The sequence below is a fragment of the Desmodus rotundus genome, chromosome 5 (genome assembly GCF_022682495.2).
Source record: "Desmodus rotundus isolate HL8 chromosome 5, HLdesRot8A.1, whole genome shotgun sequence".
Classification (NCBI taxonomy): Eukaryota; Metazoa; Chordata; class Mammalia; order Chiroptera; family Phyllostomidae; genus Desmodus; species Desmodus rotundus.
Genome location: NC_071391.1, coordinates 9,944,011 through 10,014,393, shown reverse-complemented (window position 1 = coordinate 10,014,393; position 70,383 = coordinate 9,944,011). Strand labels below are relative to the sequence as shown.

At 42.4% G+C, this 70,383-nt stretch overlaps 4 protein-coding genes across 17 annotated transcripts in view; 3 read left to right on the top strand and 1 right to left on the bottom strand.

The window, feature by feature from the left end:
- Positions 1-1,028, top strand: part of TMX2 (thioredoxin related transmembrane protein 2) — a 5,728-nt gene extending 4,700 nt beyond the window's left edge. The window contains exon 8 of the mRNA XM_024577774.4: positions 145-1,028. Within this exon, the coding sequence (XP_024433542.1) occupies positions 145-291 (147 nt within the window). The 3' untranslated portion in view covers positions 292-1,028. The remainder of the gene's footprint in view (positions 1-144) is intronic.
- Positions 1,029-1,504: 476 nt separating this feature from the next.
- Positions 1,505-3,226, top strand: SELENOH (selenoprotein H; the record flags this gene model as incomplete). The annotated part of the gene is given in 4 exon segments (XM_024577758.3): positions 1,505-1,772; positions 1,860-2,005; positions 2,106-2,236; positions 3,049-3,226. Coding segments are annotated over 3 exon segments (369 nt in total). The 3' UTR covers positions 2,207-2,236; positions 3,049-3,226.
- A 667-nt stretch (positions 3,227-3,893) lies between these two features.
- On the bottom strand, positions 3,894-9,663 carry BTBD18 (BTB domain containing 18). The gene is made up of 2 exons (XM_024577753.3): positions 9,540-9,663; positions 3,894-6,008 (listed from the first exon to the last, which is right to left on the bottom strand). The coding sequence occupies exons 1-2, from the start codon at positions 9,661-9,663 to the stop codon at positions 3,994-3,996; spliced, it is 2,139 nt and encodes a 712-aa protein (XP_024433521.2). The 3' UTR covers positions 3,894-3,993.
- A 7,572-nt stretch (positions 9,664-17,235) lies between these two features.
- On the top strand, positions 17,236-65,059 carry CTNND1 (catenin delta 1). 14 transcript variants are annotated; one of them, XM_045185678.3, is made up of 23 exons: positions 17,236-17,472; positions 32,597-32,658; positions 37,818-37,894; positions 38,429-38,547; positions 39,731-40,020; positions 42,042-42,113; positions 43,238-43,390; positions 44,365-44,900; positions 48,233-48,696; positions 49,785-49,968; positions 50,815-50,932; positions 51,671-51,824; positions 52,256-52,273; positions 52,696-52,764; positions 53,601-53,728; positions 53,826-53,976; positions 54,971-55,163; positions 55,512-55,626; positions 56,180-56,267; positions 61,083-61,145; positions 62,019-62,122; positions 62,525-62,611; positions 62,892-65,059. In XM_045185678.3, the coding sequence occupies exons 5-23, from the start codon at positions 39,826-39,828 to the stop codon at positions 62,901-62,903; spliced, it is 2,904 nt and encodes a 967-aa protein (XP_045041613.1). In that variant the 5' UTR covers positions 17,236-17,472; positions 32,597-32,658; positions 37,818-37,894; positions 38,429-38,547; positions 39,731-39,825; the 3' UTR covers positions 62,904-65,059. The 14 variants fall into 14 exon arrangements, with proteins under 14 accessions (XP_045041613.1, XP_045041610.1, XP_045041614.1 ...); XM_045185675.3 differs by lacking the exon at positions 32,597-32,658; XM_045185679.3 differs by lacking the exon at positions 38,429-38,547.
- Positions 65,060-70,383: the final 5,324 nt, after the last annotated feature.

Below are 70,383 nucleotides of genomic sequence, written 5' to 3'. Positions count from 1 at the left end.
AGGTACCCATAGAGGAGATTTAGGTTAGAGTAGATTTCGGTCCTTTGCTTTCTCTTTTCCTAGGCTGTGCCTGAATATGTGTTACTTCCCAAGCTGTGAACTTTCCCTTCCACCCCTGCTGATGTGTGCATCTCTTTTGTGCAGGAAAACGTGATCCGGGAATTCAGCTTGAATGAATTGTATCAGCGGGCCAAGAAGCAGTGGAAGGCGGGAGATAATATTCCCGAGGAGCAGCCTGTGGCCCCAAACCCCATGGCAGTGCCAGATGGGGAAAGCAAGAAGGACAAATAGGTTCCCTGCCTTGTTAGTGCTTCCTCTCTGGTCAATCCCAGGCACCTTTGAAGCCCTGCCCCCTCTGTAACCACAGCCTTGTTTGAGGTCTCACTTTTTATTTATGTTTTCCCTGTTTGGCTGTGCTGGGTGGGGCCTAGTGCTGCTTCTGGTTTTCAAGAGGCATTTAGGGAATTGACAGGCACGCTCCAGGACGACCACTCTTGTGGCCAGCTACTTCAGTGGAGGAAGGCGATGAGAGGTCTCATATAATGGAGGGGGAAATGCTTTCCTTCCAAGCTTGGGTCACTGTCAAGTGCTGCCCACCACTCACACATCTCCACCATGCTCTGGTTTCAGTATTCCTTAGTGGACCCTACACAGACTTCTCTTACAGTAGATCAAACCTGAACATAAGATGCCAGGGTACAGAGTCTGCACTACAATTTTTCCCTCAAGGACCCTTGCTTCCTTAGGCCCTTCTGGATTGGTCTGTGGCCTTCATTAAAGATTATAAACCTAACTTTGTCATTGGACAAACCCTTAACTACAGAGCTTTCTCACTGAACATAGTATTTGATAATCTATTTTTAATGGAGGTTGGGAGGGCGTGGAATAGAAGTTTGAGACCTTACTTTGTGTGGTGGGGTCTGGAGGGAAAGCCCCTGGGCAGGATTGGGGTTTCATTTACCCTCCCACCTACTCTTCCCGCCAGATTTCCCGGTTTTCCATAATAAAAAGACTGGGTTTCCTTTTGATTCGCGCAGTCTCCGTTGTGTTCGAGTATTAAAAAGTAAGGCAACTGCAGAGGTATTACCAAACTTCTAAACTTCAAAGGCCATTCTCATTAGTTGCACCAAGTGCCAGTCATTGGTACCCAGGATTAGAGAGAGTTGGGGACAGCCAGTTTCCGTAAATCCAGGGTATCAACCGCACCACGGAAGACTAAACTTGATTTCGGGATTGGGCCGCAGGTCCCAGGGAGATGTTTGGGGCTGGGGGTGGAGTTCGTGATGCATGCAATTTAGCCGATCTGGCGGTTACAGAAGAGCCTGAGGCCAGGTTTGTTTCGGAGCTGCCTGGATCCCGCCCCAGCTGTACCGGATTCCGGGCCCACGTGGTTAGGTCTGGCTCGCCATATTTACACCCCCCCCTGCGTACGGAGTGGAAGTGCCCGGAGGTCCCGCCTACTGGCCACGTGTGCGCTCACGCCACGCTTTCCGCTGCTGCGGAGAGTTTTTGTTCGGGTAGCGGAGTTTTTGGCCTGCGGTTTGGATCTCGCAGTAAAGCCGTCCACTGCTCCGTGGCCGCCCAGTGGCCGCATCCCCACCCTTGTTCCCTTCCCAGGTCGGCTTGGTTCCGGGCTGGGCTCCAGGCGCCATGGCTTCCCGCGGGAGGAAGCGAAAGGCAGAGGCTGCAGTGGTCGCGGCAGCTGAGAAACAGGAGAAGTTGGCTGGCGGCCAGAAGGAAGTAGAGGAAGCGACTGTAGTTATCGAGCATTGGTGAGGGGCCTGGAGAGTCTCGGGGAAAGGAGCAAAGGCGTCCTACACCCTGGGCCCTGGTCTCTGACTCTAGCCGTCTCTCCATAGCACAAGTTGACGCGTGTACGGGCGCAACGCCGCGGCCCTGAGCCAGGCGCTGCGCCTGGAGGCCCCGGAACTTCCAGTGAAGGTGAACCCTGCCAAACCTCGGAGGGGCAGCTTCGAGGTGACGCTGCTGCGCCCAGACGGCAGCAGTGAGTGGGGGGCCCGGGTCTGGAAGGAGAGGGCATGGATCCGAGGAGAGGAAGGGTCAGTAGCGGGGAGAGGTAGTAACTTCGTTTGGTCTTTCCCTAGGTGCAGAGCTCTGGACTGGGATTAAGAAGGGGCCCCCACGCAAACTAAAGTTCCCTGAGCCGCAAGAGGTGGTGGAGAAGCTGAAGAAGTACCTTCCGTAGAGAGGTTTGGGTAGAAATCCTCATGCTGAGGTTTGAAATGGCGAGGGGCTAGGGAGGGATTGGGTTGATCTTGATGTGGCTATTTGCAAAGCAACCCTTCCTGTTAATCCGTATTTCACCCAGGAGCTACTTTCTTCAAAACTAAGTGTGTTACTTCCTCTGTTGAGGATACCTTTTAACCCTTTTTATTTGTAGGAAAACCTGAAGTCAGCGAAAAAATTTCTCGTGTTTTCTATCTGGTGTGCCCTTTGTTAACTTCATGTTTCATTTTCCATTGTCTTTGAGCTAAGTCAGAGTTGAAGGTAATGTAAATGATTTCTAGAAATGCAGTTTATATCCTTTAAAGATGACATTAACTATTGCCCTGGGCGTATGGACAGGTTGTTAAGAAAATCATTTTCCACATCCCTGATGGCAAGTGTTTTGATTCTTTGAAGTGATTGTAAATCCCACCAGTTCCCTCAATTACGAATGAAACAAAATCACTGACACGTGTTTGTTAGTATGGGTTGAGATTTTCCCCTTTTATTGTCAAAATCTGTGTAATTTCACAAATACTTACCCCTACCCTCTTGTTTTGTCCCTCTTACGGTCTTTCTGTTAATAGACCCACGTGGCAATACTGCTTTATGGAACTCTTAGTCACTTGGATTTGACCTTGTCTTTATCCCTAGTGCTTCCTGCAGTGCTTTGGCACATGGTCAGGGAGATGTGGGAGGAGGATGCAATCCTTGAGCTCTCCTGAGTCTGGGGTCAAGGGTGGGGGAGCACGTACGTCTTCTTGGGCTGTATGATTCCCTGGATCCTTTCTGTAACATTTTTTTTTTCTTTCATTTTCACAGCCTTCTGTCTCTGGTGATGTTGGAATATTTATGATGGGACATGGCCAAACTTCAGTCATGTGCCTGAAGCTATGGTTTCTTCTCCTCAGAAATGATGGTTCAGTTGTGAGGCAACCCTCTAGTAAGGCACTGAAAAGTTCTTGGATTTGGTTTGTTTAATAAAAGTTGAAATAAAATACTTGAGTAATAAAGTGAAACTTAATTTTACGGTGAAGGATAAAAGCCAGCCTTATGGGATCGGTCCCCCTTACATTTTTTGTAGCCTAAAGTCACCACTTAACCTGGAATTCCTAAGGTGTCTGGTAAAGCGTATGAAGTATTTGTAAAAACTTTTGGGGAAAAGTAAATACTTATTCTTTTTTAAAGCAACTGTCTCTCTTTCAACTCACTTCTTGGAAGTGATGATGGAAGTACTTCCTGGCCCCAGCGGGGAGTTTGGCTAAGACTTCTCAAACAGGGAATAAATGAGCCCCACTCATAAGGTGCTGGACAATGTCCTGTTACTCCCACCCACTTCATGTTCCACCCCAGCACCACTTTACATCTACTGGAACATTTTCTCTGACATGGAATTACTGCAGAGGGTGCACTTAATTTTCCCTGGATCAGTGGTGCTTCATAACCTGGGAGACCTGGCCTTGGCTGTTACCTACTAGAGTTGGAGACCACACGGTTTATTGTTCCACTTGTCAATGGGAAGTAAATTGTAAGTAAGATGGTTCGAGTTCATAATTTCCTACCCATGGTACTACTTGAGTTCTGCCTAACTCCCAAAAACGGGCAGGGGGTGAGGGGGAGTGTGGAACTTACAGAGCAAGGGGTATGCCTGCCTCTTGTGCCAAGAGAACAGGACATAGGGTATGTGCTAGCCCCTCTGCCAATAGCTCTTTTGCTAACCAACATTTCCCATCTGCCCAGTGCCCCTAAGCTGCCTTCCCCACTCTACTAGGTGAGTATGTCTACCTCTGTTTCTGATTCTGAGGAAGGGTCAGGCCACACAGAGGGAATACCAGTGGGTACCAGCCTCCCTTCTGATGTCCAGTCTACCACATCAATCTCTTCCTCTTCAGGACTGGCAGAAAGTGGGTCCAGTGGTTCGCACTTGCTAAGTACCTCCTTGCCTGGTTCTAGAGCAGGGTACAATACTTCTTCCATTGCTAGGGACACTTCTGGCCCAGTCTCCACCCAGCTAGAACAGGGAGGTGAGAGGACCCCATAGGGCCTTTGGGGTGGGTCAAGGGAGTCAATGTGGAGAAGTCTGTCTCTCTGACTGTCCAGTGGCTGGGAGCTGGTAGTTTCTTGGTCTTGAGTCCAAGAACCTCCTATTGAAAGCACCTCCCCTTCACTAATCTTAGAAGGTATGACAAGGGAGCTAATGGGTTCAAGTGGCTCTTTGTTCTCACCAACAGGTTCCTTTTCCAATCCTGTGAGCTCCCTGGGCCAGAGTTCCATGTCCGGTAAATCCCATTCTTCCCCTTCCATCCAGTTCTTTCCTGTTTCTGTCAGGTGATAACTAGGAGTCCTATAGTCCTCAGCCCTGGGACTCTCCAGAGGTCCTGTAGGTGGCTCAATATCTGAGCCACATAGCATGAAGTCCAGGATCTCCTCCAGCTCATTGGTGGCAGCAACGCTTGTGATTCGATACTCTTCAGCTTCACAGGGCTGCCCCAGCAGGGCTGTATCAAATGCATATGCCTCTCTGCAGTCAATATCAAACCCAGGTTCCTTCCCTACCAGCTCTGGACTGGACCCAAACTCGGACTTCACCACTGGATGGTCTGGGGAGCAGCTAGCAGAGAGCAGAATGTCTTCTAGCGTAGAGCACACTGGGGAGTCCTGCCCCAGGTCTATTCTAGTAGATGACATTTCCTGTTGGTTAACTGAGGATGGCTGAGCCCCTGGAGGCTCTCCTGAGTCTCCAGGTTCTGGGACGTGAGGGCTGACTTGAGAGGTTTTGAGGGGAGGCTCTTGCACTACCTCCCAGCAGGTCCCATTGACAATCTTCCTAAGTTTCACTCTCCCAACCTGCCCCTCCTCTGCAGAGTCTGAGTTAGGTGCCCTGACTTCGGGACTCCGCTTCTTACTCCCACCCATCTTTCCAAGACCGGATGGGCTTGGGGTGCTATGTAGAGGACTAGCTCTCCCCGGTTTCTGCTTGTCTTCTGGCACTTTTATGCTCTTCTGTCGCCAAAGTCGCCGACCAGGGGCTGCAGGCACTGAGCTGGGTCCGCTTAAAATGCTGGAAGACTTGGATGTACAGACATCACGTGATGGCTTTGAACGGCTCAGCTTGATCTTTCTGGGCAATAGTCGCTTATCCACAGAAGGGTCCAAGCTGGGTGGGGAAAGCTCTGTAGGACCAAGGGCAGCTTCACTCTTGTTCTCTTTAGATCCCTGACTGTGACTTGATGGTGAAGAGCTTTCTTCTTGTGGAGCTGGGCAGGCTCTGACCTTCCTCTTGAGTAGAAGAGTCCCAGACGAGTTCTCTGCATTCTGTCGGTTGCTTTTGTCCTGGGGCCCCTCATCCTTCCCTGACAACTTCAATCTCACTGCTCCAACAGGACAGGAAGTCTGAGTAACTGGCAGTGGAGTTTGAGGTCGGTGGCTGAATGCCACCACCCTGGCAGAGATTGGTGCAGCACTTGGAGGTTGTAAACACTCCCGGTTCAGTCTTCGGCCTTGAGGGGCTTTCACCAACTTTCCACCCTCTAGCTGAAGGGATTCTAGCTCAGACACATGGAGCTGACGGGCAGCGGAAAGCACATCCTGGGCTTCTTCCTGAGATAGTTCCATCTCTGAGGTATACAGGAAGTCCACCAGCTTCCTAAGTGTCCTGATCTTCAGGCCACCCAGCTCCAGTACCACCTTACATCCCTGAGCTGGCCTCTCCAGCTCCAGGCGCTCTTTGAAGAAGGGGCTGCAGGCAGACAGGATACAGCAGTGGGCTGGGACTACCTCACCTGGCAGGAAACCCAAACACTTGGTTACCTCACACAGACTGGTATGTTCATGAGCTAAGCACAGATACTACAACCCAAATGTGCTGCCCCTTCTCTCAATTTCCCTCCATGGAAATTCAAGGAGAAGGAAAAAAATGTGTTCCTTTTGCTTTCCTGGAACTTTCTGCTATTACCTAGCTAACCCAAAATGTAGTTTAGCCATCACTTCTTTCAGAAAGTCTCCCCCTGCTGTATCCCACGTCTGGGTCAGGTGTTCCTTGGCACAGAGAGGTACTCTGTAGCTGTCATAGCACTTAACTATCTGTATTGTCCATCTTCACTAAAAGCAAGGACAGAATCCACGCCTGTCTTGCTCACTGAGGTTTACCCAGTAGTTGATACAGAGTAGGGGGTCAAATACTCGCTCAGTAAGTTTTTGTGACTCACATTGGTGTAAAAAAATTTACAGACGCTGCTTGTGATCTAATAGAAAGGACATGAGCTTTGGATGTGGACAATCAGACCTCAGTTTTCTCCTGAGCCCTATCCACTGCCTGCACCGCCTGCTTACTTTATGGGCATTTCCTGGGCAGTCTCAGTCTCTCCCATGGCTTCAAATATGAAAAGCCTGCTGATGATTCCCAGGTCCTACCTCTGCCCAGGTATCTTTCTTGAGATACTGACGATGCCATGGCCTGCTACGTCTACATGGATGTCCCACAAGTACCTCCAATGCAACCTTTCTAGAAAGTGAAGTCCTCACCCACCAACACCATCCATTTCAAAATACAGTATCACGTTCACCCAGTTCAAACCTGAACACTAGAAGTTGATTCTCCTTTACCTATTACATCTAATCTAATTTTTAAAAAGCTAATGCTTTTTGAGTCCTTATTAAGCACCAGGTATTTTTCTAAGAGTTTACCAGTATTCATTTAATCTTCACTGGACCCCTATGACATAGCTGTTGGTATTACATGTGAGTAAATTTTGGCATATTTAAGTAGTGTGCCCACAATTATGTGATTAGTAAGTAGCAAAAAAAGATCTGAACATGGGGTCTGGCTACAGAGCCTATACTCAACTGCAACAAGGTTTGTAAATTCTATGTATGTATATATATATTTATATATGTAAATATAGATAGATATATAACTTATTTTTATTGTATTTTTTCCATTACCATTTGCCCCCCTTACACCCTCTTCCACTTCCACCACCCTCCCCCCCACATCATTACACTGTTGTCTATGGCAATGAGTCCTTTTCTGTTTTTTGCTAGATCCCTCCACCCTCTAACCACCTTCCCTCCCTCCTGCTGAGCTGTCAGCCTGCTGTCTGTCTCTATGTTGCTTCTTGGTTCAGTTTGTTCATTATGTAAATTCTCTTTATCAGCTCAAAAGCCAGAAATTTCTCTCTACTTGCAATGCCTTAGTTCAGGCCACCATTTCCCCTCTTGTGGGTTACAAAAGAGCCTCCTATCCTTGCCCACAAATAACACAGTGATCCTTGTGCAGCCTGAGTCCTGTTTCTAAAAGTAGGTATCTGAACAAGCCCCTGTATTTTGCTGACCAACTGTATGACTCCAGGAAGGGCAAGGGGACACACGACAAGGTCTTGATTAGAATCATGATCTTCCTTAGTGAAGTGGTCATGTTGAAAACCAGGTCTGAATTCAAGAAAAAGTATGGCAAGTCCTTGTACTATTACATCCAGCAAGACACCAAGCATGACTACCAGAAAGCGCTGCAATACCTGTGTGGTGGGGATGACTGAGGCCTCAGATGGCTCGAGCGTCTAGTAGTGGTGCTCCTGTGCTTCCAGCAAATGATTCTAGAAAATCAGCATGTGACTGATAGTCCCCTGTGCCCATCCCTGTGAGGATAATGTTAGCATCGCTCCTGCTCCGACCTTATTTCAGCTGCCCAAGCACTGCCTGGCTTTCCCATCTAGGTGCTCCTTTTAGCCAAAGAAATGAACATTCCAAGGAGTTGGAAGGGAAATCTATGATGTGAAACACTTTGCCTCTTGTGTGTGGCATCATAAGCAGATGAATAAAAAGTAGGTATCTGACCATGACCTTCTTAAAACCTATAAATACAATTACTAATGTTCTGAGGATAACACCTACTTCTTTAGCATAACATTATAGACCTTATGTGGCTGCCACTAATTCCTCTAGCACTATCTCTGGTCCATACACCTCATGTAGCCTGCACTGTAGCCATAATGAGCCACTCACAAATCTCCGGTCACCTCTCCAACTCTATATTCTGTTCCCTATGCCTGGGGAAATCTTCCCTCACTTCTACTTCTGTTTGCCCTTCAGACCTCACCCTAAGGGGTTACTTCTTCCAAGAAAATCTCCCTATCCCCCATCCCCCAACCTCCTCAAGTCTGTAAAGGATGCTGCTGTATCAGCCTATACTTACCCCAGTAGGTTATTTATCATACTGCAGTTACTTGAATACACTGGTTATTTGAATGTCTCCCCTCGCATGATTTTCTTACTAGAAAGGACTTTATCTTCATGTATACAGCATGCCCGTGCCAGTACAGTGCACTATCATAAACAGGTAATTGATACTTTTTGTTTATTCTGAATTAAGGAATGAATCTCAACTCTGCACTTACTAAGAGAACTAACAGGCAAGTCACTTAACTCTCTGGACCTCAATTCATTTACCGTATATAACATCTCACAAGGCTGGTATATGAGACCTATTCTATAGTATATGTGCTATGTAAACTTTACAATTAGTTTCATTTTTTTAAGAGAAAAAGAGCATAGTCTTTTTCTCTCTTGCAAATATAACTGTCCTAGAAACAAACAGCTCTTTACCAAATAGCTCAAAGGTGATAACTTTTTTTTCCTGGTTTGTCCTCCACTTCCTGGTCCTAAACTCATTTTACCTTATTCTATGGTGAGTTTTCAACTGAGTCCCCACTACAGTAAGTCCTCAATGTTATTGATAGATTCTCAGAAACTGCAGGTTTAAGCTAAATAACTATAAAGAAACCAGTTTTACCATAGGCTAATTGATATAAACAAGACTTAAGTTCCTGCAGTATATTTCTGGTCACAAAAATGTCACCAAACTTCTAAATAAAGAACCACCAAAATACTTCAATATTAAACACTGAAATAAATGTAAGTTCTCCATACATTTAAGAAAGATTAATATTAACAAGGCAAATAATTCTTTTCCAGCCTGCTTATTCCAGTTCAGAGTTTTAAGTGGCTAAAGCCTATAAGGCAGTTCATAGCTCAAGGCAGGAACCAACTCTGGACAGGCCCACCTTCCATTGAAGGGTACACTCAAAAACACATCCCTATACCCATTCAGGCTGAGACAATTCAGACATGCCAATTCACCTAACATGCACACCTTTGGAATGTAGAAAGAAACTAGTACCCGGACATGAGGAGAAAGGCGAAATCTACACAAACAGTGGCCCCTGACCGGGAATCAATATTTTTTCTCACTAATGTTATAATGAAACAATGTTGAACGAAATGATGTTATTCAAGGACTTGCTGTAGTCTCTTACCTTCTGCTTGTAGAAGAACATCACAGAACATCCCATTCTGTTGCTGGTGATAAAGCTGCAGAAAAGCCAACCGGAGGAGCCGGGAATTCCTGTATATGATTTTGGGACTGGCAGGAGAACACATGTTGGTTTATTAACAAACCTAGGTTTTAACAGATCAGATTCCTGTGGGTAAGAAGAGAATACACTTCAGAACCATGGTTATGTCTATGGCCATACCACCCTGAACGTGCCCGATCTCGTCAGAACCATGGTTATACCTAATTTTTCTTTTTTTGTCTTTGAAATGGCAGGGAAATTTGAAAGTGAGAGATAACAGCATGAGTTGAGGAACCGTAAGCCCAGAAATTGTACTAAGGTTATTTCAAGAAAGACTATCATAGTTGTTTCACATGATAAGTCTAGATTTGAACCTCAGGTAAATGATTTAACCCGAGTCTCACTTTTCTCATCTATGAAATGGGAATGATAACAGTAGTTACCTCTTAGGGCTGTTTTAAAGATTAAGTCAATGCAGGTAAAATTGTTTAGCACTGTGAGTGCCTGGCACATAACAATTATCACCTCCCAAATTGTAGCTATTATCCTTGAACTTTCCTCATTCACTTTATTGCTGAGACTCAACTCCTATAGTGATGACTACCCATATTCTTCCTGAGTACCATACTTTTGTGGATATAATCCTCAATTTAACACTTAAAAAGCAACATTGAGTATAAAATTCTAGTAAGTATACACACCTTTTCTCTGAGCTGACTCTATCACACTAGCCAGCAGAGGGTGCACAGTAAAGAAGCGAAACTGCTGGAGTTGGTGGGAAGGTCCCGCACAGAAATAAGGACATTGCCACCCTTTGTTTAGATGTTCTTGACCAAAGTGAGCCTGACCCCACCTAGAAATTGGCGAAGAATCTGGCCTTTAGGTTTGTCAGTTCCATGGATTACCTGGCTAACAATGGACCAAGGATAATTGAGCATTCTACCCCAATCAAAACAATCTGGATAGTCTGACTTTAAGCTGACTACATTTCCAACATTTTGCACTGAACCCGTTACACTCACTGCACAGCTGGTGTTCCTTGCCTGGCATGCAGCCTTCTGTCAGGTGGCACTGAGGATCGGAAGAGTTAACGTGAAACTATTAGGAAAGAGGAACGAAAAGGTAAATTAATATAAGGTATGTTTATCAGGGCACATACAGGAATCAACCAATGAGCCGTGGCTGGTGTGGCTCAGTGGACTGAGTGCTGGCCCTGCGAACAGAAGGGTGGCTGGTTGGACTCCCAGACAGGGCACATGCCTGGGTTGCAGGCCAGGTCCCCATTAGGGGGCCTGGTGAGAGGCAACCACACATTGATGTTTCTCTTCCTCTGTTTCTCCCTCCCTTCCCCTCTCTAAAAATTAAAAAAAAAAAAAAAAAGAATCAGCCAATGATTGCATAAATATGTGGAACAACAAATGAAAGGATAGGTTCAATTCCGACTTCAAGGGCCCAGACTGAGGCGCTGGGAAAGCTCCCCAGTCCACGAGCTCCCAACTTGCCCCCAGACAACAACCTGGGCTAGCTCTGCACTAGGAGTTGCTCCTGCCGTCCTCTCTGCACTTGGGTTCTCCTATCCAGCCTATCTTGCTTCCTACCAATGTCCTGCCTGGCAACAGGAGAATTACCAAAGAAAGCAGCACATGTAGGTGACTCGCCTGAGGTTCCAGTTCCCGTCCCCGTCCAGAACCAAGGGAATCGGAGATGACAGAGAAGCAGAGCTTCAGGGAAGGCCCCGCACACTCTGAGTGACCTGGCCCAATTCCTTTGATTAGAGACTCCTTAGCGCGAAGGTTTCTGGGAATGGAGCGTGGGGATTCCGGAGGCCGGAATTAAGGGTTCACCCTCACCGCCAGCTCCGGCCGCAAGGGCTTTGCAGCCACTCTGTCTCTGGTGCCCTCTATCCACAGTAGGTCCCACAGCCCTCATGCACTGGAAGGTGGTGGCAGCGAGGACGTGAAGCCACGCAGCTAGCGCCACACGGCTCGCGCCGCAGCCGCCCCCCCCCTCCCCGCGTACTGTACGTCGCGCGGCCGAGGTCCTCCCTCCTCGCCAGCTCTCGGATTACGTCTGCTGGTATACGTCATCCCATTGGCCAAAGGCTTCTGGGAGAGCCAATCACAGGAGGAGGAGCACTTTGGGCGGGAGGCTAATCTCGAGGGATTTCAGAGTTGAGGAAAGAATGTTGGCAGGCCGTGAGAGGTAGCAGGGGTAATTTGCTTGGTGGCCAGCTTCTCCCTCAGCTTTGGATGAAAACATTCCGAAAACGGGGTCAGGACTCTCCAATCAGGCAGGCTTCAGGGCACTTGAGGGCCACTTCCAGCTTCTCTTTGAAGAGGCTGCAAATGGCGGCAGCACTACAAAGAGCGCGCTAGGCTTAATGGAGGAAAAAGTCCCTGGAGGGATCTCCTGGCACCTCGTCCCCCAGTCTCTCATTGAGATATCTCGTAAGGCCAGGGATATTCGGGAACAAGGCCATTGTGCTAGTTTCTGAGTTCAAGTTTTTCCCAGATTCCGCTCCAGCCCCAAATCTTGGAGAACTGGTAACTAGAGAGGATTGCAGGACTTCCCGTCTGGAGTGGTCGCTAGTGTCCCTTCCTTAGGTGGTTTATTTAGCACACTCCCTGCCTGGAAACAGCTGTTTTCAGGGATGATGTGAAAAATTAAGCGATGATCTCAAGCTGATAAACATTTTAGCGAGAATGCTAACCCACATTGTCAGTCTGGACAGTCGGTCTTTCCCCTGTGGGTGTTAGGCCCCAGTTCCTGGCTTCGGTTAGATGTCACCTGATGTCCAGCACTGGGTGAAAGCAGCTGAATCCAAAGCCATTGATGACAAAGTGTGATGAATGGAAACAGAGCAGCCACTGCTGAGGCCAAATGAAGGTAGAAAAGGAAGACGCCTAAGGGAAGGGGAACCTGCAAAGGGAGGCCGTGGAGGGGTCTGTAGTATGGTGCCCTTAAATGTGTCTTTATTGGTATGTAATAGTTTTTCAAAAAGGATTTGAGGTAGTTGACTAAGCTATTGGGGAGGGGATGGGTGGAGTGTTGAGCATTTTCCCAGTCAGGTAATATTTTCCGTACTTTGAGACCTCTGCTCTTAAGATGGAAAAAGAAATGAGAACAGAAGACATTTTCGGTTGCAGTTGTCATATTTTGAAGAGGAAGCAATTCGTGAAAGGACATAAAACTTAACAGAAGGACAGATTTTAGATATTGTCCGTAGCATGCAAATGCACAAAAAAGCAAGCAAGCAAGCCAAACCAAAAAAAAAACCACAAAAAAACAAAAAAGAGAGGCAGAACAATACTTGTTCATGGCCTCTGTTACTGTGGAATCAAGAAGGGATTACACAGTGGAGCACCAGCGCAGTTATAGGTGATTCGGTGGAGTTCTGTAACAAAAAGTATAAATATCCTGTCCCCTCATGAATATATTGTTATTAGATGAGTAGAGAGGACTCACTTCTTGGTCGTTGTTTTTTTTTAAATCCAATACTATTTTAATTAAATCTTATATTGAATTTCTAAAGGGAATGTTAAATGGCCATCCTACCTAGGGCTTCAAAAATGACGAACTTTGGATGGTAACGTGTACCCTCCAGAGGGTAAAAAGGGATTAAAAGTGTTTTGTTTTCCTCTGTATGTATAGCCAGTGGATTTTTTGTTTGTTTGTTTTTGGTTTATGAATTGATTTAAAAAATATCCTTCTTGGCATATATAGTTTTAGTCTATTTTATTTTTTAATCACCCTGACCAGAGACTGAACCCACAACCCAGGCATGTGCCCTTGACCAAGAATGAAGCTGGCAACCTTTCACTTTGCACATTGACCCCCAGCCAGTGGAGCCACACCAGTCAGGGCTAAAATGCAATTTAATTTCCCAGTTCTTCCTGAATCTTTCACCATTTAATGGTATTTTGTTTTTCTTAGTGTGTAAGTAAATGGCGATGGTTGGGGGTGGGAAAGTTACACTTTGAGATTTGTAAATCAACTGCTGAATGTAATATTCCATGCATATAAAAAAAGCAAAAGAAAGGAAAAAGAAAGGAAAAAAACTACACTGTATGTCTAAACATATCCTCAATCCATTGACTTCTCTCCATTTTTACTGCTACCACTGTAGTTAATTGCTATCACCTTCACTTGACCTTCAAACTAAAGTCCTTGCTTTCACTTTTGTTTAACATTTGTCACATAAGTAGCCTGATCTTTTCAAAATGTGAGATCATGTCTTTCTGCTCTTTAAAGCCCTCACAGGCTTTCCCCTACTTAAGAATAAAATAAAACTCCTTTCTTTAACCTATAGAACCCTTTTTATTCTGATTTCTGCCTATTCCTCCCTCCCCATTTGCAAAGGCTCTGCTGGATCCAGTGTATTTCAGCCCCACGCTTTAGAGCTTTGGCATTAGTAGTCACCATTGCTCATATCTTCTCATGGTTGGCTGCTTCTTACCATTCAGATTTCAGCTTGAATGTCACCTCCCGGGGGGTTTTGTCCCTGATGTCCAGTCTAAAACAGACCGCAAGTCATTCCCATCAGTCTGTTTTAAATCTCTGCATAGTCCTCTATCTGACATTTATTAATCTTTCCCCTCCCCCTCTCTAGAATGTAAGCTTTCTGAGAGTAGGAAATATGTCTGTCTCATTATTCTTGACATTTACTAGCTCACAGTAGGTGCTCACAATAACCCAAATGGAACTACTCTTTTTATTTTCTATTAATTGAGTGTAAACAGTTTTTCCCTAGTGCATATTAATCCTTGAGATACTTTATTTGAAGGTAGCTTTTTCAGATAAATTTAAATTTTAACAACTTTTTCACCATTGAGTTATCTTTTTTATTTGTATATAATTTTATTTTGAATATAATCTACAAATTCATTGATGTTAAATTACTTGTCCAGGATTGCACAATTAGCAAGAGACTTTATTCACTCGTTCATCTGTTGCTAAATACGAGACATAAGGCTGAGCTCTTGGGATGTACTGGAACTAGAAAGACACTGTTCATGCCTTTATGGAACTTCTGGAGGAGGAGACAGAAACACACACATACACACACACACACACACCAAAAAAACCCAAGGCAAAACACTTGTTTTTAGTGGTGGTATGTTAGTGGTGGTATGTTAGTGGTGGTATGTTAGTGGTGGTATGAGGGAAACAAGACCAGTCCATCTCTAGAAAATCATTCAGTATTTAGAATATGGCTCTGAATTTAGAATACGGCTTTAGAATATGTGGGCCAGGTCCCCTGTGTGAAGCTCATGAGGGGCAACCACATATTGATGTTTCATTTCATCAATGAACCAATGAAATCAGCAAACACTTTTTTGTTGTTTTTCTTTGGCAATCATCTTTGGCTTTTGAACTTGCTATGGAGGAGCAGGAATAGATGGAAGGTAGAGGTAGAAGACATGGTAAGTTAATAGGAGATGGTTCTTAGATAATGAGAGTTTAAGGCTGTTTATTTCTCTGTTAAATGTATTCATTTCCCACTCTAGTTTCTTTGAAGCTCATCAGACAAGTGCTGTGATGCCTGTTTGGTCTTCCAGCACTTCTGAGGGAGTCCTTTTGGCCACTTTAGACCTAATATGAGGGTCTATGAGACTATAGACCAAATATGAGGGGGTAAATAATAACTAGATCAGCCTGATGAGAAGTGCACATTCATGCCGAGGAGGAGTGAAACTGGAATTCCAGTTTAGATAATAAGGAAAGGTCAGATTAGGGTTAATAATAAGTGCTACTTTAATGCTTTGAATGAATAAATGTGGCACCTTGAAAGCAGATAAAGAACTTGGTCTTTTTACTGATTACAGTGTAAAGTGATGGAAAGAACATGGGCTTTGGAGTCAGACTGTTGAGGGGTTCACTTTTTAGGCAGATGAGCGCAGGCAAGTTTCTTAACCTTGTTGAGCCTTTATTTCCTCCTCTCTAAAATGGTGGTAATAGCCCTGGCTGGTGTAGCTCAGTGGATTGAGTGCGGGCCTGCATACTAAAAGGTTGCAGGTTCGATTCTCAGTCAGGGCACATGCCTGGGTTGTGGGCCAGGTCCCCTGTGTGGAGCTCATGAGGGGCAACCACATATCGATGTTTCTCTCCCTCTCTTTCTCCTTCCTTCCCCTCTCTCTAAAAAAGAAATAAATAAAATCTTTAAATGGTGGTAATATTATCTCTATGGTGGTGTCTTAGAAGTTAACAGATAATGAGTGCAAAGTACCTCTCATATGATAGACGCTCCATCATTGGTTGCTATTATTGTGCAATGGTGAGCCAGCGAATGTTTCTGGGCCGGGTAGATACTGATAATAATAACAAATCAATCTTAGTGAGTTTATACTATGCCATACATTGCTTTAAGAACTTTATGTGTATTTTAATTCTCACAAAAGTCCTGTGAGAGAGATATAGTTATGATCTGCCTTTTATAGTTAAGGAAACTGAGGCACACAGAGGTTATATAATTTGTCCAAGGTCACATAGTAAGTACTATATTTACTTGAGTGAATGAATGTACTTAGAAGGTTTAAAGCCACTCATTCTGACGGCAGAACATGTGCTATTAAGCACTATTCTAAATTATAAAAACTTTATGAAAATTCATTTGGCAGCAGTGTACAGGAGAGATCTGATTTTCAGGATAGATCTGATTTTTCAGTAAGACAGAAAAAGGAAAATTTTGTTTTGTCATTACCATATTCGTTTAGTAACCACTGAATGAACATGAAATACTAGTCTTTGTCAAGCATGTAAAAAAACAATCCAGTCTGTTCTTCATGGCATAACCTAAAAACATATTAAGATAACTCTTAACTCATAAAAAGAATACTTGTATAATCTTTATTTTTTTAAGGACAAGTGTAAAAAGAGAATATACAAACTAGATCATCTTAAGCTTGAAGTTCATAAAGAAAGCTAATTTTCTTCATGTGAGACTTAACTTTTCCTTACACATGCTGTTATCTCCTCTAAAATATTGCTGGTTTATTGGATTCCATTTATTCTGCCCCTCAAATCCACATTACTTTAATTTGGGGACAAATGGGAAGACAGTGATTTTCCTCAACAGCCCAGTGGATTCAACTTCCTTCTTGTTAAAAGCATAGACACTAAGAACTGTTAAGTGCAGGCATTTATTTTTTAATTAGCTTGAATGCAGTTAAACCAAAACAATGATATCCTCTATCATCCCTATCAACACACAATAGTCCTATTTTTAGGATTCCTCTTTTCCTCCCTTCCTATCTTCCTTTGGGAAAATGCTTTGGGGTAGAAAACAACACACCAAATAGCAGTAGGCAAATAAAATCAGTTCTTTTTTCTTTCCCCACCTGGAAAGGAAAAGAGAGGGAACAAGAACCCCACCATCAACAGAATCGAGTCTTCGGCATGTCATTCTTAAAAGCCCTGTTCCTTTGGGCCCCCTGGAGCTCTGCAGTAATTCCTCAGAGATTGTACTGTCTCCACTTTAAATATAAATATATATATAAAACTTCCCCCTGTCTCTCTCCTCCTCTCTCCTTTTTTTTTTTTTAATTTCCTATAATAAAGTTTCCTATTGGATAAAATCAGCTCCCTGATTTATGCCTGGCTCCTATTGGAAGTTCTCAGGGGCTGACATCACTTAGGAAAGCGAGGGGGTAGGGCTGCCAGATCAGTTTGTCACCACCCAGGCTCCCTAGCCTTTGGCTGGGTGCAACTTCCATTTTAGGTGTTGGATCTGAGAGAAAAAAAGAGGGAGAGAGAGAAAGAAGACCAGGAAAGATCCTGAAAGGAGGAAGAGGTGGCGAAAAAATCAACTGCCTTGCTGGATTTGTCTTTCTCAACACATTGGCGAAGCCTTGGGTTTCTTTCTTAAAGGACTGGTTTTTACAAGTCCACGTTTGAGGTGTGTGCCTTTTAAAAAAATGTGTGTATTCAGACGGGTAAAGGAGGATAAGCCAAGTCGAATTTTTGTCTTACGGTAACCAGAGGGAATTTAAAAATGAGAGAGACTGCTATGTTAATGGGTGACTTTTAAGCAATTACTAATTTTCTTTTCTACTTACTTTGGGGAATTTTATTATATTATAAAAAGGTAAAATATTCAAGACCCAGAAGCAAACTTCTAGATCTAACAGAGGGAGATGAATAGATTTAGAGGGGTATGAGCAATAAATTTACATTTTGGAGTGTTCTTTGATTTTATACTTTTTTGTGGATTAAACTAACAAACTTGCATTTTCAGAGCCCAAACCAAAGGTTGGGTTTTTTTGGCATGTTGCGTGTGGGTTGGGAAAGGAATTTGTCCGGGTAGGAAGCTCGTTTATACATATGGTTCTTCATGTGTTTAGAAACTTTTATCCCTCCTTTTATCATTAGATAAGTGGAAGTGGAAAGTTGCAGGGAGCTTTGCAACTTAAAAGGTGGTGTTTTTTTTCCCCCAGAGAGTTTGAACCGCCCAGATGGCTTTCAGCCCTGCTATTCCTGGGTGGGTCCCTCTTTTACTTTCCAGGTGTGGTGGGTGGGAACTTCATTCTTTTGCTAGACGTTGCCTCCTTGCTTTACCTTATAAAAGAAAACAGATGGGTCCATGTTAGCTGAATTGTAATCTCCTTTTCTTAAACTACCTTTGATGGCAAAGATTTGTGGAGTTGTATGTTCAGTCTGTAAATACGATAACGTTTGGTTTATGAAAGGGATAAGGAAATTCTAATCACGCTGTTTAGTTCACCTGAGTAAAGTGGCAACACACCTGAAAATACTTGCAGTTTTGTACTGTCTTAAAGGGCCGTGGGTTAAATAAGGTTAGGCTAAGAGAAAACACTTATACAAACGTTAGTGTTCAGAATGCATTTGAGAAAGCACAAGGGGAATTCTTATTTTAAACCAAACTGAAAGTTCTTTTTTGAAGGTGAGGTTTTTGTTTGCCATGAAATCAGAAATCTGTAAGAGCTGAAGGCCCATGACTGTGCTTTCATTATCTTACATTTAATCTTAAGATCTGTTTTGTTCTTGCAAATACATTCTTGCAGAAATACTGATTTTAGATAATTATATAGCCAACTCATCAGTAGCTGAAAACTGGTGTTCTCTTCCTTCTCCCTTTGAAAATGCGAATCAGTCTGAAAATTATAGCTGGATTAGATGCTGCCCTACTTGTAACAAGATGGGCCTTAATATGTAAGCTGCTCATTAGCTTTAAAGTGATATGTGTCTATTATCTCTGACTTTTGTGCTTCCCCCACTCAATTCTTTTCAGACTAGAACACTTCCTTGTATTTCTTTTCTAGAACTGAGAGTATGTCTTGCAGGGTGATTTCATCTTTATGAGGTTGTGGCTTCATAGGAAACAACTTTGTTTCTCTTTTTAATATAATCTGTGCAAAGGCTACAGTAAGATTTTTAATGTCTGGATCTCATAATTATAGCAAGCACATTAAAAAAGAAAAAAAGACAATGTGTACAGTCTGTTGGGCGGCAGTTCTTATTTAATATTCTCCAATTTTTCTTTCAAGTGCTTCTTTCTGTCTTGACTCCAGCCTAGGGAGGTTTCTTGGTGCATCTTTGAAGGGTTGGTCATATTGCTGCCAGAGTGTCGGTTTTCCATTCAACCTTTAGGGGGAGGGATGAGGGAATCTGAAGGAGTACAAAGGCAGTTTGAAAATAGGTTCTGGATGACTGGATGGTGGTGAGTTGGGTCCAGATTTAAATACCGGGCTTTGTGTAGCTGCAGCGAGCATCCTAGTCCAGGACTATTTCCACGAACTGAGGCATTGTTTTGACTGGTATGTACTCTAGAGCCCTTCGGATGATCAAATGGAAGATTGTCTTTTACCTCACCTCTGCTAGTTCTTTCAGGAAATATAATAAAGGGTGCAAATAAGTAAATCTTTTAATTTTTGTTTTATTCCTCATTTTGGTTTTAGGATAAAAAAAATGACAAGTAACTATTAGTTGTGTGGATTTTTCTCTCCTTGTTTGACTCCTGTGTATTGTTGGTTTCTTTGTTATATGACTAAGGTATGGTCCATGTACCAGGTGGGGGTCTCTTGTGGGTGGTTAGAGTTCCAGTGCTGTTCTTAGGGTTTTCAATTATGGAGAGTCAAGAGGGCTAGAATATGTTCTTGCAGCTAGTATAAAAATTGAGACTGTTGGAAATCTAAAAAAAAGCTCCCAGTAATTGAAATTCACCCTTAGGTTTATGAGGTAGTTGCTCTCTATGGATGGATGCAAATAAATTAAGCAAACATCACTATTCAAATGAATAACAAAATGATTAACTCTGTATAATTTATTGCTTTCTATTTTGGTTACCTGATGGTCCTGTTACTAACTGCCAGCCCCTTTCCCTCTTTTTTCCCCTCAGTATGCTAAGCATTTTGCATAAACTATTTACTTAATTTCCCACAATAACTTTTTTTTTTTTTTTTAAGGAATTTGAGCTTCAGAGAAGCTGAGGTTTGTTGAAAATCTCACTGCCCATAAGTGGCCAAGGCCAGAATTAAACCCTGGGCTGACTTTCTACAAAGTCTATAGGCTTAATCACTAATATACTTCCATTTTCCAGAGAGAATAGAAAAAAGAGCCAAACTAAAATAAGCCCTTGCTAGAGAAGCAAGGGTGTTTCACCTTGCAGAGGGTTAGTCCTTGTTGTTGATTATCAGTGAAATTACTTCTTTCAGAGAATTTTCAGGCATGTGGTTTGAAATGACACTGTCAGTTTTCAGGGCAGAGGGTTAGGGTTAGGTTATAGCAGGTGGTTCATATGTTTATCACACTGTATTAAAATTGTCTATTTATTTTTGTCTTCCCTTCTAGACTCTGAGCTGCTTGAGTGTAGGTACTAGCTTTCTTCTTCGCAACTATCTTAGTGTCTGGTATATACTGAGGTGCTCAGTAAGCCTTGTTTAAATAAGGCACTTGATGAAATGATTGAGGGACCTTTCTGGGGGAGGCTGAAAGGAAGTTGAGATGGGAAGCAATACCACCTAGATTAATAAAATTGCAATGTAATTTTGAAACTTTTACTGTAGTCTATAATTTCCATCTTTGACACTTTAAGCAAATTTTAATGCATTTTTAAGTAAAGTTTCTTGAAATATTGAAGATTTAAAATTTTAATTTTTCTTTAATCCTATTTTTTTTTCTGGGCAAGCATTTCAAAGAATAGTATAAAAAAAGTAAGGGTCCTCATCAGTTCATTTCATAACATGGGCAGCTGTTAACTTTAACCACTGAGTGGAGAGGAACTTGTTACCCAGAACATATTAGGGCGGCACCAGGGAAGTATTGCTTTGAGCCGTGTCAGAGTGAATGGGTTTTATACTTGTTAATAAAAACATAAAAGCTTGGGATAATAGTTTGAATATCAGTGTTTGAACAAAAGTGTGTTCGGATATCATTATTTTTTGTTAATGCTTCCACCATGAACCTTCAGGAGATTTTGTTCACAAAGTGTACTGGGAAGTTTTAAGAGTTTAAGAACCCACATTTTCATGGATAATTTAGAATAATAATAACAAGAAACTCACCTAAAGGAATGAATTATAGATAATCAGTATGTGATTTCATGTTTGCTTCCCTCTCAAAAGGGGTTAAGTGTCATTAGGACCTGAAATAGGGATTGCTCTGCCTAAATGCAGCTGCCTTCAAGGCTTCCAATGGAGAATATTGACATAGTCTGTCAGGGAGATTGTAAGGACAGAAAAACAGCTGGTCTGGTTAGAACTAACAAGGGGAAAAGAAGGGTATTGATTGATTAGTATTTATTTACATTCTATAATGTACTTTTGGAAGTAATTTCTCCCCCTAATTCTACTTGGAATTGCGTGTTGTTGACTATTAAATATTAATCATTGAGAACACGGCCTACATTTACAATTCTGGTTCAGGTACAGTGTTCCCCATTTTTAGGGCCACTTCTCCAGTGAGCGCTTCAGTCTGACTCCAATGGTGTGGGCAGTTTAGAGCAGGCAGGTAGTGGGGACACTAAGGATCCAGAGTTTTCTTTTTTCTGTAGCCGCTGTTGCTGGCCAACAGGTAATTTGGTCACTACTTTCACAAAACACATCTCATTATATGATGATAAAAGCAACTTTTAACTTTTTATTTTGAAAAGAATTTCAAACTTACAGGAAAGTTGCAAGAATAGTACATAACTCCTATACACCCTTTATTCACGTAGACACCAATTGTTAACATTTGCCACAGGTGCTTTATTTTTTATTTTTTGATCAACATGCTGACCAAACAGGAACTTTCCACTCTGAGAGTTCCATGAATGCGGAGAGGCAAGGCAGCATAGCGTAGTTGTTAAGAGCATGGATTTTGGAGCCAGATTGCCGGTGTTCAGATCTTGCTCTGCCACTTACTAGCTGTGTAACCTTGGGTAAATTGTTTAATTGCTCTAGGCCATAGTCTCCTTGTCTGTAAAATGAGGACAATAATATTAACCATCTCATAGGATTGTTGTGACGATTATGTGGTAGAATAAATGGGCTTCCTGGGTGGATAAGCTAACTATTTTTTTAATGGGGGAAAAAGTAGTTTTAGTAATAGGCAAGTTTGGGGAGTTGCGTGGGTGTGGTTATCCAAAAAAGCGTGCTGTGGGCATGGATGGATAACCTTTAATAAAGTAAAGTGAGGTGTGAGTGGGGAAAGAGAAATAGGTGGCAAAGCCTGAGTATCTTGCAGTAATTTCTTGAGAGGCTTGGGTACTTTAAGAAAGAAAAAGCAATACAAGTTTCTCTCATCTTTTTGTATCTATGAGACAACTCCAGCATCCCAGGGCAAACTTTAATTTTGGCAGATAATTGATTGAAAAAGCTTAGTTTAGGTTTATTACTCTTGACTTTGTACTAGATTTTTTATCCTGAAGGCTCACTTGTCCAACCAGGATTTTGTAGGATAACATTCCATGATGAGTGGTTGTACAGGAAACAATTATACAGAAATGAAGGCAGGCTTTCACTATCCCTTTTCTTGAAATAAACCTTCCTCTTTTATGTTCAGGAAACATTCTCTGTTTCAATCCTTATTTGTGGACATTTGTAAAACTGAGACATAGAAATTTTGAGTTCATCATTGCTTCCCGTGAGAAGTGTGCTTCTAAGAAAGAGGTCTGCTCTTATGTATGGAAAAGCCAAACATGGCCTGTGGGAAATAGGTATGTGTTAGATGCACCCTTGCTTAGAAACTTCTAGGTTTCTTCCAGCCTACAGTTTCCCTTCTTTTTTTCCTTTCCTGTATACTAACTCATGAAATTAGTGTTTTAAGTGGTATTTAAACTAATTTCTGTTGGCACTTCCTAGCTTCCTGTCATAACTCCCTCACCTAGCTCTCCACATTTTAAAACCCACATTTCTCTCTACTGAGTTTCCTACGTTTTCTCCTTTTAATTTGCTTTTCTGTGCTTTGGTGTCTCCCTTTGCCTGCCCTATCTTTTTTCCCCCTAGGTTGTTGGTCTTTTGACTGTTGCTTTGCCTCACTAACAATAATGGAAAAAGTTTCTGATTCTTACTATAGAATAAATTGTACTCATGTGCTAAAGGTACAAGTATTAGGATACCGCTTTTGGTTTATTTCAGTTAGATCTAGATTAGGATTAATTGTTGAGATCCAAGAAAATTGATCTCTTTTAGTAATTCAGATTTCGATCTTTTTGATTTTCAGATCTTATGAGATTAACTTGCTAATTAATTACTCACTTTGGTTCATTTAACAGTAGAACAAATGAAATTTACTTTCCCCACAATAAATATCAGTTTTGTGTGTGTTTCTCATGTTGTTTGTTGTATATTGCAGTACAGTAGCCTGTTGAAAGTTCTCTTTGTGGAGTGAAAAGATATTTGTTTTAGGGAGCATATATTTTAAGAAACCAAAATATATTCTGATGGTTTTGGACATAGGACATTGTTATAGAAACTAGGTCAACTTTTCAATACCTTTATCAAAGCACCTACAGTTCATTGCAAGTGAACTAAATCTCATTGAAATAAAGTAGCTGGTGTATATTCAGCACACTTTTAAAACAGAGTAGTCTATTTTAAAGGAGAAGTTGATGCCAATCTGATTTCTTTCCACTGTTCCTTTGTTGGAATAACCCCTCTGCTGTTCTCTTTCCATGGACTACTTTGTTAAATCAGGGCAGAGTTGACTGTTTGAGTGTCTGTGCTCCTGCAGGTCAGCCAAGCCTGCAGGTGAGGCTACAGGAGACCCCAGTTGATGGGCCTAAGAAAACAATTAGAAAAACAAGTATAAAAACAAAAATGAAGCAAAATTGATTTATTTTTCTAAAATTTAACTTTTTGTTTTCATTGAAAAAGTGAAACATCTTCACTCATTCGAAAGAAACTTGAGAGTCTGCTGTATGCCATGTACTGGAAATAAACAATATATACCAAATAGACCTCACGGAGTTTACATTCTAATTGAAAGAGACAGATAACTAAATAAGCAATAAATACATAATGTGTTAGAGTGTGGTAATACTGTTGAGAAAAAATAAAGGAGACTATATAGGGTGGTAAATAAGTGCAAGGAGGGGGAGTGAGGTTTTTTAATAGAGTGGTCAGGGAAGGTCTCACTTAAAGGTATATTTGAGAGAATTCAAAGAAATGAGGGTGGAGTCATGTAGATGTCAGTAGAAAAGACAAAGGCCCTGAGGCTGGTGGGTACCAGTGAACAAGAGAGATGTGGGAAGTGGACCTTTTCAGAGAGGTCCAATGGGTGTGTGTTGGGGAGGAGGGGAGGATAATGTAGGACCTCGTCATGCACTGTACAGTACAAAGAAAGTTGTCTCTTCACTTCAGACCCCTTAGACAAGAGCTGTTAACAATTTTTGTGTTTTGTAAGGAGTTGAGGTAACACCTGATCTAGCCTCCATCTTTGTTCCACTGCAGAAGTTCATGTGAATATAGTCAGCAAATAATTTGCAGAGTAGCAGATTTTGCATAGGTTAATGACCCTTGTCTTAGAGAATAATAGTAGGGCAATTACTTAGAATAAGTTTGTATGTATTTGGGAAGTGAGATCAAAATTTTCTTCCCTAGAGAAATGTATTTCTCCATCTTCTTATCTGCATGGCTGATCTGTGAACAGGAGAAGTAACAAATCTAGACCTGGTACAGTTTCGTTTTGAGTACACTTGTTGGTTTGGTTTATGTGCTTTTGACCAAATACTATGCTTGCCTTACTTATCTGCTGCTTTTTCTTTGCTTATTTGACAAAAATTCCTGGTTCCCCAAAGCTCTAATCATTGGGATTTAATGGCTTTCAGGTACTACTTTATAGGTCACCATATCCATATTTCTGACTTGCCCATTGGGGGAGATGATCATTCCTGATAACTAACTGTATATCTGTTTTCCTTTTACATATGTATGTATAAGCAGTATGGGTTATTAAAGCATATACTGAACTACTTGGCCTCATCGACTTTGGTAGGATTGAGGAAGAAGCACCAACTAGTAATGTTCTGTGGTAACCCCATGTGGAAAAGTAAAAAATTTTTGATTAACAGAGTACTTATGTCTTGAATCATCCATTCTTTCCCTTCTCTGGATTTCTTGTTTAGCTAGTCTGTCCCTCAGTGAAGAAGTCTGTCTGTCTGTCTGTCTATCTCTAGTTTGGAGTTTAGCCCTGGAACTTGACTTGGTTATCCTCTGTTCTTCCTTTTAACTATACCTATCTAGTTGTCATCCTGTTACTTCATATCATCCTTTGGAGATGACTTCAGTCATATAACTTTTTTCCCCCCTTTCCATTTCCTTTTTTCTCTTGGTCAGGTAACCGTGTCATCTTGCATAGGAAATACTCTGAGCGATCACAGATTCCCCCACATTTTGAAGTTGCTTTAAAATAACTGCTTGAGCCAAGGCTGGTGTGGCTCAGTGGATTGAGTGCTGGCCTGAGAATCAAAGGGTTGCTGGTTCGATTCCTGGTCAGGGCACATGCCTGGGTTGCAGGCCAGGTCCCTAGTGTGGGGTGCGTGAGAGACAACCACACGTCGGTGTTTCTTTCCCTCTCTTTCTCCCTCCCTTCCCATCTCTAAAAATAAATAAATAAAATCTTTAAAAAATAAAATAACTGCTTGATATGTATTACCTCAACATTTATAGATGTTTGTAGTTGTCTTGAAGGTATCTCGTTCCAATGCCATTCTTCTTTCCTAAATCTTTAGTGACACATGCTACTTTGTGGAAATATTTCTCTTTATGGTTTTTCTAAAAATGGTTTGCTACTCTTGCTCTTACTGAAACCAGAATTTAAAGTGACTTGTTTGGATGAGTGTCAGAGGTAACACTTGGATTCAGAGATTTTGGTTATTTCTATTACATTGTCAACTGGGCTAGAATTATCTAGGGATTTAGGACTTTGGGACTTCTTTTGGGATGGAATACCAGACCAGCCTGTGAAAACGTGGGACAGCTCTTTGTTCCTTGCAGGAAAGTTAAACTGAGTAGTTTTAAAAATAATCCAGTTGTCCAATCTGCACTGTAAATAAGGATATCCTCCAGTGTAGCTATTTGGGATTCCAAAGAAGGGAGACAATTCTTTTGAGATTCTGAGTCTAGAATATAGGATTTGGGATTGTGTCCTTCCATCCAATATTTAAATCCATGCTTTCAAAGTGCCTGTCATTCAGATTGAATAATGATGTGAGCTGTCTGGTGAACAGTAAAGCAGACCTAAGTAATATATTTTATAATTACTGCCTTTAAAAAAATATATTTTATTTATTTATTTTTAGCGAGAGGGGGAGGGAAGAAGAAAGAAAGGGAGAGAAACATCAATGTGAGATCAATGTGAGAGAGAAGCATTGATCAGTTGCCTCTCGTGTGTGGTATGTGTCTGGACTGGGGACTGAACCTGAAACCCAGGCATGTGCCCAGACTGGGAATTGAACTATCAACCTTTGCTTTGTGGGATGACGCCCAACCAACTGAACCACATCAGTCAGGGCCCAGTGTCCTTTTTGCAAGAGGAATGTGGTCAGAGGGTTGTCAGAGATAGGCCAGTACAGTGGTTCCCAACATTTACATCAGGATCACTTTGATAACATTTTAAAAATATGAATTTCTAGGCATTCTCTCCAGAAATTGATGTATGGGGGATGGAGAGGTAGATTTGGGAGACTTATTTTTTTGAAAAAGTTTTCCAGGTGAGTCTGATCATTCAGGTTTGAGGCCTACAAAACCTTGAACATTTGGGTTAAGTTACATATCTATGTAGTTTCTCAGGTGGATGGTCATTTAATTAGTGTGAGAAGTAAAGAAGACTGGCTCATGGTGGTGGACATGGTGAACAGATGGCTAATTTCAAGTTTTCTGTCATGATATCTTGTATTGCTTTGTAATCACAGATCACCACCCAATTTGGGGGTTATGCTAGCACTTAGCATGTTATGGACGACTTGCTCCTCTCCATTTTGAAACTGTGGAACAAATTCAGGAGAGGATGTTAACATTGAAACTCAACCGGACGATTTGTTTAAAACTCGGCAGGAAGGGCTAATGTTACTTCCTGTCTGAAAAGGAAGTGCTGGCTTCCTTCCCTTCCTCCTTGGCTAACTCTGGTTGACTTAGAATATGGGTGGGGGAGGGGCTGATGTTAATACTTTTAGTGGCCACCCCTGCCTGGAGAAATCAGGTTACTAGTGCGGAAACATAATGTTCCCTCCCTCCTTTCCTTACTTGAAATGTGGAGAAGGGTGCTGTGTGGGCTCCTGTCTCCTTGCCCTTACAGTCCAGGAAGCCTTCCAATCTACCAGATATTATTTTACATTCAACCTTATACCTCCCCTGTATTTTCTGACATTTGAAAATAGATCAAGGAGTTGTAGAGAAGAAACTGACATCCTTTTGACACTGAGGGTAGGTTGTGGAAAGGAGACCTTAATTGAGCAGAGGGGAGTGGATGACAAAGGTTTCTTATTTTTAAATTGAGCCAAGAAAGCATTCCTTCTAAGTGGGGCCAGTTGGCACTCTTCCTGCTATTTTAGTCCAGGCTTCTCCTTCCTACTGGCCAGTCAATTGTATTAAGTGTTTGATGTGAGTTTGGACTGTGTTCTCTGGAGTTGGGGGGAGGGAGAGTGGTGGAAACAGCTGGTGCCTTCATCAAGCTATCTCAATTACGCTTCTTTTCGGAGTGTGGCTTTTTCAGAGTGTGGCGGGTGGGGGATGGTGAGTGGCAGAGGGATTGGATGTGTGTTAGTGGAGTCCCAGCAACTATAGTGTAATGGGATTGGATTCTCAGGCACTCTTAAATCTATGCGGGATATTGGCTAGTTGGAATGTAGCTAAACCTTTCCCAAACACATTCGTTTCTCCGCCTCCCCTTCCCTCAGTTCTTTCAGCTTTGGGTCTGATTTGGTGAGAAAGGGGTATGTGGGAAGTTAGATAGCAAAACAGAGTCATGCTTTTCCAACCAATAAGTGTTCAGCTTAAGTCTCTGCGCCCCTCCATTGACTTTCTTTTTACCCATTCATTATTATTGTACTTTGGTGGGTTTTCCAAATATGTCTGCAAACACCTAGAGATAAAGTTGGAACCAGAACCTCTGGTGAAGTCATGCTGAATTGTAATCAGTTGGCTATACTGGTCTCCTACCCTCCCTCCTCCCCTGGGGTGACTATTTTTCTGAGTCAGCACTCCCTTTTATGTATCTCCTTCTCAATATGAGACAAAGAACCTATCAACCATCCTTTTGGAGCAGCCGCACTGGTTTAGGTGTGTCCAGTTCTTTGTCTTCTGGGGTGTGTCTTTTACATCTGTCTTTTTAAGTACCTCAGAAAGCTGTCCCACTAGACTCTACTGTTTTTGTCTGCTTTTCTGTATCCACCTCCCGCTATAGTACTTAATTGGCTGATTTATTTGGCCTGAGCAATGAATGAGGGAGAATATAAGAATACTAACAATTATAACTAATTTTTCAGTTGTTCTTGAGAGAAAAACAGAGTTAGTCTGATTCAGTGCTACGTAAGAGATCTTAAACTGTTTTTGTGTGCTTCAGTGATGAAGTTTGCAGCGGCTGGGTCCTACTGTTGAAGTTCGCTTCTAAAACACAGTGTGGCTGAATATTTTCTATCTAGCCATAGAATGGCTGACTGTTGTGTATGTTCCAGCTGTACCTCTTTCCACCTAGTTACATCAGATACAGATGTGGACTAATTTCTTCTAAGTTGCGCTGTTTTAGCTCAGCTCCTTTCGCATCATGTACTATCTAAATCAGGGTTTAGCTCAGAGTACTTCTGGTAGATCCAAGAAGGGAGAAGGAGTCTAGGAGAAAGAAAGGGAGGAAAAAAGGTAATAGCATATTCCTAGTTAGTTGCCTGGAATATCCCTCTGGTCAGAGAACTCTCTGGTGCTGAGCCTTGTGCTATGTGGAGGCTTTATGCAAGGAAGATTGAGCCCTTTAGGCAAACAGTGTTACTTTGGATTTCAAGAATCCCTGGCTAACAGCGCTTGACTTCTGTTTGCATCTTTGCTTCTGGACTTTAGGGCTCAAGTCCACTGGGCTTGTACAAGACAATAGAAAAATTTATTATTTATCCCATTCTTGGAAGCAGTTGAGAACCCTTATTAGGAAGAGAGGCTTTTCTGAGGAGGTTCCAAATCTACAGCTTTTGACCCATTGTGTGGGAGTGGTGAGCAAAAAAAGCTGAGGTTGTCATCTTGACCTCTTTGTTGCCTGAGCTACTGTGCAATTCCCAGTGGTTCTCTCATTCCCTAGCGGAGTAGGGAACTTTGCACCCTGCACCTGCTAGTGCCCATATCCTGCCTCTTTGTAGGGTGGAGTATGCTGCCTTTGTTTGCTCTCTGTGGGGCCTCTTAGGAACCAACTTCATGCTTGTGGGGAAAAGTGTTTGAAAGGCTTTGGAATCAGTGGAAATGGGTGATAGAGAAGGTGACAGAGGTTGTGTCCTAAAGTGGTTCTCCAGGAGGGAATATTCCATTGACTGATTCAGGTTGGAGATCAGGTTGTCATGATGGAGCTTTCTTTGGGATGCATTACATGTAGCTGACCTGAGTATATTATCATTGGTAGCTTTAAAATCCTCAGTGCAGGGCCTCGAAAGTGAAGAAACTTGCCAAGTAGAAATCTGAAAAATCCCCTCACCCCCTCCGAACCCTTAAATCCACACACAATATCTTTCTGCTGATTCTTAAAGGCTTGAGCTTTGTCCTATGCAGTGTTGGCTTGGGGCAGGGAGGAGGGTTGTTTTCCCCGAACATGATAAGGAACTGAGCAGGGCAAAGTGGGAGCTCTGGCTGGTGATTGGTAGACAGGATGCCCTGGAATGTGGTTGGCCTGCAGCCCAGAATCCAGCACTTTGTATTTGTTTGTTTCTGGGAGACTGTGGTCTGGTGCTACTGTGACAGGAAGTGAGAAAGCTGGGAGTGGGGAAACGGAGAGGGGCGATGTCTTTGTGGTTCTCCTGTGAAATCTCTTTGTCCCTGGAGAGCAGCTCTGCTGCAGGACTCTACTGAGAAGAGAGCAGCCTTTGTGTGTCTAATGGGTCTCAGAGCATCTAACTACTCTGAGGGATTAGGGAGTGTGAATTCTGACTGTGGCATTTTGCATTTTAGCACTGAGTTATATAAATGAACTCAATCTTCTAGCATTGGGGATCTCCCTGAATTTTTGTGTGTATTACTATTATTTATAGACCTCTAGGAATTAACTAAGAAAGGAGTTCTAGAAGGAGATAGATGTTAATTTACATATTTTTTAAAACTATATATTACAGATACCTTTTTGGGTCTGAAAGGCATTACTGAGGCTGTACATTTTAGGTATCATCCTTTGAGTTAGCACTCTTATTACATCCAGAGCTGGAGAAACCTACCCATTCTTTGATTTCAGTAGTTAGAGGTACTGGCAAGTCTCTGTTTGCACATAACTAGGGAATGAATGGTTGGTAGTTTTTCTGGATTCTCTCCCCCCCCTCCCGCTGCCCCCCACCTTCGTCTAGACTGAAGTAGCACCTGTAACACCTCTCTGTTGCCCTCCTCCTTCCTTTCTCCCCCTTGTTTTGTCTTTTCCCTGCCCTCCATTCCAGCTGTGAAACGGGCATCTCTTCTCACTTTGTGGATTGGGTGGCTGAGTCCTTAAACTTCTTGCCAAGCTGGCTAGCCCCTGAGCTCACACACAAACCGGCCTTTCATTGCTGGGAAGGACAGCTGCCCTAGAGGCAGATTGCTAACATACCGCTAGAACAATCCCTCCCCTCTGTTCTGATGCTGGCTAGCACAATCTTCCCTGCTTCTAGTTCCTTCTGTTTTCCACCTCAACTCTGATCTCTGAGTTTGGTTTAGTGAGATGTCATATTAAATATGAAAGTAGAGATATTTGTGATTAGATTTTCTTTCTTGAGGTGGGGGTGATTAGAGAACATGGCACGTAGCTAGATTTCTAGAATAGGCCTTCTAGAGAAAACTTAAGTGATTGCGTATAAAGTAGTACTACTTTTGTCTCTTGTACCATCCCTCCTTAGTTCTTGTTTCTTATAAAGGGCAAAATCTGATGTAGATTGCAAGCTCTTCTTCCCCAGAATTGGAAAAGGTCTTGTTCTTTAAAGTGAAGGGAAGACCAAAGGTTTAGCTGCCTCCACCTCCCCCCCTTCTCACCTCCCTCTCCTCCTCTCCCAAGTTTACTTTTGGTCACCTCTATTGGTATTAGAATGACTTTTAACCATAAGAAGCATAGAAAATTCATACTCCTTTCATTCTGTCCAGGAGAAGGGACATGGACTTGGAATATAACAGATGCTTTTCTAACACTTAACTAGTATGTGGCCTTGGGCAGGGTACTGAATGCTTCTGATACAATTCAGGGGTGTCAAACTCATTTTCACTGGGGGCCAGATCAGCCTTGTAGTTGCCTTCAAAGGGCCAAAATAATTTTAGGACTGTATAAATGTAACTACTCCTTAACTGTTAAGGAGTTGAAATTACATTCAGCCCTTTGAAGGCAACCTTGAGGCTGATTGTCACCCCTGGTGAAAATGAGTTTGACACCCCTGAGTGTTAAACTATGTATCAGATACATAGTTTAGAAAGGGGCAAATAAAAAAAAATAAAAAGGGCCTAATATTAACTCAGAGGTTGTTTAGAAGATTATGTGATAATTTATAGGGGAAGATTAATAATTAACAACTCACAACTTTTCTTTCCCTGTATGGTCAGATTTTCTTTTATATAGGGAGAAACATTTCCTTTAGCTCTCTGTCCTGTAGATGAAATAGGACCTTCACATTTTCTCTGATTTCCTTATAGATTCACACCTCTCTCTCTTTGTTGCTATCTCAGAAGGGAGCTATATTCTAAACTTGTTAGAAGAGGTATCTTTTTAAAAAAGTTTTTATTTATTAATTTTAGAGAAGAAGAGGGGGAAGAGAAACATTGATTTTTGTTGATCCATTCATGTATGCATTCATCAGTTGCTTCTTGTATGTGCTCTATGGGGATTGAACCTGCAACCTTGGTGTATCGGGGTAATGCTCTGACCCATTGAGCTGTCCAGGGCTGGAAGGGATGTCTTGTTACTCTTTTTAAAGAGGTTTGAGGAAGCAGGACTGTGTAAATATGACTCAGTTACATGCTTCCAACTTTTCCAAGTGATCTTCAAACAGTGGGAAAGAGATGGTGGGAATGCCATTGATAGAAAGTAAGGGGGTTGGTGAGAAGCTGCCTCTTTAAAAAGAAGAATGTGAGCTCAGTTGGGAAATCTCTAGTAAACCCTAAGGTTAAGGTTTTTTCCCATGAAAAAAATTTTTCTCCCCTAGGGTAAAGAAGGGTAAGGTATCCTAGTTAATTTTAGGATTTCTCTTTTTATGGTACGAGAGTTAAATAAATACCTTTCTATTTTGATTAGACTTTCTCTTATTGTCCATTGTACATATGATTCCCTCTCCTCCTTTTTGTTGGAAGGGGAAAGGCAACTGGTCTCTCCCCTTCCTCCAGTCTGACACCTCCCTTTGTTTTTGCCCCTCCCTCTTATCTTTGTTTTCTTTTCGGCCTCTCCTAAAGGTTTGTTTTCTCCTTATAAGGCTAAGTGAGCCTCCGTTGGCGGGGTTGCAGCAGGGATGCAGGTAAGTAATTTAGTGTGTCTCAGACTCTCAGGATTGAGAGAAAATTTTGTATAATCTGTCCCAGTGGAGGGCCTTGGTGAGGCCCTGGGTGCTGGGGGAGGAGAAGGAGGAGGCCTGGCCTGAGAGATCAGAAGGACTTGTTAGACCAGTCCTGTGTGTGTGTCATACATGCTCTAGAGAGAAGCAGGTTTTGTTTCTTCACGTACCCTTTCAGTCCTGGTCCCCCTCACTAGTTGAGAGCCGCACCCTTCCTTTGCTTCAAAGCCGGTCCAGTATTTAGCCATTTTAGTATGTTACCATTTGGGGGGGTTCCCAGAATACTTGGGAGAGCAAAAGAGAGCAAGAAAAATGTTCCATCTGGTTTCCGAATTTAAGGTTAAGATGGTGGAGGTGGGTTTTTTTCCTCCCCTTTTAAAGTCACAATAAACTTTTAAATCCTAACAGGTAGCCTTGGGACAGTTCAACCTCTTTTTAATAGGAGTATTTTAAAAACTTTTATGTATTTATTTTCATTCTTTTCTTTGAAACTCCAATCAGATAGAATACTCTTTGTCAGACTTCCTTAATTCACCCAAGAGATTCATGGTGGGCACAGTGAGATCTTTGTAAGAGTGAAAATCCTTCAGTCAACCTTTTGGTTGACTGGGAGAAGGGGGAAAGAAGGGCCTGGCATAAAAGAACCACAGGGAAGTACAGAAATTGCTAACACTTAAACAAAGCCTTTTTTGGGATTTCGGTTTAGTAACTTTGAAAAGTGCTCAGTTGAGATGAGATCATGAAGTGAACCGAGTTCTCTTTTGCCTTAGGTTCTTAGGCTTAGTGCAGGAGTGAGACTTCCTAGCCAGGGGAGAAATGCTAGAATTGTCTGAACTTCTAATGGTGGAACATCAGGTGGTGGTGGTAGGGGTGTTACCTAGGCTTTGGACCTCTGGTATAAACACTCTTTGTGATAAGAAGCCATGGAAAAACTATTGACAAAATATGTTCTTTTATTTTAAAAGTAAAATGGCAATTTTCTCTGCATGGATGAACAAGTAAAATAATGGCTTTGAATTTTGGGGCAAATGCCAGTTATGGCAAATTAATACCTTAGGTATCTAGAAGACCTACCTTTCTTGGCTTGAATGTTTGTAATACAGTTCTGTAGCGTTACAGGTGCTATATTTTATTGGTCAGTATTCTTCAGTAGGAGGGGGCTCAGTGTGCTTTAACAAAAAGCCATTTAAAACGGCTGGGATGACATGGAAGAGGAGTTTCGCTTAACATTGCTTTTAGAGGGAAGGCATTTCTTTGTGACACTGGTTTTGATTTTGTAATGAGTAAGTAGGAAGAAAGAAAAAACTGATTTTGGGGCTGGCTACAGAAGATAAAATTTCTCTCCTAACAATCCGAAGACTATTTTGGGGGTTTAGAATTTTCAGGACAAATAATTTTCCTTTTTTCTGCAGAGGTTTGCTTGCCTAATTCTGGTCATGTCTTTGGATATATTTACCTGAATTGCGTGGAGGTAGGATTGAGGTTCAGAGTCACCCAGGCTAAAGTTTTACATAAAGTAGCCCATTCAAGCTAAACTCTGAAAAGTAGTAGAAATGGAAGCTTACAGGGGTTATAACTTCTCTAGATCTTCTCTAGTTTTTGGCAGAGTGAGGACTTGAAGAATTCCAGGTCTTTTGACCCCTAGTCTGGAGTTTGATTTTGTTTTTCCCTTTGGGAATGTAAAGAATTCCTGTAGTTTACAGGGCTACTGTAGATGGGACAAGGTAGCCTGTGGAGCATGTGTGGTTTATTCAAAAGCCCTACCACCAACACCAAAACTCCAGACCTTCGTGTTGCTATTTCTGGTAGGGTTTGTATTCGTAACAATAGCTTTCTGTGTGTCGGGACATTTTTCTTAGCACTTTGTGTGGTTTGTCTCATTTAATCCTTACAGCCACCATGTGTATTTATTTCTTCCATTTTACAAAAAAGGAACCTGAAGTTTATAGAGAGATTGTGGTACTTTGCCCAAAGTCATGTAGGTAAGAAGCAATGAGGCTGGGATTTGAACCTAGTCAGTTTGATTCTAAAGTCTGTATTCTTAATTGCTAAGAATTGTAATTCCAAATTACATGTCTATAGCCACTTCACAACAGAGCAAATCATTCCAGGGACTGTGCTATTGGCAAGTGATTTTTGCCCTGCTGCCTGTTTGGCATTGTCCAACTGTTTGGTCCTTCTGGCTGCTTGATTCAATTTAACTATTTTTGGTTTGGTATTCTTACACAGGAGACTGAATTTTTACCGTTGTCATTGCTTGAATGCTGAGCCTCGTAGTAGACTTATAGGACCTATGACTTGTTAAAAATAAAACCAGTTATTCTCAGAAAAATCTAGTCTAGGGGAATAGCAAGGTTCACTTATATGCACCCCTCCCCCCCTTCACTTTGGGAGTTTCTTGATGGGCTTTTTGTTTTTTGTTTTTTTGTTTTAATGAGAGTAAGTATAATTCATTTGAAAATATTAAGTGGCAAACCTGGAAAGGTGTTGTGTTGGCTTAGACTCATAAGACTTTCCTGACTCTTTAACTACCGAAGTCAATTAAACCCTGGCTGGTGTGGCTCAGTGGGTTGAGTGCTGGCCTGAGAATCAAAGGGTTGCTGGTTCCATTCCTGGTCAGGGCACATGACTGGATTGCAGGCCAGGTCCCCAGTAGGGGACGTGCGAGAGGCAACTACACATTGGTCTTTCTTTTCCTCTCTTTCTCCCTCCCTTCCAATCTCTAAAAATAAATAAATAAAGTCTTTTAAAAAAACCTCAGTTAATGGTTTGCAGATTGTGGTCTATTGCATATATGCATGTGTGTGTGCGTATATATATATATTTATATTTATATTTGATGTGTATGGCATGGAGAAGGATCTTTCCTTAAATGTCTGAGTTATGAGGCAGTATACTGTAGCTTGCTTTCATTCTCTTCCCCCAAGTATGCTTTCTTTTTCCTCCCATTTATTTTTGTTCTCCCACTTGACTTCTATATAAACATATGGATGACCCTTTTTTAAAAAATATTTTATTTATTTATTTAGAGAGGGGAAGGGAAGGAGAGAGGGAGAGAAACATTGTTGTGTTTGCCTCTCGCAGGCCCCCAACTGGGGGACCTGGCCCGAAACCCGGGCATGTGCCCTGACTGGGAATCTAACTAGTGACCTTTTGGTTCTTAGGCCGGCACTCAGTCCACTGAGCCATATGAGCCATACCAGCCAGGGCTGGATGACCCTTTAACCTGAAGATAAATGGAAACTTTTTCTTTTCCCTTTTTCCTGTGATATTGGGGGAAAATACTGACAAGGGTTGTAGGGGAGAGGGGCTGGACCATCCATCTTATACTGGACTTGAATTTTTTGGACTTGAAAGCATGCAGTAGAAAGAGAACACAGACTTTGGAATGGCATAGATCTGGGATTAAATTAGAAATTTGCTATTAACTGAGACCTTGGGTAATTTCTTCACCTAGAACCTGTTTTCTGGTTTGCAATAAAACTCCCATAGGATAGTTGTAAGGATTGCCAGGATAATAAATGTAAAACATTCAGTAATTGTTAGTTCTGTTCACCTTAACTTTCTCCTTGGTAATAACCTGCAAAGGCCTCAAATAAGGAATCCAGAACTTATAGCAGAAGTGTAATGGGATGACTGCCAGGCCCTAGAGAAGTTCCCTGTGTTCCAGAAACACTGGTCTAGGTGGGACCTCCTAGTAAATAGAATTGAAGTAGGGAAACCAGCTTATCCAGTCCTTAGAACCCAGTTATGCTCTTGATTCAGTTAATTTCATCTACTAGTTCACAAAATAGTTTTGGGCTGAGGCATTACCATTAAGTAATGTAATTGGAAGATAGAAACTAGGTCTTGAAATAACTTAACACCTCATATTTGTATAACATACATTATCTCACCTCATCCTTATAGCAGCTCTTGAGTTAGACTTGGCTGCTGGTACTGCCACCTTACAGATGAGAACATGGCAGTGACTTTCTGCCTTTGTTGGCAAGTGGCTCAGCCAGGACTGGGACCCGATTTCTGAGTCCTATTCTGTTTCTACACAGCCTCTTCTACTCTCTTCCAGGCAGAAAAATCTACCCATGTTTTTAGGCCTAGGAATGTGATTTCTTTCTACTTTACTGTGCTGTCTTCAAATTAGAGCCAGGCGGTCAGCTCTTAAAGCCATGAAGACAGGCAAACGCATTGTGTCCTGACTTAAAGCCCTGGGTAGTTTCCCTCTATCCTTCCTGACTCCCTTTTTGAATTAAAGTCATGACGGCAAAAAATGGCTGTTTATGTCAGGGTGACAGACAATTTCTGTGCACCAGGGAGTGTTGTCACTCTATGCCCCATAGTAGTGGTAGTTTGAGCTTTTATTAGCAAAGGAAATTACAGGGTGGAGGCTTCTAGAGTGGTAACTGCAGTTCAGGCCCTGTTGAAACCCAGAACTGGAAGAATCTCTCGTGAACTTAAGAGTCCTCTTGGTGTGGAAGGTTCATAGGTCATTGTACATAGCGGACAGAGCAAGTGCTTAAAATGAAGAAATAGAGATGAGAAGGCAGCAACATTTTTTAAAAATCAGGGTACTTATTAAAGACATTTGGGTGGCCCGTTGGAATGTAGGGTAGGAATATGAGAAAGTAACAATGGGCTTGGACTGAAAGGAAGAACAGAAGTTGATAAGTGATTATGGGAGGCCAGGGTGGGAGGTAGGAGGAATTTATCTTCTTTTTTTTTTTAAATGCTCACCCTAGGATATATTTATTGATTTTAGAGAGGAAGGAAGGCGGCGGGTAGGGGGATGGGGAGAGAAATAAGGATGTGAGAAGGAAACATTGATCAGTTGCCTCCCAACCTGAGATTGAACCTGCAACCTTTTGGTGTATAGAATGATGCTCCAACCAACTGAACCACCCAGCCAGGTCTGGAGGTAGGAGGAATTTAGAAAAGGGTTGCCACATTCTTGGATTTAGGGACTGGATTCACTGGAAGGAGTCTTAGTGATGGAGAATTAATTAAGGAGTTTACTGGGCACTTGTTTATCAGTTACTCTGGGTACTCTTGCTTGCTGAATGCTGCATATACCGGCATACCTTGTCTTATTGCACTTCACGGATGTTGTGTTTTTTCACAAATTGAAGGCAAGACCCTCCACCAGCAAAAAGATTACAGCTCGCTTTATAGCAGTGATCTGGAACTGAACTGCAATGTCTCCGAGGTATGCCTGTACTCTAAGGCAAAGAGGCCCAAGTGTGCTTGGTGGGGCTCTGGAGAGCGTGGGAAAGGGAACTGAAGCAAAGCCTAGGCTAGTCTCCACATGTCTTCCCCACTACACTATTGCACTGGTTTCTCAATATCTTTGTGGGCATGCTGGGACTGGGCTTTGAGGTTTCTGCCTTAGGGGCGTGAAGGAGGGGGAAGGGCATTCCAACAGCATTTTTTTCTGTCTAATTTGGTTGCTTGGAATGGGGGTAAATGAATTTTTATTCATATTATAACCTGCTCCTGGTTCTGTATATAAGTACAAGTAGAGGAACCTCTGATATGACAACTACACCCAAGGTCCCTGCATCTGAAAACAAAGTCCAAAGGGCATTTGTCACATTAAGCAATTCCAAGTCATCTTTTCAGTTACTCCCTTCCACTCCCAGATTGTCTTTCTCCCGGTACCTGCCCTTGCTCTTATTTTTTAATGTATCGGGTATATTTCATTTTCCTCTCATTTCCATTTTTCCTCCAAATATTTCTGCAGCTCTCTCCTTCCTGCTTCCTCCTTGCTGTGGTGGCTGGGATGCTTCTCCCATGATTTTCTGAATCTAGACTGGGCTGTTCTCTGGGTTAAAACAATCAGTTACGAACTTCTCTTAACAGGTGTGTATGAAAATATGTTTATTAAGAATAAAAAAATTTTTAACTGTATTTTTTCTTGAGGGGTTAATGAGAGGGTGGGGGAGAAGGTTTATTCTAAAACCTGCCTTTCAACATGGTGTATTTTGGACTGGCCGTAAAGTCTGCCATAGCCAGCGTGCAAGAGCGAAACCCCATTAAGTCCAACAGTATGGCTATAAATGCCCCTCCATTCATTAGCCAACTTGCAGTTTATGTAATATGGTATGGGAAATTCTTCATTTCTATTTAACTATCATTTATTGTATAAATATTACATATAAACCTAGATATTTTGATACTACTCTGAGTTACAATAAGTAAAGAGGTAAAATATAGTCTGTTCAGAGCTTCTGAAGGATAACAGGTATAGGAAGTGCTAGGCATTGATTTTTCTGGAGGTTACAATATGAAACACTCTGAGGGACAGTTTCATAGTTTTGAGTCTAATAATAATGTTCCTTTTTCTACTCCACAAAGAGCTGAAGGTCACTGAAAATTGTGCCTTTTTACACATAGTTGTTTTGTAATTCTGTTGCTTTCTTGTCTCTGTTAGCCAACACACACGCTTGCCCCGAATACTGTAGTACAGTACAAAGGCCCCCTCATAAAGATATTAAATAAAGGGCCTTAATTGTGTTTCCTGCCTTCATTGGTGGGAAGTATTGTACTACTTCCACTTCTTACTGGTATTTTAATTAGCATATTCTTTCAGTATGTTCAGATTTGGGAGAGATTTTAAGTTAAGATCTGTAACTATCCCTTTATCTGTAGAACTGGCTTGCCCCTGCTGGACAGCTTTTATCAAGTTTGTACAACTTTAATAAAGTTGATGCCGGCAAAATTTTCCAGGGAAAAGGAATATAACTTTAACCTCATGTCATGACTACAATCCTTAGCCAAATTCTCCCTCTCCTACCTAGTTGAGACTTGGATGTAGTCGTATTTTCCCTTTCAGTGGTTATTTCTGGAGCGGTGTTACAGAAGGGAGTGGGCAAAGGCTCCTGCTTGAGCAGACACTGGTGATGGGCTCTCAGGCTTGGTGGTGGCTCGCTTTCTGCACTGCAGTAAAACCACAAGAGGGCATCTTTGGCTCTGGGATGAATAATTCATCTGTCTCCTCTGACCTGTGACCTTTTCTCTCCTCTCTCTTACCCTCTCCCGGTAGTGTGAAGTGAGGGGGGCCTTCTCCCTCCTTCCTCCTCCTTCTGTGATCCACCTTCCTTTTTACCCTGCCCTGCGGCGGCTCTGCCCCTTACCTTCATGGACGACTCAGAGGTGGAGTCGACCGCCAGCATCTTGGCCTCTGTGAAGGAACAAGAGGCCCAGTTTGAGAAGCTGACCCGGGCGCTGGAGGAGGAACGGCGCCATGTCTCGGCGCAACTGGAACGCGTCCGGGTCTCTCCACAAGATGCCAACCCACTCATGGCCAACGGCACCCTCACACGCCGGCATCAGGTAACCCCTCCCTCCATCAGACCTGCAGGTAGGACTTTGGCGTGGTCATAGAGAGGCTATGATTCTTCTTTGTAAGCTACTGTCATGGTGATGGGCTGTTCAGAGCCCATGCTTTATGATGAACCTTTACAAGGGTGATAAATACTGATTGAGAGATAGGTAACGTTGCTGCTGTGCTGAGTTGAGTGGACTTACTCTAGAAGCATCCATCTGACTTCCTGTTGCTGGAGTGGGGTTTCTTGGTTGGGGTGCAGTTCTAGCAATGGTAGATCATATAGTTTGGAGCTATACCCAGGTTACTTCAGTTTTGTATGTTTTTTCCCCCCTTCGGTATCAGAAATTCAGGAGAGTAAATACTTTCCTGAATTTCAATGAAGTGCTTTCCTGAAAGTGAATGCTGTGGTTGGGGAAGTTGGGCACCTCGCACTCCTGTCTCCGGTTCAGTCTCCTTCAGGGAACAGTCTGTACTCAGAAAGCATGGCAGTGTCCATGAATTGTGTATTCCTGCTCCTTATTGTTCCTATGTGCTCTTTTTGTTTTCTGTGCAAATCATGTCTTGGAGGAAGGGGTCATTGTTAATTTTGTTGGTTAGAATTGGAGAGGGAGAATCATTCTGCTATTTAACCCAAATAACCACAGGAGCCAGTGGTCTCTGGATTGGCTGACTCTGTGATGTGACTTGGGACAGTTGGTGTTAGAAATAAGAAGTATCTTGTGTTTCCTATGGTTTCTCTAGTCTGACTTTGCTATGATGTAATCTGTCTGAGGTTTTGTGTATTTGTATGTGGGTGTGATAGGCATTGCCTGATAGATTGCATCTGAAGAGATCTCTGGTGGGAACTAAGAACAGTGCTCATGCTTCAGTAGCCCTTTTTACTGATTATTTAATTATTTTTAAGACAGAGAAGGTCCCTCATGATGAGGAACCTGTTGAGTGAAAGGACAGAATTCCGATTGGCGATTGGCGGATGCTTGGGGATTTGGAGGCAGTGTGTTTGAAGTGTTCCTGGAATTTTGATCGGAACCAGAGTAGAGGATTAGGGACAAGAGGATATACTGAAAGGGGAGAGCAGGACTGCTTAGGCTTGGAGGTGGTGGGGAATTCCAGGATTTGTAAATACGTGGTCTCTCCCTTTTATTTTTAACTTCTGCTCAGCAATGAAACCACACCCGTCCTTCTTCCTGAAAATAATGTTTAACTTCCTCTCCCTGCAGCCTTATACTCTATGTAATGGGAGTAGGGTGAGGGAGGAGTCTCCCAAGGTGGATCTCACTGTATCCTATTGGAAGAGGAGCAGTTAAATGTATTTTTATATAGCATAATGTCAATAGATTATTTCCTGATGTTTAAGACAGAACAACTTAAGGGTGACATTTGTGTTTTCTGGCTTTAATAATTGGTGATGAAGATATTGAGACATCTGTTTGCTTGAAGGGAGTTGGGGGGTACTTGTTTTCTTCCTACTTGGAAAGGGAGACTCATAGTTCTTCTTCTTTCTTTAAAAAGCTGCCTGGTATGGGAGTTTCCAGTGGTAGTAGAGCATGAAGATGTATGGAGCAATAGAGAACACTTTTGGAAACTCTCCAACCTAGCCTTCCCAATTTTCCTTGTGGCTTCCCAAAATGATTGTGTGTTGTGGAACTATTTGAGTCTTTGCTGTTTACTCAGCAAGTAGTTTTTGTGTGCCCGTTATGTGCCAGGCACTGTTTAAGGCACAAGGGGATACATCATTGGACCAAACTGCCTCCTCCCCCCCCCCCAAAAAAAAAACAGTCTGCCCTCATGGAGCTTACATTCTTATGTTCCAGAAACCCAGTTACCTTGGTTCCAGGTCTGATTCCAATTTTGAGAAAGTGCTAAGACTAAGGAGTGATGTTCTTTTTTGAGTACTGACAGAAGGACTCCAGGCCACAAATATCTTCTTGAAAGCCCTTTTCCTGTTTGGAAAAAAGATCATTTGTGTTTGATAGAGCAAATGAAGGCCAGAAAATGAATTGTCTTCTTGTGGGCTATGTTTCAGAACGGCCGGTTTGTAGGCGATGCTGACCTTGAGCGACAGAAATTTTCAGATCTGAAACTCAACGGACCACAGGTAATTATTTTGGCTCAAGGTCTAGGTTGCTTCATTCATATCTTCTTACTTCCCCAGCCCATAAGAGCATTTTGGTGTTTTGTAAAGTGCCTGGCACATTGTAAGCACCCATTAATTACTTTTATTTTGGAATGGAAAAAAATTTTTCTTAATCCTCACCTTAGGATATTTTTTGCATTGCTTCTGGAGAGAAACAGGGAGAGAGGGACAGAGGAAGGGACTGAAGGAAGGAGGGGTAAAGAGGGAGGAAGGGAGATATGGGGGGGAGAGAGAGCTAGCGACGGAGAGAGAAAGAAACATTGAGAGGTTGCCTTCTTGTATTGGAAATCTGGATATGTGCCCTGACTGGAAATCGAACCCACGACCTTTCAGTCTATAGGATGCTGCTCCAAGCAACTGAGCCATGCCGGACGGGACTTGGAGTGAATTTTAGTGACCGTTGATCCAGTTTTGATCCCTCAATTACTGTATCCCCTTTATAAGAATGGGTGTGTGTCTACTTTGTAGAAAATCCTGGTCTTGAGCTTTAGGCAGTACCTAAAGGGTATAACATAGCTAATCAAAAGATGACTTACTGGGATTTAAAAAAAAGATTTTATTTATTTATTTTTAGAGAGAGATGAAGGGAGGGAGAAAGAGGGGAAGAGAAACATTGAACAGTTGCTTCCCACACGTCCCCAACCGGGAATCTGGCCTGCAACTCAGGCATGTGCCCTGACTGGGAATCCAACTGGTGACCTTTCAGTTCACAGGCTGGTGCTCAATCCACTGAGACACACCAGCCACGGCATATTATTGGGATTTTCTGGTTCATCTTAAAAGCTCTGTTTTGGGTGAAATTTTTAATATGCAGATGTAGATGTAACTGCACTTAACATAGTTCGTGTTCACTTAAGTAACCAGAAATGGGAAATTAAATCTGCTATCTCTGTTCTTATAACTGGGAAATTATTTTTGCCTTTTTGTACAAGTTCAAAAGATGGGTACAGCTACCCCTCTAAAATTGTGGGCCCCACTGAAGATGCAAGAGGAGTCTCTGCCTTCAGGGAGACAGTGTTCCTCATAGGAATGGATTGTTAATATATATGGCTTAATAGTAACTCTTTTATGTATTTTCCATTTAGGATCACAGTCACCTTCTCTATAGTACCATCCCCAGGATGCAGGAGCCAGGGCAGATTGTGGAGACTTACACGGAGGAAGACCCTGAGGGAGCCATGTCTGTTGTCTCTGTGGAGACCTCGGATGATGGTACCACTCGGCGGACAGAGACCACAGTAAGCTAGGATTCGTATAAGGTCTAGGATGATGGAGGAGGTCTTCCTATGGTCTGTATTATGGGAGGGATTAAGCACTTAACTAAGGTGGGTGAAGGGCCACTGATGTGTAATGAAAGTATAACAAAAGTGATCTCTGTTCAGACAGAGAAGATAGACATATTGGAAGATGGAATGGAATGGAGAGGAGAGAAGGTATATCAGGGTCTACAGTAGCTACCCTTATAGACATACTTACTGCGAGGGTGATTTGTCTGCCTGGGAACTCCCTCCCTATAAGTTGGAGAAAAAGGTAGATAGTAGGTTGTAAGGTGTTTTGAAGTAAGGTGAGATGGAGGTAGGGGTTTGTTTCTTTTCTTTTAAGATTTTATTTATGCCCTTGCTGGTGTGGCTCAGTGGACCAAGTGCTGGCCTATGAACTGAAAGGTTGCTGGTTTGATTCCCAGTCAGGGCACATGCCTGGGTTATGGGCCAGGTCCCTAGTTGGGGGCATCGACGAGAGGCAGCTGGTCGATGTTTCTCTCCCTGTCTTTCTCTCCCTCCCTTCCCATCTCTCTAAAAATAAATAAATAAAATCTTTAAAAAGCAAAACAAAACACAGATTCCAAAGCTCTGTCTCTGGAGAGTATGCTTCAGGAGATCTGAGTGAGTCCAGGAATCCCCATTAAAAAAAAAATTATTTTTAAAGATTTTATTTATTTATTTTCAAAGAGAGGGGAAAGGAGGGAGAAAAAGAGGGAGAGAAACATCAATTGGTTGCCTCTCATGTGCTCCCAGCCAGGGACCTGGCCCATAACCCAGGCATGTGCTCAGGTTGGAAATTGAACCAGCAACCTTTCAATTGGTAGTCAGGTGCTCAATCCACTGAGTCACGCCAGCCAGGGCGGGGTTTGTTTCTTTTCTTAGAGTGGTCTAGAATTTAAGCGTATATTGTTCACTTCATTAATTTTTCTTTTCTCTTTCCTTACTTTGAGGTCAAGAAAGTAGTGAAGACTGTGACAACACGGACAGTACAGCCAGTCCCCATTGGACCAGATGGACTGCCTGTGGATGCCTCATCAGTTTCTAACAACTACATCCAGACTCTGGGTCGTGACTTCCGTAAGAATGGCAATGGGGGACCTGGTCCCTATGTGGGGCAAGCAGGCACTGCTACCCTTCCCAGGAACTTCCACTACCCTCCTGATGGATATAGCCGCCACTATGAAGATGGTTATCCAAGTAGCAGTGACAACTATGGCAGTCTGTCCCGGGTGACCCGCATTGATGAACGGTATAGGCCCAGCATGGAAGGTTACCGGGCACCTAGTAGACAGGATGTTTACGGGCCGCAGCCCCAGGTTCGGGTAGGTGGGAGCAGCGTGGATCTGCATCGCTTTCATCCAGAGCCTTATGGTTTAGAGGATGACCAACGAAGCATGGGTTACGATGACCTGGATTATGGCATGATGTCTGATTATGGCACTGCCCGTCGGACTGGGACACCCTCTGATCCTCGCCGACGCCTCAGGTGGGCAAGAAAAAGGGGGAGGAGAGAGGTCTTTCCAAGATACTGTAAAGGGGTAGTTCTTTCTTTTCCTTCTGAGTGCTTTTTAGGGTCAAAGGGATTCATGGCCTTCCCCTTACCTTTTTTTGTGGAAGTCTACCTGTTCTCCCCTTTTCTGATTTTACTAAGTATCAACTTGCTTTTTTTTCTTTTTTAATTGTAAAAGTCATATATTCTAATTATAGAAAACAACTTGTGATGGTTATTGGTCTGTGTCCTGAAGATTGGCCTTTGCTTCTTGTCGAGATTTTCTGTTATTTCTGCCTAACCTCTGACCCCCTTTCGGTGATAGAGAGCACCACAAAGAAGCCTGGTATTGGGGGCTAGGGAATACTCATTAGTTCCTGTAAATTTCTTCAGGTTCTGGTTTGGTATTAGGAATAGAGTTAAGTGTTTCAGGCTTTCAGGGTCAGAATAGACATATAGAACCTCCCTGTCTTTAATCTCATGTTAAAAACAAACCTTGATCTAACAAAAGGCCTGACACTTTACACTTAGATTCTTATATTTGCTTATAAAGTGATACCAGGGTAGCATCCTTAGAGGGTGGTACGTTACTGACACTCAGGTCAGGAAGCAGGTGTCTATTCTGACTTTCCTGTTCACCCCCAGGATTCTTTGGTGATGCGAAAAAGGGGAATGGTTGATTTGGGACTGGTGGGTAGATGGTTTGCCTTGAAGAATGTTTGAGAATGGGGGTTGGCAAACTTTTTCTGTGAAGGACCAGATAGAACTATTTTAGTCTTTGCAGGTCATATGTAATATTTGTTGTATATTGTTATTGCATTGTTCTTTTTACGACCTTTTAAAAACATAAAAACCGTTTATACTTCTGGAACTGTACAAAAACAGGTTTGGCCCGTGGGCTGTCAGCTCTGCTTTAGAGTAAATCAGAGACAGTGTTTTCCAGTTAAGGAGAAACAAGAAGGCAGATTCATGGATGTCTTGATGGTAAGGATAGTGTAGCAGCTGTTGCTGAATTTCTGTGTGAGGTCATGACCTTCGAAAGAAAACGCCTTGGTGCTCACTTTCCTCATATTAGGTAGCTTTGGTTTATAGTGAACTGGGTTGGGCCCCGGGGTATAGGCCCCATTATCTAAGCCTGAGTCACTTGCCTTTCAGGTAACTTTTGGACGGCTAATCCAACTCTCCCATGTGACTCACCTTTTATTCTTGGGGGTGGGGGTAGAGTGAGGGTGGGGTGGGGGTGGGGTACCTGGCCTCAGCTGGTACAACTTTGAGCAGTTGGTAGATAACAGCTATCACCTAAGGAGTCTGTCCAGGGTGTTGGCTCCTTCTGCTTACTGACAAATCTGCTTTTTTTCTGACTTCCTCATTAGTAGAGTGATTGGTAGGTGTGGGTGGCCAGGTCATTCTCTGCTGTCCCTGGCTGAGGCACTTGACATAGAGTTTTGGGCCTGGTTTTTGGGTTTGTTCCAGAGTGGCACTGGACTTGGAAACCTGCTTGACTAGAAAGGACATTTGCGGCTTCCTGTTCGGGGCCTAGGAGAGTAATAACAAGGTCAGATGAAAACAGTAAGGCATAATGATTAGTGGAGAAAGCACTGAACCAGAAGACCTTAGTTCTAGTTGTGCCTTTGCCACAGGCTTTGTAGCCTCAAGCCAGTCATTTGATCTTTCTGGGCACAGCTTTGTTATTTGCAAACCAAAGGAAAGAATGTTGCCATCCTCTGCTTGTAAAGAAAGAAATACTCCTTGATTGACCAAAATCTTGGTTATTATAAGTGTTTATATTAAAATAATAAAGTTAAACATGCTCACTCCAAAATGAGAAGAACCCAGAAAAGCCCACCATCCATTGATAAAGAACTATAGTTAACACTTTTTTTTTAAGATGTTATTTATTTATTTTTAGAGACAGGTGAAGGTTAGGAGAAAGAGAGGGAAACATCCATGTGTGATTTCCTCTCATGCGCCCCCCACTGTGGACCCAGGCGGCAACCCGGGCATGTGCCCCAACTGGGAACCAAACCAGCGACCCTTTGGTTCCACTGAGCCACACCAGCCAGGGCTATAGTTAACACTTTGAGTTCTTTTTCCTATGCGTGTAAAAACATACTCTGACTGAATTTTTCCCCTACTAAAATGGAATCTTCTAAATTTAGCCATATAACCTGTTCATTTTGTTGCATTGATATTAAAACCTAGTGATTTTTACTAGATGCTTTGTCCATCTAAATCACTCTTGGGTGGTTGATGCGAACAGATAGGAGGCAGGCCCTCAGCTGAGGCTAACCTTGAGGGTTTGGTGATAGTGGGAGTGGTTCTGTGAAACAAACAACAGGCTTATTTGGAGAGTTCCATATAATAGATTCTCCTCTCCCCTGTGGGAGGCACAGAGTGAGATGAGCTCACAGATAATGGGTCTTTTCCTTTCTGGTGGTTATGAATAAATAATAGTGTGACAGATTCACCCTCTAGTGGTTGTTGGTAGTACTGAAGTAGGAATAATACTCTCCTTACCCTCCCTTGCTTTGTCTGTGTTCCTTTTCTTAGTGACTGGGTATCTAAAATGGGCTAGTGTTCAGTAGTCTTCATTTTGACAGAATTGGAGGTATTGTCTTTAGAAGTTGGGGGCTAGACATCTATCTCCAAGACATTTGTTGAATAGCAGAGATGACCTTGGGACAAACTGTGAAAATTAGTGTTCAGATTTATACTTCATTGGTACTATAGCCAGGTCCTCAGATGATGCAGGAAGTCCTGCGTTGTTTTCACTCTATCACCTCCTCTTTTTGTATTTCAAAACAGGGTAAGGAGAGGCTTAAATATGAAGTGTCTATAAGGGTCTTATCCCAACAGCTGTTTCCTGTGTGTAAATGCCTCATTTCCTGTTTAGCTAAAGGCTTATAAGAACTGTTCACAGACATTGTTTGCTGAACATTGTTTGCTGACTTCTCGGTGGCGCTGAGTCCTACCGTTAACTCTGCTGCCTGAAGGTTTTTCTCGATCTCTATGTAGCGAAGTGAATAGCTGTCAGGTGTCATTGACTGCTAAGCAGGATTTGCTTCTTTTTTGGTGATTAACGTTTCTGAATGCTTGTTATTCTCCTCCAAGCTAGTAAACTTTACAGAACAGAAAGGTAGTTTTAATCTAGTTGCAGATGCCTTTAAAATTATTACTTTATCTCATTAAGAAAAATTGATCAGTATATCATTTATGCAAAGCAGAGATAAGATCTAGTATACTAGGACTGGGGTTAAGTGGGTAATGGGAGCTCTCCAGGAAACACAGCTTGATATTTCTTTTTCCTCTTGGTTCTCTCGACACTGCAGGAGCTATGAAGACATGATTGGTGAGGAGGTGCCATCAGACCAGTACTATTGGGCTCCTTTGGCCCAGCATGAACGTGGAAGTTTAGCAAGCTTGGATAGCCTGCGCAAGGGAGGGCCCCCACCCCCCAATTGGAGACAACCAGAGCTGCCGGAGGTGATAGCCATGCTAGGATTCCGCTTGGATGCCGTCAAGTCCAATGCAGCTGCATATCTGCAACATTTGTGCTACCGCAATGACAAGGTGAAGACTGATGTCCGGAAGCTCAAGGGCATCCCAGTACTGGTGGGGTTGTTAGACCACCCCAAAAAGGAAGTGCACCTTGGAGCCTGTGGAGCTCTCAAGAATATCTCCTTTGGGCGGGACCAAGATAACAAGATTGCCATAAAAAACTGTGATGGTGTTCCTGCCCTTGTGCGATTGCTACGAAAGGCTCGTGATGTGGACCTCACAGAAGTCATTACTGGTAAGCTCTAGGTGTAAGGGAAACTGCTAGGTTACGGTCACTGTTACCTCTGGAGATGTGGAGAGCCAGAGGCTTTCTAGCTCTTTTACTTTTGATTACAGATTGTGAACTGGTGGCCTTTGGGTCAAATCCACTTCATAGGTTTGTTTGGGTCTTGCAAGGTTGTCAACATTTTAAAGAATTTGTTGTACTGTTTAAAATTCAGAATATTTCTCATAAAAATCCCAGATTCTAGGCTTCTATTAAAAATGTTCAAGATCTATACTATCAATTGGATCTCTTGTTACTTGACAGGAGTTGGTCTGAGTTGATTGAGGTATGTGTTCTCCAGTTTCCCCAATGCATTCTGTTGCTTTGACCAACTACTGCCTTATAGAAAGCTGTCACACAGATACTGAAGCTGAGTGTCACTGCCATTTATCCATGTTCTCACAATGTCTTTTAAATATCTGCTTGTCCTGACTCACCTTCCTGGCATGTGTAGACATTTGAGCTTGTGGTCCTTTCTTCAGAAGAGTGGTTTTTTTTCAGGTTGCGGGTTGTGAGCTGTTTGTGTGATTTGAACACAATTTTGTGGATCATAGTCAGCTTTCCAAGAGAAACTAAGGAAAGAAGGAAGGAAATTGCAGCAATGATCAGTTTTCAGTTGGGGGCAGTTTTGTGCCCTAGAGGACGTTTTTGGTTGTCATAATTGGTAGTGGGGTGGGGGTGGGGAGTGCTAATGAGTAGTGGCCAGAGATACTGTTAATTATCTAACAATGGATAGGACAGTTCTCTACAACAAAGAGTTATCGGGCCCCAAAATTTGGAGGTACAGAGGTTGAGAAACTTTGGTGTACATAGCTCAGAGAGCATCGCTTATAATCATTATTTTATGTAACTGTTTCAGGATATGTATGTTTGTATTGAGCCATAATGTAAAATATAGTTGTTATTGTGGGTTACAAACAAAAGCTTGAATATCATTCTTTACAAGGTACTTAGTCATTGCGGAATACCAGGAAATGATGGAATAGGAGACTCTCTTTGGCATTCTTCAAACATATCTTGGGTGCTGAAAGAGCTGTCTGACGAGTTTTCTCTGCCAGGAACTCTGTGGAATCTCTCATCCCATGACTCAATCAAAATGGAGATTGTGGACCATGCACTGCATGCCTTGACAGACGAAGTGATTATTCCACATTCTGGCTGGGAGCGGGAACCTAATGAAGATTGTAAGCCACGCCATATTGAGTGGGAGTCAGTGCTCACCAACACAGCTGGCTGCCTTAGGTAACATAAGGGCTTTGAGAGTATGAAGATTAAATTTCGAATTTAAATTTAAATTTCTTTAAAAAGAAAGTTTAAATTCTTTAGCCTGTGATTCAGCCTCCATTCTATCTATCTTGCAGGCTATGACTCCAACCTGTCTTTCTACTTTAGTCACTACTTCTTGTGTTAAACATACGCCCATGATGTCGGTTCACTTGCTGTTCCCCACATGTCCTCTTCGCTCTGTGCCTCTTTGACTTTGTTCGTTTAATTTGGTAAACCTTTGTTCAGTACCTACCACGTGTAAGGCACTTGTGTAGTCTGGGTTTGTGTCCCTGCTTTCAGTTATCTGTATTTCAGGTCGGGCTGCGATCAATGTACAAAAAGAATACAGTTATACAAGGGTAGGGGTGGGGTGAGGAAGGTCTGTTTTTCCTGTTTGTAATGCTCTTCTTTCCTTATTTATCATTCAAAGCTAAACTCAAGTGCCTTTATTTCAGGAAGGTTTTTCTCATTTTTCTCTTACATCCTATAATAGGTACAATATGTTCTTTCTCTCTTTGGGACACACATCTGTGTGCTCTGCCCCATTCCTCATTGGTACTTCTATACAAGAAATACCTATTTCATCTTAAATTACTGTGGTTTTTATACTTTATTTACATCTTCCCCATCCCCTGTCCCTGGCTTGGTTGTAAATGTCCTGAAATCAGGGACTGTCTTACTCAATTTTCAGTTGCAGTGCCTTGCTTATTATGGGTATAGTGAATAAAAAAAGGCAGTTAAGGAAGCTTACAGATATTAAGGGACCTTAAGGGGAGGATGTCTGGATTCAAATCATCTTGATGCCTCTCCCTTTCTCCTTAGGAACGTCAGCTCAGAGAGGAGTGAGGCTCGCCGGAAGCTTCGGGAATGTGATGGTTTAGTGGATGCCCTCATTTTCATTGTTCAGGCAGAGATTGGGCAGAAGGATTCAGACAGCAAGGTAAGTTAATGACTGAGTGAATTCTGTTTACAACAACCATGAGTATATCTGTAGTACAGACCTATTATCCCAGGCTTTGAAATAACATTAAATACCTATACCAGCCCCCACTCCCTTAAGTGTGGGTATTCACCTTAGAAGAAAACTGTTTTCTTTAGAATTTACTTCACCTCTGTATTTTAAAGCTCTTTAACTGTTCTTCCAAGGTTGTACATTTTTCTAAGTAGGAAAAAGTAAAAAACTTAAAGAAAAAGACCCTAAGTTTTTTTTTTTTAATCCTTACCCAAGGACATGCTTATTAATTTTAGAGAGGGGGGAGAGAGGGAGAATGAAACATCCATGGGAGACAGAAACACTGACCCGTTGCCTCTCGTAGGTGCCCCTGACTGAGGACTGAACTTGGAACATAGGCACATGCTCTGACCAGGATAACAGTGACATTTTGGGTTACTGGACGATGTTCCAACCAACTGAGCCACATTGGCCAGGGCAAGACCCTAAGCTTTGTGTTATTTACCAAATGTGGCAAAACAAAAACCAAAAACCCCTTCCATCTTAGCCTAGGCTACAAGGATTTTGAGAAGCTTGGGGCACTTGGAGGCACTGTGAGAGATGATGGATTGGACTGTGCTTTTTGTATCAGTATCGTGATATCTGAATTATGGAAACCTGTACTTGCTGGGAAATCACTATAGACATTCTCTTCTCTCATCAAGCCTTCTCTCTTATGTTCCCAAGCTTGTGGAGAACTGTGTTTGCCTTCTTCGGAACTTGTCATATCAAGTTCATCGAGAGATCCCACAGGCAGAGCGTTACCAAGAGGCACCTCCGAATGTTGCCAACAATACTGGGCCACATGCTGCCAGTTGCTTTGGGGCCAAGAAGGGCAAAGGTGAGTCTTAGTTCCTTGTTCCTTGCTCTTTAATGTAGGACCTGGAAAGGAAGGAGTACTTTACTTTAGGTGCAAAATACTTGACGAGCAGTGAAGTCTGCCCAGTCAAGTATGTTCTTTTGCTCTACTGCTGCTTCCCGTGTGTTGTGTGCTTCATTCAAGGTGGTGGTCGTAGTAGTGGTGGTGGTGGTGGTAGAGGTGATGGTGGTGGTGATGATGGTGATGGTGGTGGTTTTGGTATCAATGATTGGGGCAGTGAAGGACAAGAACTCAACTAATCTGGGGCCTTCTCCCCCATTCCTCCTTTGTGTTTCCTGTGTTTTTCTCTTCCTCTCTGCTTATTTGCTCATGATCCTGTTGATGTCTCTTTCCTGCATTTTTCTTTCTTCATTTCTCTCCTCTGCTTTCCACCTTGGGTGACGCACTGGAAGATGAGTGGTTCTCCAGAGGTGAGTGGAATCTTTTAAGGCGCTTATCTACTTCTAATTTGCATGTTTTGGTTTTAGCTTCCTTATTGTTTCCTTGCCTAACCCTTCCCTGTGGATGCATGTAGGAGAATTCAGTTGAGGAAGACCACTGAAGCAAGTTTAGCTCTTTTGAGCTCATAGCCCGTGGCATGCTAGTTCTGGGCAGCAGTGTCAGTTACAGAACTCAGGCCAATAGCAACAACTGTGGGCATCCTTATTTTACCTCGTTGCTGCCTGTTTTCTGTCCTTGTTTCTGCACAGCCCTCTGCTGGGACAAGCTGTGGGCCCAGATATTTTTTTTTCCCCACTCGATGAATCTCTTCAAAGAAAAAACGATGTACTAGGTGAATTCTTTCCTTTCTTAAACTTTTTACCCCTTCCCCCCCTTTTTTTAATTTCCAAAGGGAAAAAACCCACAGAAGATGCAGCAAATGACACAGTGGATTTCCCTAAAAGAACTAGTCCTGCTCGAGGTAAACCTTTCTCTCTTCAGTCTTCGAGGGTCTCATAAACATAGTATACGGATAAATATTTGATAGGCTGACAGTAGACTATACAGCATGTTCATTGTTCTATCTCCTTTGATTTATGGATTTGTAGTGATGGTGAAAGTATTGGGGAACTATACTGTTATAGCAGTAACTTACAAAGCACTGCTTGTTATGGCCAGTATTCAGATTACTTGAGGATAGGGTTCTGATGGTAGTCTAGACCAGAACCTTGGGTACCCTAAGTAGCCACAATGGTTCTTGAGATTTAAACTTTACCTGTTATAAGAATCCTCTTTATCATAGTTTGGGTCTTTATATGTATCCATACAGTGAGTCCAAAATTCCCAGCCCTCTATGGACATAAAAATTTTAGATGTTGTTAAATCAATGGGAGGCCCTTTTACTTAGTCACAGGAAAGGTGGGCAGAATGGCTTAGTTAAGTTAGAAATAATTTGTTTGAGATGAGGAATCTTTAACCCTGAGTGCTATCAGTGAGCAAATGAATCCCTTGAATACCCATGCCCTGACTGCCAAGCAAGGCCAAAGTAAACTGTGGGAGAGAACAGGCAAGGAAGAAGAAGGAAGATATTGCATATGATGAGTTGATGTGTGTTCTGCTCTTGCCGTGGACTGATTATCCTTAAGGAAACACGGAATCAAACCTCTGAGTTTGATGTTGGGTAGGCGGGAGAGTGTGGGAGCCTAACAGTGTAGGAGCATAAACTCATTAATCCAGTGTAAAGGATGGACTGCCAGTCATAGCCGGGTTCATAGGTACTGATTAGCATCCTCTGCTTTCTTGTCATTTCCTGCCCAGGCTATGAGCTTTTATTTCAGCCAGAGGTGGTTCGGATATACATCTCACTCCTCAAGGAGAGCAAGACTCCTGCCATCCTAGAAGCCTCAGCTGGGGCTATCCAGAACTTGTGTGCTGGGCGCTGGACAGTGAGTACCTTTAGAAAATGGATTTGGAAGTGGGAGAACTTAGCTATCTAGTTTGCTGCCATTTGTAATCTGTTCCACTTCCATGTGCTACTTCTAGTATGGTCGATACATCCGTTGTGCTCTGCGTCAAGAGAAAGCTCTTTCTGCCATTGCTGACCTCCTCACCAATGAACACGAGAGGGTAGTGAAAGCTGCATCTGGAGCACTGAGAAACCTAGCTGTGGATGCTCGCAACAAAGAGTTAATCGGTGAGGAGTAGGATGTTAGCCATTACCTCAGCGTTTAGTATAGTGCTTTAATCCAGCAGGTGCTAAATAATTTATTTATTGAAATGATTGAGAGGAAGGATCCTAGCCCTCCACAGTTTGTGAATGCGAGAGTTGGAGAGGCTTATACAGTTGAACTTGAACATCATGGGGTGCTCACTCCCATATGAAGCCACATATATCTTTTGACTCCCTAAAAACTTAACTACTAAATAGCCTATTTTTGACTAGAAGCCTTAGTAATAACACAGTTGATTAACATATTTTGTATGTTATATATGTATTACATACTATATTCTCACAATAAAGAAAGCTAGAGAAAAGGAAATCGTAAGGAAGAGAAAATACATCTACAGCACTTATTGAAAAAAAATCTGTGTGTAAGTGAATCTGCACAGTTTAAACCCATGTTGTTCAGGGTCAACTGTCATTTAATCGTTCTTGGAAAGACAGGAAGTGATGACTCTTCAAAAATAGAATTATAATAGCTATTATTATTTTTATTTTTAAAGATTTTATTTATTTACTTTTAGAGAGATGGGAGGGAAGGACTAAGAGAGGGAGAGAAACATTGATCAGTTGCTTCTCCTACATACCTAACTGGGGACCAAACTGACAGCCCAGGCATGTGCCCTGACCAGGAATCAAACTACTGGCCTTTCAGTTCATAGGCTGGTTGGTGCTCAACCCATTGAGCTACACCACCCAGGACCTGTGTAGCATTTTTCATGTAATTATTTACATTATTTCAATGTGACTGAAAAAGGAAAGAATAAATGAAGAAATAATAAGGCCAATAAATTCATGGCTGTTTGCAAGTCCTTTTCTCTTTTATTATGATAATAGAGAAGGAAGTGGATTCATATGGTTAGTACCTGTACTTCACGTGGTCAGTGCAATAAGAACAGTGTTAGGCTCTTCATAACTTGACCCAGCTTGTTCTCCCAGCACACATTCCTTTGTCTTACTGCTATAGGTAAACACGCTATTCCTAACTTGGTAAAGAATCTGCCAGGCGGGCAACAGAGCTCTTCCCAGAATTTCTCTGAGGACACTGTGGTCTCTATTTTGAACACCATCAACGAGGTTATTGCTGACAACTTGGAGGCTGCCAAAAAGCTTCGAGAGACACAGGGTATTGAGAAGCTGGTGTTGATCAACAAATCAGGGTGAGCTTAACACTTAAAATTACAACAGGAAGAATTTAAGTAGAGAGAAGTTGCTAGGAAGGAGCTTTCCTATTTTGCTTCTAAGGTTATTTTCCGTTAGTTACTTGTAAAATGTGAAGAGGCATTACTCTGTTTTCTGTCTTAATGTTGATTTGTAAATTGATAATAGACTTTTCCATCAAACATTTTGTGCATCACCGTTTGGGACAGAATACAGGTCTTGGTGAATATGTGATCTTACCCCTTTTAGCATTTATGTTCATGTTACATTATGTTAGAAAGAATAGGTTCTCAGCTTCGTCCCTGCTCTTACATCCAAATTCCATGTGGTGTTACTTTCTTCAAAAGGAACCGCTCAGAAAAAGAAGTTCGAGCAGCAGCACTTGTATTACAGACAATCTGGGGATATAAGGAACTGCGGAAGCCATTGGAAAAAGAAGGATGGAAGAAATCAGACTTTCAGGTAGGAAAGCTCTTGGGACTGAGACATTTATCTTTTTTTTTTTTTTCTTGGTCTCAGGTAATGCTTCTGTGTTTGGTTTCTTCTATTTCACATTAAACTCTACTTTTGACCCAAGTCTCTGGTAGTTAAGGAAATCATTTGGTTTATTCCTCCCTCAGAGTGAATGGTGCTGACAGTTCATTTGCTGGCCAAACAGCTCCGGTCTTCCTCTGTCACAGTGTACTGTACACACTGGTAGCACTGAAGTATGGAGGCCTTTTTGACTTTCCCCAAATCTGCAACAGCCCTTTTGAGGGACTTTGCTGTTTTCTGAGACTGGCTCCTTCTGATAGTACGAGTGATTGGTACCTTCGTAATCTTCTATTCAGGAACACAAGTAAAAGCCATGATATCCTAGTTTGTTTCACTGTATAGGTATTTACTTAACCCTTATGAGTTACTTTTTATAAGAGTTGTATTTGGGAATAGGGACCCAAAGATCTTTGCCCATTGGGGAATAAGATGTGGGTAAATTCAGGACTTTGACATTGTTGCATTTTACGTTTGCCTCCAGGTGAATCTAAACAGTGCTTCTCGAAGCCAGAGCAGTCACTCATATGATGATAGCACTCTTCCTCTCATTGACCGGAACCAGAAGTCAGGTACGGTATCCGGGAGCACGCTCCCAGCTTTTGTTCCACCTCTGCTATTCTTTAGTGTGTTTACTATATAGGAAATAGGATATATAATTATTTTCAAGTAAGCTACTCCTTGGTAGAGGGTCGTAATACGGTACTTCAGGATTGTAGTGCAGAAGCTGGTAGACCTGCACATTAAAAAATAACACAAAACAGGCAGGTAGCCCAGGTGTGACTTCCTGTCTTTGCCAGTGGACTGAAAATGACTGGAAAGTGAACCCTGGTCTCTCTATTTGCTCTATTTGAGATGTAATTGACATATAACATTGTATAAATATAAGGTTTACAACATGATTTTATATATATATATAATATGTATGTAAATATAAAAATATAAACCATAGATATATATATCTTCATCCTAGGAATGTGCCCTGACTGGGGATTGAACCTGCAACCTTTTGGTGCATGGGACAGCGCTCCAAGCAACCGAGCCACCTGGCCAGGGCATAACCCTTATATTCTTAATGACACTTGGCTTTTGCTTCAATCAGAGTTCTTCAGATGTCCAGGGATCCCCAAGTCTGTTGACATGTAGATGGTGTAAAAACTGCAGTGTTGTTAGTGCTGGGGGGCTGAGCATAACCCAGGGCAATGGCACCAAACCAGTCTAGTCATTGTAGCCTTCACTGCCATGTCTCAGAGTTAAAAAAAAAAAAAAAGCAGTTTCACTTCAGGATGTGATTGATGGAGCTGTGAAAATTGTTAATTTTATTGTTTCTACCTTTGAGCACACATCTTTTTAATATCCTGTGGTGATGAAATAGGAAGTACTCATAAAGCACTCTGTTGCATACTAAGGCATGACAATGGTTGTCTTGAGGAAAACCACTTGTGTTACTAATTGGATTAGTCACTCTTTTTGTGGAACACCATTTTCACTTAAAAAAAAAAAAGACTGACAGACATCTGGTCAAGATGGTGGCATAGGCAGACATGGCTCGCCTCCTCCCCCAACCACATGAAAATTACAACAAAGGTATAGAACAACTATCACTCAGAACTATAAGAAACTGAGTTGAATGGAAATCTGACACTATGGAATTAAAGAAAACCTAGCCATCCAGACTGGTAGCAGGAGCGCAGATGTGGAATGGGCTGGTCCCACATTCACGTGTGGTGGATAAAAATTTGGGAAGGGTATCTCGGGAGCAAGGAGTCCCAACCCCACACAAGCCCCCCTAGCCCAGGGTTCCCGTGCCAGGAAGGTAAGTCCCCACAACTTCTGGCTGCAAAATCTGGCAGGGATTAAGTAGATGGAAGAAACTTCTGGAGCCCCAAGCAAGAACCCGCACATGGGCTCACCTACTCAGATTCACTCCTTAGCTCCAGCACCGGGGTAGCAGCTTCAAAGGCCCCAGTGGCATACAGGGGTAATCAGAAGTGTCTGGCATCAAGGCTACTAGAGGCCATTGTCCCTCCCCCCACAGAGCTGGCAAGCTTGTGCCAAATCTGAGATTCAATCAACCTGGCTAACACTATTTTCCCAGCCCTGGAGATCCCCTGAAATTCCACCCCGCCCAAATTATATACCCACCCAAGCTGCTTTTCCATAAGTGACTGGTCTTGGCTTATGCTTCACAATCTTGTAAATCCTCTCAAACAAGCAACAGCTGGCCTCAGTGAGCCCCAGGCCCAGCAGTAGTAGCAAACACCATAGATTCACAACTTGGCTTTGCCTGGGTATCTCCAAGCCCAGCACAAGTAGCAGCCTTCTTAGATTGATGTATAGCTCAGACAGGGTGGCCCCTGGGCAAAGCACAGATGGAGGCTGACCTTTCCCTGCACCCTCCAGGAAACCCCAGAGTCTGTGCACCCTGTGAGAAGCTCCAGACTATGTCAGAGTACCACCACCTTGCCCCTGCACAGCTGATATTCCACGGAGGGCTGAGGGTGGTGGTCAGTGGTCATAGCCAGTTCTTGCAGCTGACTTGCCTGGATAGATCCCTCCCATTGATCTGTTGACAGGAACCAAGGCTCAACTACAAGAGGAGGGTGTACTCAGCCCACACTCGAGGGCACACCTCGAGTACCCAGCTTGGGTGATAGGGTAGGCTGTGCCACTGGACCCTACAGGACACCTACTACATTAGGCCATACTACCAAGACATGGAGTCAGAGCAGCTCTACCTAATACATAGAAACAAACACAGGGGGGCTGCCAAAAAGAGAAAACAAAGAAACATGGCCCAAATGAAAGAATAAATCAAAACTCCAGAAAGAGAGCTAAACGAAATGGAGATAAGCAATCTAACAGATGTAGAGTTCAAAACACTGGTTATAAGGATGCTCAAGGAACTTAGTGAGGACCTCAACAACATAGAAAAGATCCAGTCAGAAGTGAAGGATATGCTGATTGAAATAAAGCACAATTTACAGGGAAACAACAGTAGAGTGGATGAAGCAAAGAATCAAATCAATGATTTGGAACATAAGGAAGGAGAAGACAACCAATCGGAACAAGAAGAAAATAGGATAGTATAAGCAGCCTTTGGGACAACTTCAAGTGGTCCAACATTCACATCATAGGGGTACCAGAAGGAGAAGAGAAAGAACAAGAAATTGGAAATCTATTTGAAAAAAATAATGAAAGAAACCTTCCTGCCTTCGCTAGTGTGGCTCAGTGGATTGAGTGCTGGCCAGTAAACTGAAAGGTTGCCAGTTCAATTTCCAGTCAGGACACATGTCTGGGTTGCTGGCCAGGTCCCCATTTGGGGGCGTGTGAGAGGCATCCTGCCAGTGCATTTATTGCACATCGATGTTTCTCTCCCTCTCTTCCTCCCTTCCCTTCTCTAAAAATAAATGAAAACTTCCCTAATATGCTGAAGGAAATAGTCATGCAAGTGCAGGAAGCATAGATAGTCCCAAACAAGTTGGATGCAAAGAGGCCCACTCCAAGACACATCATAATTAAAATGTCAAAGGTTAAAGATAAAGAGAAATTCTTAAAAACAGCAAAAGAAAAAGAAGTTAGTTAACTACAAGGGAGTTCCCATAAGATAGTCAGCCAATTTCTCAAAAGAAACTTTGCAGACTAGAAGGGATTGGCAAGAAATATTCAAAGTCATGAAAAGCACAGACCTACAGCCAAGACTGCTGTACCCAGCAAAGCTATCATTTAGAATCGAAGGGCAGGTAAAGAGCTTCCCAGGCAAGAAAAAACTAAAGGAGTTCATCACCAATTATTATATGAAATGTTAAAAGGACTTATTTAATAAAATTGATGGTTGCCAGATGGAATAGGGGACATGGGGGAAGGGTGAAGAGGTGAGGGGATTAAGAAGTACAAATATGTAGTTACAGAACAGCCATGTGGATGTAAAGTACAGTGTAAGAAAAGAAGCCAAAGAATTTACACACATAACCCATGGACATAATCAGTGGTGGAGAGATTGCCTGAAGGTATAGGGTATGTTGGGTGGAGGGGGAAAAGGAGGAAAAATAAGGACACTGTAATAGCATAATCTATACAATATAATTTAAAAAATGATTGACAGACACTCTATGGTTATTCATACATAGGTATTTGGCAGACATTTTCTCAAAAATGAATGCAATGAGCTTGTCAATTTGAGGAAAAGGAACTGTCATTACTTGTCTGAATTTTCAAGTGACAATTATAATTTCGGAAAACTTGTATCTGCCACACTGAGCCTGGTAACATCCTAATACCTGAAGGACTTTTTAATGAAATCAATGGTGGTGATATCAGTGAATGTGATTTTTTGATACTAACATTTAGAAGATCTGCATAACTGAACTAGTATTTTCCAGGTGACCAATAAATGTTTCAAAGTCATGAATGGGTAATTAATCCATTCAAGTGTAAGACAGAACAATGGATTTTAGTTTAACAGAGTATGAAGAGATTGTTAGTTTGGAATCAGACTCCACGTTGCTGTTAACTTTAAAGAAACTCAACTTGTTGATTATTAATATACTATTAAAGAATATCTAGGCCTGGCCTCTATGGCTCAGTGGGTTGAGCACCAGCCTGTGAATCAAAGGATTGCCAGTTTGATTCCTGGTCAGGCCACATGCCTGGGTTTCTGACCAGGCCCCGACTGGGGGCATGCTAGAGGCAAGCAATTGATGTTTCTCTCACACATTTATGTTTCTTTTCCTCTCTTTCTCCCTCCCTTCTCCTCTCTAAAAATAAATAAATAAAATCTCCGGAAAAAAAGGAATATCTAAAATTATCTGAAAAGACTACTCTTATGCTCCCTTTTCCATCTTCTTGTCTGCGTGAGGCTGGATTTTCTTCATATACTTCAACCAAAATAACATCATAACAGATTGAATGCAGAAGCAGATACGAGAATTCGACTTCTATTAAGCCAAACTTTAAAGAGATGTGCAAAAATGTAAAACAATCCTTTTTTTAAAAAATTGTTATTTTTGTTAACATGGAATAAGTGTATTGTTATTTTTAAGTGAAATAAATATTTTAAAGTTCTCAGTACAGTAAATAGTAATACATATAACCCATGCCAATGCAAGTTCTTTGGATCATCATAATTTTTAAGACTGCAAAGGGGTCCTGAAACCAAATAATTTGAAAATTGCTGGCTTAGAGAAAAAGATTTCTTATGTTAGGAGTCTGTTGGGAAGAGCTCTCCTTAGGTCCCATGAGGACTTTGTCTAGTGCCTGGCATGTTCTGGGTGCTCAGTAAAAATTTGATGAGAGGGAGGGAGGACAAACTAGAGAGCAATTTTTATGATGAATATACATTTTGAAGAGTTTGGTTTTTACTTGGAAAGCTTTCTGTCTTCCTATAGATAAGAAACCCGATCGGGAGGAAATTCAGATGAGCAATATGGGATCAAACTCCAGGTCATTAGGTAGGTGATTAATTCCTGCCTAAGGATACTGTTTCATGGGGATGACGAGAACTATCGAGTTCTGCAGTGTTTTCTAGACCCTCACCCTTTGCGCCTCTGGCAGAGCATTGACTGGACATTTCCATTTAGAAAGGCGTGAGGACATGTAGTAAAACTTGATGCACCGACTTCCACATTTCCACTTGCTCAAAGGTTTTTTTTAAAAAAAGTGTTCGTATGCCTGCCCCACTACTACAGAACCAAGTTTGTGTCCCTAAGCTGCTACTCACAACCTTTCATAGGCTGACAATAGGCTCCTCTCCATCTACTGTTTCAGCCCACCAGGTCTAATTTGCTATTCTGTTTCGTCACTCTAGACTTTTTTGATTTTGCTCATGTAATGTAATGCCTCTTTTGGAATGTCATTGTCATTTGCTTTTCTAAATTATTATCTCCAAAGGCTTAACTGAAGTCCTGTCTTTTGTTAGGTCCTTGCTAACTCTTAGAGCACACCTCTCCCTCTCTTGTTTTAATGCTAATGTCTTTTATAGACAGACCTCTTCCATTTAGCTTTATTAACATACAGGGTGGGACAAAAGTACATTTACAGTTGTAAGTACATGAAACAGTTTATTCTTGTATTATTTTCCATACAAACAACTGTAAGCCTGCCTTTGCTCCACTCTGTATGTCGTTCTCTGCGTATTTCATATATATTGTCATCCCAATTAGATTCAGGTGCTCTTTTTTAAGTCAGGGGCCACCAGAGCTTAAATGCCTTTCTGGAGCATTTGGCAAAGTTGTTTTTGAAACAGAACTACCTAATTCACACTCATCTGCTTAATATATAGTATACACCAGAGGGGAATATCACGTTTTTGTTCTTTTCTTTAGATAACAGCTATTCCACAATGAATGAGAGAGGGGATCACAGTAGAACACTGGATCGATCAGGGGATCTAGGCGAAATGGAGCCAATGAAGGGAACACCCCTGATGGTAAATTCTCTATATACTCCTGTCCTTCCATGGCTGATTCTATTTTGAAGCCTGCATATTTTGTGAAATAGGAAAAAAGTACCTAGTCAAAGGCAACATCCTCTTCTGGTAGGGGCTTTCGGGAAAAGTAGGAGTTTTGACTCCTTGTGGGATTTCTTGGGCCATTATGCTGCAATGGTTGAGATGGGGGAAGGAAGACTGTAAATGTGTTGCTGACCTAACGCTAATTGATCTAATACATTACTCTCTTCCTGTGCCTGCCTGTGTTTTCTTGAAAATCTTGCCCTTACTAATACTTTGTTTTGGTTGAGTGTATAGATTTGGGCATTTTCTCTAGATCTGCCACACACTCACAAAGTTCTTTTCCTTACTCTCATATTAACAAATTGCATGTGTTCACAGCAGGACGAGGGACAGGAATCTCTACAGGAAGAGTTGGATATGTTGGTTTTGCATGAGGAGGGGGACCAAGTGTCTTACTCCCCCATGGTATGTCCTCCAGCCACCCCCAAGATCATCACTGAGCAAGGAGGCCCCTGTGTGACAGCAGTTTGCCAATCATGCTGATCCGATCAGGCTAGAGACACTAGTCTCAGCCACCTGGTGCTTGGGGTGCTGCTCTGTGATTATTACCTCTTGAGGCTGGGACATCTGCTTGGTGGTCTGATTCTCCATTATGTGCTACCTTCCTCTCTCCAGATTTATTCAGCTGTCTTTTGGTTCTCCTTATTCCCAACCCTAGTAACATCTCTCTCTTTTTTCCTTACAGCAGAAGATTTAGCACCACTATCTTCGCTACATCTGGGCGTATAATATATGTACTTTTATTTGGTGGTCAAATGGACTGATGATTTTCCCCTTTCTTCGCTGGACTATTGTGCCAACTGCCAGGCTGCCTCCTCCCCTTATAGCCCTAAGTGGCTGCCTTCTTTCCATCGACTCCTAACTTCTTCCAATGAAGTTTAATTGTCCCTTCTCCCCAGTCCAGATCCTCTCCAGTTGTTCCCAAGAACCCTGACTCTGTTATATGCACATCTTGAGAAACTGCTGCAGATTAGCTCTTTCTGCCAGCTCTCCCTGGAACTCTTGGCCCATGCGGAGGGAGGGAGAGAGAATGGGAGTCCTCACTGGAAGCCATGGGAAGAATTGGAAGTCATATGCTATATATGCATCATACAGCAATCTGATAAACCGATGATTCTTAATCAAGACTTTTTTTCCTGATGGGACTTTTGTTTTGTTTTGTTTTTATTTCTGTTTTGTTTTGTTTTTGGATAATGGGAAGTATGTGCTCTTCCCTTATTCCTAATGACTATTTTTGAAGCAAAGAAGGCTGGCGACATTGGCATACACCATCTGGCAAGGGCCCTTGAGTAAGTGAAGGTCTCTTAGAACCGAGGTTAAGAAACTTGGTTCTCCTCATCTCCAGGGCAGGGACCATCATGGACTTACAGACTCCATCTCTTTTCCAAGCCTCATGCCAGCCCTGAGGGGCTGCAGCTGCTCCTTACCGAGGCCATCCTTAACCCTCCCCTCCCATCCTGTGATAGTGTCTGCTAACTTGGCTTGGCCATTTGCAAGAGGCTGTAAAAAGAGGAGAGTGTATCAAGGAAGACTATTTGGGTGAGACAGAGCAGAAAGATTGTTTTCTGGGGAGGAGAAGGAACCTCTAGGAGGAGCTAGTAGGAATATATACGAATCAGTCTGAAACTGGCAGGAAGCTTCAAAGCTGGCTTCCCCCCTCCCCTATTTCTCCTTTTGTCACCCTTATAGCCCTGTCCTTCCTGCCTACTCCCTGGATTGGTTGGCTGACTAAAAAGGACTTGGTGTACATACTTCTGCCCCCTTTACCCTAAAAGGTGGGGGTCACCCCTGGCTTTGCCTCTCCTTTGTGCCTTTGGCCTGGGGTGCATCTCCTCCTTCCCTTCCATGTGCCTTCCTTTGCCTCTGCATTCTCATTTTTCATGATTTTGCAAATTATATTCTGTTGATTCTTACCAACTATTGGCCCTAAACAGCAAAGAAGAGGAGAGGTGACTTAGGGACCCTCAGATTCTCCATTTGGAATTGGTGTAGCCTCTAATTTCAGCCATAGCAAGTTTTTGCTCAACAATATATAGTTGGGATTTTGCAAAAATCCTATTCTGATGACTCTTAAATGAGGTTGGTGGGAGGAGTGAGTGGTATGATCCTTAGTTACCCAGAGTGGACCGTCATCTCTGAAGGGGTTGTAGGGAAGTCATGCCTGCTCCCCATCCCCAAATACCTCCTTTCAGTTTAGTGTATATTAGCTGGTTGGGCTAGAGGACTCAGCTGTTTTGCTGGTTGATTTTTTTTTTTAATCCCTTTCCTTACTTGCCTTGGACTCCATCCCTTAATCTAAAAGTTCTGTATAGTGCAAACTGGAAATCATCCTTCTCCTCTCACCCCTTCCCTTATCTAATATATGGAGCCTGTGGAGTAGGAGAAAAGTGCCCAACCCACTGGCCCTTTCCCCTTCTCCTATGCGTTAAAATCCCTTATTTACCCTTTTCCACCTGCCCATTTCTTTTCACTCATTTTCTGGCAAAAAGGAGCCTTTTCCTCCCTGACCCTAAGAGCATACTGCACAAGGGAAGCTGCCCTGTCTGGACCTGTCCCCACTCTTGTTTCTCTTGTCCTCTCTGCTCTTTTGCTGGTGCTCTTTTTCTTGGTGGGGCGTGGTTGATAGAACAGCCATGGGCTTTTGGGGACCTTTAACTGTCTTTTTTTTTTTTTCCTTCCATTTATAGAAACACTAAACATTCAATTCCAGAGAACCAAAAATTGTACCTTCCCACTGAACACTACTAAGGGGCATGTCTTCTGCTCCATACCTTTTCTGTTTTCCTTTCTCTCTTGTTAATGCTTTTAAAAACAAATGAGTTTTTTATATAAATAAAGTTTTTAAAGTGTGTATGTGGGGGGTCTGTGTCATTTCTTCACTTCAAGCTATATCTGTCTATTCCCTCCTTTTCATCATGGTTGTTTTCTCACGTATTGGTGTTCTTTTTCTCTCCAGAGCACCAAGAAGGGGGCTGTACCAGGATGGATTTATTTTAAACTCAATCCCAACTTTGTCAGGCAACATTGTTTTAAATTATATATGAAACGTTTTTCCTCTGAAGATTCTTAAAAATTAAATGTGACCAAGTAGAGCACGGGAAACTTAGGCTAACTTAGGAAAGTGAAGTATAAAGAATTAATGACTTCCCTAGTCATTGGAATTCTTTTGCAATATTAACAAAACTAACGTTGAATGAAGTCCATTGCAGTGCAAGGCCCTCTTGAACGTAACATTTATGGGTAGAAGATGAGAAGCTACCAGTTCCACTGCCTTTCTCATAAATATGAAAATGTAGAATTAAAAGGCTCATGTACAGAAGTGCTAAAAACTGAGCCATAGTGTTGCTTCTCAGGCTGTCTGCAGCCCTTTAGAAGACAGGGCAGGGCTGTAGTTTTCTTTGTGTCCTACCAACTATATGAGTGGGTAGTAAATACTGGCTGAATCACCGGGGATTGTCTCCACTGCAGAGATCAAGGATTAAGACCTATGGAGAGAGACTTATTTTTTCTGGGGCCCGTATTTCCTGCTCTATAATAAAAAGACTTGGGAATTTATGTAAAATGTTTCTGTATGCCCAATCTTTAGATTAAAAATATATAGCTGCTTCTGTGATGGTCATGTCTCAATTTTGTTGAATAGACTGATGTGTATCTTGTGAGTTGGGGATAGGAAGGGATTTAAGTGAATGAAAAAAATGAGTAAGAAGCTACATGTATTTACCAAGTACCTTGCAATGTGCTAGGTGCTTTACTGGTGGTGGAAATGTAGTGTGCACAGGTCCTTGCTCCTGGAACTTGAGGTAAACTACGCTGAGGGCAAAGGTTACTCAGCGAGGTGAACAGATCACAAGCTGTAGAGAGTAGTGTGGAAGGGAAAGGACGAGATGAACAGTTGGAAGTTGCAAGATTTTAGGCGTGTGTGATGGTGGCTTAGACTGGGTCATGGTGTAGAGATAAAAGTATCAATTTCAGGCCTATTTAGGAGTGATGGTAGTAGCTAATGTTTAGCTCTTACTATGTGTGAGACATCAACCTTGTAGGGAAGAGAATGACATGAACATATGATAATAGCAAATATTTTGGGGCCAAGCTTTGTGCCAAAGGCTTCACATGTATCAGTCCTATTTAATATTTATTACAGCTCTGATTATCCAGTGAAATCTTAGAGCAGTTAAGTGACTTGCATTAGGTTACACTCATTGACAAAGGTCAGATTTTGACCAGGTTTGTTTGATTCTAAGTCCTGTATTTTTAATTTCTGTGACTGCTTCTGACCCATTACAGGTGAAACTGGCACAACATAGGATGAGGGCATGGGGAAAAGTTAAGAGTTGCGAATGATTTCCAGGTGTCTGGGGGTATCAGTCACTGGTTGAGGTAGGAGACAGTAGTAAAGAGTTGGAGAAGAAAAGTTTAGTTACAATACAGAGTTGGTGGTAACTAGGAGACATTGTAGTGGATGGAAGTATCCAAAGAGCAGTAGGATGTGGGGCTCTAGAATTCAGAGAGGGCTGAATTCTAGATAGAAATTTGGCGGTCAACCTCAGGTCCTGCTTCAAGCTCTGGGGATATCTGAGCTGGCACAGGGAGTGTTAGCATGAGAAGAGTGAAGAGTTCAGTTTTGAACCCTGGGATTACATCAATATTCAAGAGGAGAAAGGAGATAGGGAAAAAGAGGACTAAGAGAAGGACTGGAAATTTGTTTCCTGGAATGCTGATGGCATGAAACTAGATAACTATCTGATTTAAGAATTTTTTTTTTTTTTAAGACTGGTGTGGCTCAGTGGATTGAGCATGGGCTGTGAACCAGAGTCGGTAGTTCAGTTCCCAGTCAGGGCACATGCCTGGGTTGCCAGCCAGGTCCCCAGTACAGGGCGTGTGAGAAGCAACCACACATTGATGTTTCTGTCCCTCTCTCCTCTTATCCTCTCTCTAAAAATAAATAAAACCTTGAAAAAAAAAAAAAAAAAAAAGACTGCCTGGCTTCCCAGTGCAAGGAGATGTAAGTGGCAGCAAACAGGATTTGCTTTGATCTTTTTTATTTTCAGATGATACGTTAATTTTTTCTTCTGATCTTCCTATAATATTTGGATCTTAGTCTGGGGGCATGGATTCAATCTCCTTTTAACTCATCTTCCCTGTAGTATAAAACTAAGGACCACTTTTATCAATTGGACAAAATGGGCAATAGCTCAGTTTCTCCCTACAGGGCCTGACTGCCCTGTCTCCTCTCCTACCCATGGCTTGCCCCTTGATCCCTCCTTCTTTGCTTTCCTCTTCATTTCTCTTCCACTATATCTCTGCCGCTCTAGAGAGAGTTGCCACTCCAAACCTGTACTGCTCAACGGCCTTTCAAGAGTCACTCATGCTGGTTTTCTGTGTCGCTGCTCAGAAGCTTTTTCCTCTGAGAGTGGTGAGCATAGCTGACAGAGGGCCACCTTCCACACTGTGACTGATAGAAGGAAGCCAGTCCTCCTACGGAGCAGAAATACCCAGCTTGCTCAGGGTAGTGATCCTGGACGACTGGCAGGACTGACCTGAGAACACTCTTTCCATTTCTGTCCCTTACTCTGGCTCACCCTGATTCCAACAGATCTGTTGCCACAGGAACCCATGTTTGGGTGAAATGGGACCAGTACAGGGTGGGGACTTGTCCTTACGGAGTTCTCCACCTCTGAGATAGGACAAAGCACCAAGCACAGAGCATAGCAGGTGCTGAGTGTGTAAGTTCATGGTATCTGCCATTGATGCGTGGTGCCCAGTGCTGGCAGAGCCCCTCACCACCTCTGGCAAGACAGTGTGCACACCGTAGCCCCACCTCCACATACAATTTAAAATAATAAGGCAGATTATAGAATTAAAGTTCCTCCTTTTATGTTACCCCTCAGGGATAACGACTACTCATTTGTAGCCGGTCCTTCCAGATTCCTTTCTATATGGGCCTATACAACATAGGCTTATTTCTAATGGAATTTATGCTCTGCAACTTGTTTTTTTTCCCCCCATAAAAATATGTCACAGACATCTTTCTAGTGCATATAATGATCTACCTTAATTTCCTCATGACTGCTTGGTTATCTACTACTGTCAGTCTGCCTCAATTTTATTTATACCCTGGCATATTCCTGCTTCTGGGCCATCTTTGTGGCTAGCGTGGGACCCAACATCCCACTTCCTCAGGAGAGACTTCTCTTCTAGGGTGCAATGTCTAGCCAGTGATCCCATGGTTAGGATGAACAGACCTCTCCTCCGCCTGCCTCTCTCTGGGTGGGTCAGGCTGTCCACCTCCTCAGAGGATTTGGAAATAAGCTTAAAGCTCTGTGCCTTGGTAGGAGATGCTTAAGCATCGCGCCCCCTTCCCTTCCCTCAACACTGGAGGATTTAGGCTTTTTTCCCTCCGATTTCATTTGAAGGTAGGGATTGCTCTGCCTGCCAGGCTGATGTGAGCGCAGAGACAGGAAGTGGGATGCAGCTGACTTTGAGTTCTAGCCAGCCCGTTGAAGGCTGCAACCTGCTCTGACTTGTTACTGATGGAGTTCCTGGGAAGGACCCTGGCTTAGCCCGATACTCATCATGTCTTCTCTGCACTTGTGAGAAGTCAAGCCCCAGGCTCTCCTGTCTTGGTCTGGTTAACATCTGACTGTGGACACTTGGTAACTCAGCTCTGACTCCACCATTACTTCCTGTAGAAATGTCTGGAATTCTGGTAACTCTTACTCTACTGATGGTTACCTCATTGCCAGTTGCTGTGTAACTTGCATCCTACATAATGCCACTTAAGGGATACTGACTTTCCTAAAGTGAAATCCTGGCTCCATGAATATTTCATTCATCCTGTAAATCTTTGTTTGATAACTACTTTATACAGATGCTGGGGCGAAAGACCATTCCTGTCTTTTGTCTTTGAGGGGCTCCATTCCCAGGGATGGAGGCATTCAACTTATGAGTTAATAAGATAACATTTATTTTAATGATACATTTCCAGCATTAGAAGAGGGGTGAACTCTACTGGGAGAGAGGGCAAGCCTTTACCGAGAGGTGATACATAGATTGGTTTGAAATGATAACTAGGATTCTACCAACTGGAGGAGATGAGAAGACAGACAGGTCAGATGGGATAATACGGAAAGTACAGTGGTGTAGAAAGACTATGGCTCTCTGAGTATCCTGGTAGGTGAGGGGAACTTTCTCTTTATAGAAACATTTCATCTTATGAAAGAGTGATTGAAATAGAATATTGTCATTTTGCAATCCTCAATAAATAGATCTTAGGCATTGAGCACCAACAGCTCCTAACATCATAAAAAGAGACAATCATATCATCTACAAAGTAGTTTTGCAAAAAAGAAGCCTGCGTCTGATCTAGCTTCTAGGTCCAACTTTTTTTATAGGAAATACAGAGGGAAGGGAAATGTTAAACTATGCCATGGGGGTGCAATTAGTAAGATGGGAGGAGGGTCACATGACAAATGACTCAACTTCTCTAATAAATTAATTGCAAGGAAAGAAAAAAATGGGAGGAGACCTAGAGATTAAAAGTAAGACGTCAACCAATCTCAGTGCATAGGTCTTGCTTGCATCCTGATATAAAGATGACATTTTATGAGACAATTGGAACTTTGAACACTGGATACTTGATATTACTAAGGGATTATTATTATTTTCTTAGATGTGACAGGGGTATTGTGGGTAGTAATTAATTCCTTGCCAATTTGAGCAATGCGATGAAATTTTAATGAGTGACATTTTAGGAGCAAATTTGCTCCTAAGCAATATGGAGGAAGAGTTGATAGGGGTATAAATGAAATAAGATGGGCTGTGCACTGATAATCATTGAGGTTGTGTAATGGGTATATGGAGGATCATTATACTATTCTATTTGGTTTTTATATATATTTGGAATTCCTTGTAATAAAAAAGTATTGTTTTTTTTTTTAAATGCTGAAGGCACAGCAGGAAGTGTGCTAGGAAGGGTGGTTGGTAGGTGGCAGTTGTGGTGTTTGTGTTGTGAAGTTCCTTTCCTGCCATATGCAGGCACATGGGCTTTAAGCCACTGAGGAGACCTAGGGTTCTGGGGTAGAGTCTCCGGAGCCACCACGAGGATGGGAGAGTGGGGTCGAACAGGGGACTCCGAGTCACCTACACATTTTAACAGAACAGTTTTGCTTCCAACTTTT

Bases quoted from the DNA above. Each gene is read 5' to 3' on its own strand.
- BTBD18 (XM_024577753.3), bottom strand. From the start codon at position 9,663: ATGTGTTCTCCTGCCAGTCCCAAAATCATATACAGGAATTCCCGGCTC. The intron at 6,009-9,539 runs GTAAGAGACTAC...GTTTCCTGCCAG, and splicing joins TGTTCTTCTACAAGCAGAAG to GTGAGGTAGTCCCAGCCCAC.
- CTNND1 (XM_045185673.3), top strand. From the start codon at position 39,826: ATGGACGACTCAGAGGTGGAGTCGACCGCCAGCATCTTGGCCTCTGTG. The intron at 50,933-51,670 runs GTAAGTTAATGA...TATGTTCCCAAG, and splicing joins AGAAGGATTCAGACAGCAAG to CTTGTGGAGAACTGTGTTTG. The intron at 53,977-54,970 runs GTGAGGAGTAGG...TTACTGCTATAG, and splicing joins TCGCAACAAAGAGTTAATCG to GTAAACACGCTATTCCTAAC.